This window comes from Trichechus manatus, unplaced genomic scaffold (genome assembly GCF_000243295.1).
Source record: "Trichechus manatus latirostris isolate Lorelei unplaced genomic scaffold, TriManLat1.0 scaffold00035, whole genome shotgun sequence".
Lineage (NCBI taxonomy): Eukaryota > Metazoa > Chordata > Mammalia > Sirenia > Trichechidae > Trichechus > Trichechus manatus.
Window position 1 is genome coordinate 7,163,811 of NW_004443971.1, and position 59,088 is coordinate 7,222,898.

Consider the following 59,088-nt stretch of genomic DNA (forward strand, 5'->3'; position numbering starts at 1 on the left):
GTGTGTGTGTGTGTGGCGGCGGGCGGGGGTATTAGAGTGAGAATAGAGAAGCAGGGACAGCCACCGGTGGACTAAAGCAGGAGAGAGGGAGGCAGGCTCTCCTGGTCCTGGTCATAGTCCTGCTGCACACTGGACGCTCAGGCCACATTGTGGAGGGCTGTTCCAGTTCTTGATCCCATTCAGGAGGGAAAATTCAGATTGGAACAAGTACAGAGGAGGGCTGCTGGCATATGAAGAATGGTTGGAAATAGGGGAATGTTTACCCTAGAGAGGGAAAGATTTTGGTGGAGGGGGTTTGCTAGGCATGGTATTATATATTTAAAAGACTGCCTTGTGAAGGAGGATCAGACTTACTCAGTGCTACTTGGAGGGCAGCACTGGGGCCTAGGGGTAACAACATCAGGGAGGCAGGTGTTGATGCAGCGGTGAGTGACTTTCCAGTGGTTGGAGATGTGAAGGAAGTGAGGGAGGGGAGGGGGTGGCCCTGTGAGATAGTGAGCTCCTTTAGGAGCCCCATAGTGTTTGCGTATCAGCTGAATGCCCACCACTCAGGGATGCTTATAGTAAAAACAATAGTAGTAACTACCATTTACAGTAACCATGTACCAGGCACTGTTACTAAGTGCTTCACCTGTATGGATTCATTTAATCCTCACGACAGCACTGTGAAGAGGTATGATTAGCCCTACTTTATAGATGGGAAAATTTAGGCTAAGAGATGAAGTAACCCACCCATGATCACACACCTTGGACTTGAGCCCAAGGCTGACTCTTCTTGTATTGGTGAAAGGTGAGGCCACTTGACCTGTAGTGTGCCTTACAACACTAGGATTCTGAGACCTCCATCTGGGCGGTCCATCCTACACCATTTGGATGGGGCGGAAGGCTCTGAGTTGGGCTGACACCAGTCCGTCTCTCTTCCCCCAGATGCCTGCTTTGGCCCTGGAGATCTTGTCCATGCTCCAGCTCATGACAAGGCTGGCCCTTTGCTGAAACCCCAGACTTGGATCCTGGTGGCGCTTGATGGCCCCTGTCTCTTTGCTTCTCTCTCTTGGGCTGCAGGTGCAGGCATGCCCCTGTTTCGGGAATAAGGCAGTATGGAAATGAAAGCTCAAGTCAAGAGTTGTTTGGGGAACCCCCTGTCCTACTTTTCTCTATGATTCTTGTGGTCTAGATCTGACTCAGCTAAGCAAAGCAATAGTTTGTTCCAGGGCAGGAAAGAAACTCCATTTTAAGTCACATGGTGCTAAGCTCATATGGTCACGCAGAGGGCAGTACAGCCCCATGAGTCATCAGTTGCCCGGGTTCTATGTACGCTAGAGACATCTCCGGCCCAGAGCTGCTCTCCTCGATCAAGAGAAGGAACACCAAGAGCACTGGTAGTTTTTAAGGACACTAGTTAGTGCCTGGATGGCATCTGCCTGAGACCCCCACCCCTCGCCCCCACCGCACACCAGCCATGTCTGGCCTGTGGCACAGTCTGCAGGTTCTGCTATGCTCTTTTCAGTCCAACTCACGTGGCCCAACCACACTCCATCTCTCTGGAAATTATTTCCATCCGTTGACAGGGCCAGGATTTTAGAGCAGCCAGCCAGGAGGTGCACTGGGTTACTCCCTGAGTCCCAGGAAGATTGTGTCCCCTGCTTGGTCTGGTAGCACTAGAAGCCCCTGGTCCAGGGGTCTGGCCAGTGACTGCAGAGTGGCCGTGTTCACCCATCCTCAGCCCAGCATCGGAGTAGTAGGTGCCGGTCCCATTGCCGGGCTGGGTTTTGCTTGAGGGTGAGCTCTGAGCCCTCTGGGGCGGGATCTTAGATTTAATGATCAGTGGCCTAGGACAAGATAGATGTTTTGGCCTCTTTCACTTTTCTGGAGGTGATGGGAGCCAGCTTGGGCAGGACACTTTGGAGCCTGGATTTTTGGCCTGAGAGACATACTGACTCAGACTGCCTAGGAGAAAGCGTCTGCTTACAAACAGGGCATATTGGTCACAATATCTGCCTTCGCAGTCCTGACCTTCACCCAAAACAAATATGCCCCCCATACTGCCTTTGGTCATATGCTATGCAGGAGTCTCTATTGGTGATGGTGTTCACTTCCACTTGGGCTGTGAATTCAGGACATGACGTGGCGTTCTTCACTCATCTTCCATCACCCTGAGGTCGTGGGAGTCCCGTGTTCTCAGGGCCAGTGTCTGCCAGGCCACTTACTGTCTGCTGCCTGGCTCCGGCTCCCAGGCTGTGGCCGCATTCCGTGTCTGCGTCTGTATCTCACCTCTGCCAGGACCTACCCCTCCAGCACAGGCTGTCCCCAGCTCGCGCCTCTCGGATTTTCGCTTGGCACCTGGTGCTGCATTGTGTCCTTGGGGCGTTTGTTGTCACTGCTGGGCCTTGTTTTCCTCTAGCTCAGCAGCCTGGGTGGAAGTACCGTGGTGGCTTGGTGGGGGTATGTGATGGGAGAAGCTTCTCGGTGGCTTTAGGGTAGTTTCTCCAGAAGACTGACAAGATGTGGTCTTTATGACTGACGGCTGACCACATCATGGTAATTACTGTTGATCTAAGCCATTAACATCACTGTTCTTCAGGAGCCTTTCCCCACGGGTGCTACAGACTTCTGATCTACAGTATCATTTCTGAGTCCCCACCAACCTTGTGCACTTTCAGAATTTTTGTGATTACATATATTTGTAGATTCTGTGGTTTTGTTTCTTCTTGAAGTTCTCCAAGATTAGAAACCCATCTCTTCCTTGCCAGGTATTGAACTGTCCCAATAATTTGGCTTTCACTTTTCTTCTCCAACCTTCTTTCTCCAAGCCCTCCTTGTCTTGGGCCATACATAACTACCTTGAACATGCTTAATCTTTCTACTTAGTCTTGTCAAGGTGAACCTAGGTATGGTTGTGCTTGGTTAGTCCTTGGATGAAACCTAGAAATGCCAGGTATTGCACGTCTTTCCAGGTGTAGTTGGCCTTTTCTTTCAGTGCCTGGTATGGTACCAAGTGCAAAGTCATCATCTTTGTCAATGTTGTCATCATCATAGTGATAGCTGGCACTGATGGAGCATTTTGTGTTGGGCATTTTGCGAAATGCTTTCTGTATTTCATAATATCCTCACAAAAGCCCTGTGAAGTGTGGATGAATCTGAAACTATAAACTTAGAAAGGTCAACTAAGTTGTTCAAGTTTATATAACTAGTAAAGAGGCTGCACCAAATTCGAATTCAAATCTGTCTCATTTTAGAGTCTAAGTTTTTAACCACTGTATGTCCTGTCTTTATTTAGTAGTATTAATACTCAGTAAATGTTTGTGGATTAGCAAGATGGGTCCAACAGCCCAGCTGATCTCCATGGTATCACTAATAGTGTTGACCATAGCAGGTCACTAGCTAGGCTCTGTAGTAAGTGATGTACATAAATATAACTCATTTACTTTTGAAAGCTCAGTGAGGATGATTACCCCCATTTTGTGGATTAGGAAACTGAGGCTCAGGCAGGCTAAGTAACTTGCCCAGGGTAACACAGTGAAGTAGTAATAGTCAGGATGTGGATGCAGATTAGCTCTTGAAACAGTAGGATCTGTTCTCTTAATCACTGTATTACTAACTCTAAAAAAACAAGATACTTTCACAATGTTTGCGATTATATATTTTGTAGATTCCTTAGCTTGTGGTGCTTTTTCCTTGTGTTTTTCTGCTCATTCTGTTCTTTTCAAGAAGCCCAGGCTGGGGCACTTTTCTCAGACCATGCCTGTCCACATTGAATTCACTTTGCTCCAATGCTTTTGCCTCTTTTATGTACCACACTTTTGGCACTTCAGTTTATGTTTTCTTAAACTTTATTTGTAGACAAATCCTCATGTTAAAAGCACCAGATTAAAAAAATAATAATAAAGAACCTGACTTAAGATTAGTGCTCCTTACTCACAACAATAGATCAATTTGTCTTTCTCTTTTATTTCTGACCAAAGGAATGGGTCAGGGAGCCCAGAAACAGACCCATAGGTGCTAGACCTCTGAGCAGTGGGGAACGGATGGTTGTTTTAATAAACAGTGCTGGGTCAGTTGGATAGCCACATGGAAAGAAAGGAACCTCAACCACTACCTCACGCCATACACAGAAATAAATTCCAGGTAGATCATTGCTCTAAGTATGAAAGTTAAAGCAAAATAAAGCTTCATCTAGAAGGTAACTGAGAAGAGTATCTTCATAACCTTGAGGTAGCCATTCATTTCTTAAACAAGACATGGAACACACCACCTATAAAGGAAAAGACTGATACATCTGTAAGGAAAGAGCCCCTCCCCCCCCCCACAACAGGCAGACGAGTGTCCTATACTTAAAAATTGTGAGTTGTGGACAGTTTTCTCCTCCCAGTTGCGGATTGTAACCGATTTGTCCTGGATCATTGGCACAGCCTGGTGGCTGGCCTTCGGAACTGTCTAATCCTGTGACTCTTCTTGTTGTTTTCTTATGCGTGTGGACTGTGCCCATCCTTTCCCATGCCCTTCTTTATTCAGTTGTTTATTCTGCCACAAGTGCCTCCTTTCTCATGAGAGAACATAGACAACTTTCCTCCTTTCCTTTGGCATTTTAACGTTTGATCTGCTATCTTAAGAATATTTCTCTCCTCCTTCTCCTCTCTCCCTGCTTCATTCCCCACCCCCACCTTTTTTTTTGCCTCCTTGTTTAGCCTAAAAGCTTGTGGTTGTAAAAGCTATCCTAAAATGTCTGAAAGTCTCGGGGCAGGGGTGAGGGGGGGCATACAAGCCGACTTACTCTTTTGGGCTGCAAAGGCAGGACAGAGATCTGGAGGCTAGAAGGTGCCTAGAGAGAGATTTCAGCTCAGTTACTTTCCAACTGTGAGTTCTTCAGAGATGGGATGGGCGTTATTGAATCAAATAGAAGCTAGACAGTGGTTTGGTCTGGTGTTTATGGAGGGGCTTCTGCCTTGGATGAAGACCCCTGGTGGCACAGTGACTGGTTAAATGCTTGGCTGCGAACCTAAAGGCTGGCAATTCAGACTCACCTAGTGGCTCCGTGGGAATACTCCCATTTTTCATAGCCAATGTGTTATATTTTGAACATTCTATGACAAAACATTGTAGAAGCTCGACAGGTATGTTTTGCTTTTTAAAGATTTTGACAATGTTTAAAATTCAGAAGTTTAACATAATAAATCTAGATTTCCAGCTTCTTCTGTAAAACTGATAATCTGGGCTCTTTGGGTCTTCATTCCCATATAGCCCCAAGTTTATAGAGCTGAGGAGGGGCTGACCCCATCAGGAGTGGCCTATTCCTTCCACTTGGCACACTCCGTCCCCAGCCTGCTTCGCTCCTATCTTACCTGCCCGACCCCTAAAGGCATTTGAGTTTGTGACTTCCCGAAGTGGATAAAATAGGCTTTTGTGGGCTAGCCTGGGAACTCAACCAGTATGCTTAATATTATTTCAATGGGAAAATGTGTTCCAACTTTTAAAGAGTGGATTTTTGAAACATCAGTCTTTGCAAATGTGGGAATGCTTATAGGGTTCTCGACTAGAATGTGTGTGCCTTGGGGTGATGGCCTGTGTGTACTACTTCTCCTGTGCTGTACTGGCTTAGCACTTACTGTTATTAGATGCTGTGGAGTTGGCTTCGACTCATGGCAACCTTACGTATAGCAGAACGAAACGTTACCTGGTCCTGCACCATCTTTATGATCGTTGGTATGTTTGAGTCCATCGTTGTGACTGTTGTGTCAGTCCATCTCATTGAGCATTTCCCTCATTTTCACTGACCCTCTGTTTACCAAATACAATGTTCTTTTCTAACGATTGCTCTTCCTGATGATGTGTCCAAAGTAAGTGAATCGAAGTCTTGTGATCGTCTCTTCTAAGGAGCATTCAGATTTTGTTTCTTCTAAGACTGATTTGTTCATTTTTTGGGCAGTCTATGCTTAGCACTTAGTAGGCACTTAATAAATGATTTACCTCATGGAGTCATTAAGGCCTGTTGTCTGCCTTCCTCTCAGGCAGCAAACAGAAACGCCTTCTCACTGTGGGCCTGGACCTGTTAGTTCTGCTTGAGACCGGATTGCTGCCTGATTTACCTAGATCTCCCACTTTCAGCTGGTAGATACCCATACGAAATTTTAGGGTCAGTCCCCTCTACATCTCCGCTGTCTTGAGAGAAGCTGTTTCTTTACCTGATTAAAGATCCTGTCAGTGTAGAGTCAGCCCTAACGAGGAAATGAGGCCTGTGCTCAGCTGGCCTTTCTAGGTGATGACCGCCAAACTAGAGTTTGTGGCAGTTACAGAGTGCTTTTTTTCCAGACCCTGGACAAATGTTGGGTAAAAGTTCAGCTCATTCCCTTTAAAGAAAAAAATTTTTTTTCTTTGGAATTTCAAAAGTTTTGACCCAGATCAGTCAGAGGCCATTGAGAGCTTGCGATGTCTGGAGAGTTTGTTTCGTTCCTGAGGCCTGTAGCTGCAGAGAAGCTGAGGAGATCCAGTGACCTCCTGGGCCGGAGCTGAAGCTCAACCTTTTCAAGTTTGCCCCGCCCTGGCCTCCCCAGTCCTCCGAGAGTGGATGGAAGGAGCCAGCACCTTCAACTCACTCAGAAGTTATCTTTACCCCCTGAAATCAAACACTGCGCACAGCACCCTGTAAAACTGCTTCCTCGTAGGCTTGAGCTTGCTAAGTAAACATCCTCCCATGTTTTTGGAACTGAGTTCATTTCTGCTTCCTGGTCATCCCGTTTGGGTTTTTCTATGCTCAGCGCCACACAGAATCAGATTGATAGAAAGAAGGCCTAGAATTGGGCAGAGGCACCAAAGAGGACTGTTTTAATCTTCGTAAAATTGTGAGAAGAGGAAGGGGGTTTTGGGAAGAAAAAGATACAGGTGAAAAGTGAAACAGAACAGAGCTTTCCTAAACATAGGGTCATCATCGTGCTTTGAAAGTCAGAGTAGACCCCATCGGAACCTGAGACGGGACTTTTCTTTGCGTGGACCAAGCTCAGTTTTGCTCTGGTTGTATACCACAGTTGGCCTCTCTGTGCAAATTCTGTGGCTGTATATGTCCCTCCTCTGACCCTGCCCTGCTCACTCTCCGTCTCTCATGACTTATTTGCTTCTTCTCTCTCACTTCCACCCACCCGTGACATCTCCATCGCCATGGCAGTGAGCAGCCACGTCATTCACCAAGTTCACGGGGTGATGGGCCAACTCGGTGCTGAGCCCTACTTCCTCTAGTTCCCCCTCCTGAAGCAGGAGGCTCCCGGGCAGAGCTCAGAGCCCTTTGTTTATTTGATCCTGGGCTCTTGGATAAATCAGGAATGTCCTGACATGAACTTAGGCATGTTTTTCTTCCATGGCGAAGAAAACTACGGCAAATGGGATTTAAGTAGGCAGAGGACCATTCCAGGGCACTTGCTTTAGTGCCATCAAGGCCACATTCCTTTGGTTATCAGACCAGTAGGTGACTTCTTTATCGGCATGCTCTACCCTGGAGCCCAGAAGGTGTGAATTTGAAGCATTTCCCCCACTGCTGGGAGCCTGGCACAGTCGCTCTGAGCTTCTTTTAAGACTCTGGTGCCATGGTTGTCTTTCAAATGGTCCTTGTTTCTGTTGGGTGAAACCTTGTGCCCCAGCATCGTTGCTTGAAGAAGTAGTTGCTTGGGAAGTGGGGTCTAGGATAAGGTGGCTGTCTGGCGTGTTTTTCTTAAGCCATCTTCCTGTAAGTTGTAAGGTTCTTGATATGATATACTTTTTGAGGAAACTGCCCCAGTACCTGAATATTTCCCTCACTTCTCGTCATGCCTCAAGGCACATATGGTACAGCTGGTTGTTGGAAACCTTTGCCAGTCTGCATTCTGTTGATGTAGCAGTGTGTGGGAACCCTAGACTCCCTGAGTCCCTCTGGATGTACTGTCCAGTGGATTAATATCTGAGCTGTTCTTGGAGACCTTTTTGGGTCTGCGGACAGGAAAGCATTGGGACCTATGTGCTTGGCTGCTTGCTGCAGTGGAGACTTGTCAGTATCCAAAAAGAACCTCAGTCAGTCTCCAGAGCATTAATAGGACCTCTGCCTCCCCTGGTGAGGCTCATCTCGCTTGGCTGCCCACCTGGGAGAGGAGGACCCAGGTGTTGGCGACTTCAGGTCCAGGCTTAGCTGTTTCTGTTTTGCTGCCTTTCATGTCGTCAGGAGGATCTTCTTGGGAACAAATGACTCAGCAACCTGAACCTCTGGGACCGTGTGGCCTCAGTGCCTTTTGAGAAGCAATTGAAGTATCTGCCTAGGCCCTAAAACTCGGAGCCCGGGAAGAATGGAAATTCACACGGGTGTTGTGCTGGCTTCTTCAGCCTACTGTTCAATTTGGTTTCTCAAATTCCTGACCTGATAGAAGGATCTCACTCATGGGGTAAGCAGGCAATGTTTTAATTATGCTTTTTGTCCTTAGGAAATTCCAGGGAGAAAAAGGCCCTGGTTTGTGGCCAAAAAGCAAAAACCAGAACAAAACAAAATCAGCTATGGTTGTTATTCTGGACTTGTCTGTGGCAGAAAGAGTTAATGGGGTGGTGGTCTCAGGGTGAGGACTGTTTGTTTCCTCATGGCTGAGAGAAGCTCACATGGTTCTAGAAAAGATGATGCAACGTTTAGCATGGGACAGCCGTGGCTGGACTCTGGGGGCTGTCACTCAAAGAGTTAAGCTGTTCTTGTGGCTAGGAAGTCCTCAGGGAAGGAGCAAGCCTGCAGGGACCTGGACCTCTATGCCCCAGAACAGTGAGGTGTGGGGTGAAAAACGGACTGGCTGGAAAGTGTGGCCAGGGAAGCAGAGTGTAGGCCCAACTTTTTTTTGCCTTGTTTGACCAGCCTTGGCACTGCCCTCCGGCTCTCCAGGGGAAAAGCTGCAGTTCTGCTCTTGCAACACAAGGAGCAGACTGGAGAATTTAGATCTGCGTCACAGAGCTCAGAGAGAGAGAGAGCGCGAGAGCTCCATCGATAGGTCTGCTAGCAACAGCCGTGCTGCAGCAGAGAGAGAGAGAGAAATCAAGAAACAAGTCATAGCAACACCGGGCACCAGGTCTGCCAGCTCACTTGCCAAGCTTCCGGAAACCTGCTGGGGGCCGGAGGCCTCTGGGTAGCCTAGGCTAAGGAGATGACATGCAAGGTGGCACGGGCGGCTCCCGCGGGGAGGACGCGAGGTGGTGGTGGGGGGCAGGGGTGGTATCAAGATGTTGTAGGGTGACGGTGGAAGGTTTAACGGGACAAAATTCTGGAACCTTCGGGACTGTGGCACCTTGCGGGCCAGACAGAGATTTGGGTCTGCGCAGGCGACGGTGGGTGGTCCGACGGGCTCCCGGACTTGACGGTGTAACCCCCATCTTCCCCCACGTACGTATTTGCTGGGACCAGGGGCGATGTCTCTGCGTGTGGGGGCTCTTTCTTTCTCACCTCTTTTCTCGCTTTCTGCTATTTTTTCTCTGGGGGAGAATTTTTCTTTCCCACTTTAATTTCTTTTCCCTTAGTGTCAGCTGCTCAAGCCTGACCAAGGTGGAGGAGAGAGAAGTGAACTGTCTCCTGCCTCCCACTTGACCTCCCAGCCTTTACCCCGTTTCCCTCTAGTGAACAGATAGATGGACAGACTGGTTTGCCAGGTTGTTTGGGTGTCGATGTCTGTCTGTCCACGCAGTTCTTAGGTAGAAGGTAGGGAGCGAGGAGGGAAGGCAAGAGGAACAGTTTTCCAGGGGTTACCTTCTTGAAATGCTTGTCCCTGGGAATAAGAGTCTGGTGGGAGCAATGTGGTGGGTAGGATGGGGCGTGGGCTGGGAGAAGTGGGGTGAAGCTGGTGGGTTTGTCACTGCGTAGTTGGGCAAAGTGGTGAGTGGTGACGCAGTCACTGTTGCATCTCGTTAGGAGCTCTAGAGGGGCAGGTAGTGAGGCTCTCTGGGTCTGAGGGCCAGCTGAGAGGGGTTAAGGATGAGCTGAGAAAGGAAGCTAGCATTTAGAGATTAAATGTCATCCTTTTGGCGTTGGAAAGTTGTTTACCTTGCGCTCTCTGTGTCTCCATGTTGGCACCCTTCCAGTTCACATGTGATGGCCTTCCCTGTACTGCTGCATCATTAACTAAGTGACTGAGCTGGCCTTCCATTGGCCAGGGGAGGGCTCTCACTACAGACACTCTTCTGATTGGTGGGTAGCCCGATGGCAGGTGAAAACATTTTTTTGATTGGCCAAGGGCAGGGTATCAAATCTGAATTTGCATTTCACTTGCTTAAAGGGGAGGGGAGAGAAGCCCAGCAGCTTTCTAAAATCTCTTTAGGGGTGTGCGTATGCTTGTGTGTCTGTGCCGGCTTCTGACTGACCATTGAAGCCTCTTCCTGTGCCTTTTTTATTTCATGCACTATAAGGAAGAGGAGCTCAGGGCTCCACGAACTTTTTTATGGGAGTGTAGAGGGTTTGGGGAGGTGGGTGTGCAGAGGGTTGACCAAATTGGAAGAAAATGTTTTTGTCCTTTAGTTGGGTATCAGAAAAGGGAATTTTCCAATCAGCCCCACCTCAGTGTTGCGGCAGAATAATTCTTGGCTCCTTAGAAACGCACGGGTAAGGTAGGGTAGAGCTGCTGTTGCTGATATTGCCACCACCCAGGGCTTCCTGCTGACTCTGGGCTGCTCCCCCGGGACCAGAGATTTGCATTGACGTCCCTGGCTGTCCAGAAGCCCTCAGGAGCCAGTCGTGAGCTGAGCCCAGTATGGGAAGGACCTGCTTTCTGGAAGCTGCTGCTACCTGGTGCTTGGAAAGGTGAGGATCGGGACTGACCCCAGGAAATGGCTCCAAATACTATGTATTTGGTGAGATTTCCCAAAAAGTTAGTGGGTTGCAAGCGGTTTGGAGGTCCCGGCTTGCAAGGTTTGTCATCCTGGGGAAAGAAGAGAGAGAGTGAAACTAGGACAGCAGGCATTTGCCTCTGGTTACGGGGAAGGCCTGGAAAAACTGGGGTCCCCCACCCCCAAGTTGTCCTTGTTGCAGGTCTCACATTGGTGGGGAGTGGTTTTCTGGAGGCCTACGCCATGCGCAGCTCCCCCGGCCATGACTGCGCATCTGGGAGCGCAGTGCGCCCTGGGTCTCTGGCCTAGGAGGAGCACCGCCCTTCTTGTTACATAACGGAGGGCACGCGGGCGCCTTCTCGGCCTTCCCTGCAACCCAACCTCCCCACTGCCCGGGGCCCACGGGGCTGGGGAGGGCCTGACTGGGGGGCAGGGAACGGTTTTGCTCACTTGGAGGGCTAGCTCTTGTTCAGTTAGTGACAGGAGCTGGGTTTGAGGGCAGAACTGGGTTGCTGTACCCCATCTTGGGGTATGGAACACAGAATGTCCTTCTGAATGCCCTGTGTCACCTAGGGCTCCCCAGGGCCTCTGGGGGATGGGATGGTGCCCTTCTTTCTCTCTTATCCTTTGATTTGGGGAGGAAATTTCTGAAGCAAAAGGTGTATCATTGTAAGTGTAAGGAAAGGTGCGGGAGCCTAGAGGTTGTTGGCAGTTGACTCCTCTTGTCACTGGCTTCCCTTTTCCTCGGTTGGTTTATAATATTTTGGGACTTCTTTTAATGGCTGCCATCTTGGAGGCATTTCTACTGGTGGCGTTGGTTTTTCTGGTCCTGCTGTGCCAGTTCCGCAGAGTGGGCGGGGGGCGGGGGCTATGACGGAGGAGGGGAGGGGGGGCAGAAGCGCAGTAGAGGCGGGCACAGCAGTGGCTGCCGCATTGGAGAGGCCCCGGGGGCAGAACCGCCCAGTCCCACCCTTGGACACAGCTATGGGTGGGGGTTCAGGTGGAAGGCCCTGGCCTTGCCAGAGTGTGGGCATTGCTCACTGATGGCCTGGGTGTCCCATGCCCTCATCAGCCTGAGCTTACAGCAGTTCAGGGAAAAGTCAAGTATTTGGGGGATGAGCGGAGGCAGAGACGTGGCAGCTCCTCTCAGATGTGTCAGACCTGTGGTGTGTGTTCTCCAAATAGGCTGTGTCCCCGGCACTGGTCTCCCTGTGGGGACAGGGAGTGGGATCCAGGGCAGCTTTGAGGATTTGCTTGGATGGCCCTGCTCTTTACCTTTGTCCTTCCATTTCTTCTCCATTCCCACTGCCGTGCTGGGTTCCAGCTCTAGTTCTCTAGTGAGGCTCCCTGCTGCCAGTCCCTCTTCTCTTCAGTCCCTTCTGCGTGCTGCGGCCATCTTGTCTGTCTTGCTCAGAAATTTAAAATGGTTTCTCATCATTTCCAGAATTAACTCCCTTCTCTTGAGCATGATGTTCAAGGCTGTCTTGTGACTGGCCCTAGTTTTCTTGTACAGTCTTACTCCCTCCCTTTCCCTAAAAGGATCAGGTATTCCAACAAAACCAGGTGACTGACTTTTTCTTGCTTTCCCTGTCCCTCTGTTTTTACTCATGCTATTTTCTACACCTCTCTTCACGGCATCTCCACCTGTGGCAGTCCCAGCTTCCTCCCTAGCAAGAAGAAATTCTCAACAGTCACCCTGACCCTCCAGCCAAACTCTCATACCTTTCATCCCTTTTTTATGGTACTTTTGTTGTGTTACGTTCTTTGTGTATATAAGTCTTATGTCACCTATTCGATTGCATATTCCAAGAGGCCAGGGAAAGAAGACATAAAATAAATACCCGTTTGGTGCCTTCTTCTGCCAGGTACCACCCTAGCCTCTTTTACAGCGGGGGTTGTTTTGTTTATTCGTTACCACAACCCTGTGAGGAATGTCCCGTGGCTGATAAGTGTCTGATTGTGATTGCAATGCTGATCTCTCAAAGCCCTTGCATTTTCCCTCTCTGAATTCTCAGTGTCTGAAAACGCTACCTATGAGGTAGATCTTCACAGTGTGTCTGTTTAAGGAATTTTGTAAATCGCTAACGCTGAGTGGGAGTTTGAGTAGCTGATCTTCTCGTGCCCATGGTCTGGGTCACTTACCTGTCCCGTGCCATCTGAATGCTCTCATTGCCACCTCATTAACTTTCTCCTCTTCCTTTGAGGCCAGGCTCACTTGAAGATGATGGGTTTTTGTAGCTGAAATAGATAGGTTAAAAACTTCGGTTATCATGGTTGCCTTCCTTGAAGAGGAGGTGGTGGTGGGGTGGATTGCAGCATCTTCAGAGCAGAATAAGCTCCAGAACACAGAAGTCGGTGGAGATGGCAGGGAAGAGGGCAGTGAGTGTAGACGTTGGTGTGGGACAGACCTAGGTTTGCATCTTGGCCTTGCCTCCTCTTACCTGCGTGCGTTTAGACAGGTCGTTTAGTTTCTTGAAGTCTTGGTGCTGTCCATCAGTGAGAAATGCTCGGCATGTTGCCAGGCAGATAGGTCCTCAGCAGACACTGAGGCGGTTCTCTTCCCCCTGCCTACTTGTCAGTCAGGACATACAGAAGGAACACAGCAAGAAGCCCTGGTGGCGTAATAGCTAAGCACTCGGTTGCTAACCAAAAGGTTGGTGGTTCGAAGTCACGCAGTTGCTCCGTAGCAACTGCCCCCCAGGGTTTCCAAGGCTATAAATCTATGGAAGCAGACTGCCACAGCTTTCTCTCGCAGAGTGGCTGGGGGGTTCGAACCGCTGACCTTTTGGTTAGCAGCCCAGTGCTTTAACCGCTGTGCCGCCAGGACTCCTGTGAAGATTACAGCCTAGGAAATCCTGTGGGGCAGTTCTACTCTGTCACATGGGGTTGCTATGAGTCAAAAATTGACTTGATGGCACCTAACAACAACAGCAGGCAAGAAATGGGGGACAGGGGAGCTTGCGTGCCATCAGTGGGGTCATAAGCAGGAACAAAGAGGAGGTAACCTGGGCAGTAAACACTGAAGCTTGCCAGCCTGGAGCCAGTGCCCCTTTAGCTTCTGCGTCAGGAAGAGGAGAAGGGAGAGGCGAGGACAGCTGGGGTGGCAGAGTGGGGGTTAACCAGTAAGCCTCGCTGGGAGCCTGCGATGCCGGGTTAGCTCTCCTTCCCGAATCTCAGCAGTGGCTGCCCGGTTCCTGATGACACGGAGTCCCGTGGGAGGGGAGCTCGGCACCCTGAAGCCCCTCGTCGTCAACTCGGGGGCTACAGAAGGAGAGTGACGACAGCCAGTGAGTCGTCAGTCGATGGCTGTGGGACCCTGGTGACGCTGCTTTGTTGTTTTTTCCTCTTTGGAAGATGACTCAGTTTATGGTGAGCCGGGAGATGGAGCTCTCAGCTGAGTGGCCAGGATGTTCTGTCAACACGAAGGCAGCACAGGCGGCTTGTCGGGGCTCGGAGCCGGGCCTCAGTCTGGGCTCGTTTTAATGGAGGGCTGGCAGAGAAGACGGCCACAGCCAGGCATCGGGCTGGGGCAACCCTGGGTAACTTAACAGGGCTCTGTGGACCCTGGAATCTTAGAATCTAAGAAGGAAATAGAGCTGTTTGTGTTATTAAATACGCTTGGCAACCAGGATCATGTCTAGAATGCCTCTGGCTGGCCCCAAATGACAGACACCTTTCTAGGCTCAGGAAACCTTTTGGGGGTTTTCTACCACGGCTCTGCCTGTGATAATCTTGGCGGTCATTGTCGTGGATAGAGGACGATTCCCCTCTTGGGGTGGGAGTGGACACGGGCAATCCTGGGCCCCAGGAGCGAATGTGCGTGGCAGGGATATGGTGTCTTAGGGGTCCCTGCTGGGCTTCACAGATGGTGACTTGATATCACCGGCTCAGTTGCGGGCAGCTAAAGGTCAGCCCTTGGGCAGCTGGCTTCAGCCTCTCCTTTCTTTATTTGTCCCAAATCAGAGCTTCTCTCTCCTTTATCATCCTCACTTACTTCTTGGGCAAAATAGTGGTCCTTGAGGTCTCTACCTTTTTTGGAGGGGGAAGGTATCTTCCTGGTGACTCAGGGTTCTAGACGTTTCTTGAATCTGCAGCATTGCGCTATAGGCGCGTGATCCCCCCGCCCCGCCCCGCCCCGCCCCGCCTTGCCTCCTTGGGAGCAAGAGGGAAGATGGGCCGCCACTGCCGCCATTTTGTGGCCAAGCCATTATCCCCAGCATCTGGCTTCCTTTTCTCTCTACCTCTCTCAGCCAGTGTTGGGGGGCAGGGGCGCTCACGAACTGTGTCTGGGTACTGAGGGGACGCCTTGGCCTGGGATTGCCCTCCTGCCTTCCTTACGTGCGTTTTTCAGCCTCATGCTTTCCCATAGGGGACATTTGTCACTGACCCCACCGATCTCCTAGGGTGGCTCATTTGGGATTTCGGGTGGGGGTGGTTCCTGGGCCTTGGGAGCCAGAGGGAGCAGGCAGAGCTGCCGAGGTCACAGCAAGGGTAAAGCAGGGCGAGGGATGGGGGCCCGTGCCCCACCCAGAGTGTGAGGGCAGCCATGGCCCTTCTTGCCATGTCTTCCTGAGCCTGCTTATGGAGCAACTTGGTCTCAAAAAATTGTATATATGTGGGCGTTGGATCCTTTTGTGACTCGTATTTCTTTGTCCGGAACTGTGCATGAGATGAGAGCCTGGATTCCATCCTTGGGAGAGCTGTCTCAGGTTTGTGTTCTGAAAGAGATGATGGACAGGTCCTCCTTGATTAGACCCTGTGCTCATTGGTGCTGGCCTTTCTCCAGAATGATGGGCCCCCGTGAGTTTGCCCAGCATTGTCTTGCTTCTGTCATTGGATGATGAGCTGAGGGCTGTGGTCACAGAGCCACATGAACCCCATGTGGGGCCTTGATTGGAGTCTGCACAATTGATCGCTTGACTCCATGAGCTGAGCCCCTGTCTTCTTTCTCTTCTTACCTGTAGAGACCTTGGGAGAGTTTAGTTAGCTCTACGAGTAAGTGACAGTCTTTTTGAGACTCATCCATGGCTGAGGATGGTGCTGTATGCAGGAGACAACCATCATCCGGTGGGATAGAATAGCTGGTTTGCATTTACTGGAAACGAAAAATAAAGGAGATGCCTGCCAGCCCTGGTTCTCTGTGGTAAGTATTGGTCTGCATTCTTCTACATTCTTTTATTTCTTCAGACATCAGAAGTGGATAGATGTTTATTGAACCCAGCCAGCTGCTGTGCCTTTGCCATTCTTCTCCTGCACACCCCCGCCCTTAGTCCTTCTGAAGAGAGGACTAGATTGATTTTCTAGTGCAACTGGAGAGCTGCAGAGAGGTTGGAAGTCTGTGTTCAGTCCCCACACAGCCCCCTCACATTCAGGAGAAGTCAATTTTCCCTTAAAATGGAGCCATCAGCCCATGTCCCTCGGTGCAGTGGGCTAATGGGCTGAATGGAAGGACCCTGTTTGCCCTCGCTGCCCCCAGCCTGTGGGTGAGGCTCTCAGTTGGCTGGCTGCGGGAGGACGGTCCTTGCCAGCACCTAGCATGGTTCTCTGCCAAGTTCTAGCTCCAGATCTCTAGGCTGGAAGGAACCTAGACTATATATAGCCTTGTGCTAAGCAATTCTTATCGGACGTGTCTGCCCTCCCCTGCAGGAGAGGAGCACTTCTGTCAGAGAACCAGAACCCAGAGAGTGTGAGCCATCTCCATGGGGCCTTTTATTCTGGAAAGGGGTGTGTGCGTGTGCATGTGCGCGTGTGTGTGCGCGCGCGCGCGCGCGCATATGTCTGTGTGGTTCAGAGCTGCCAAGCCTTATTTCCTTTCCCGTATGTCAGATGCTGGTGGATTCAGAGGTCATGCTGGATGACAGCGCTGATGTGGGGTGAGGCCAGGAAAGACGGAGGGTTGTCTGATGGATGCCGGGCTTGGAGGGGAGGCCAGGGCCACGGGCAGGCTGAAGGCACAGTTGCGCCCGCATCGGAGGTCAGCCTCTGATTTCTCCTCTTAGTTTCCTGTTTGCCTTGCTTTGCCCGAGGATGCCTTTTGACCTCTTTCTTCCTTCTTTTGACCCATTGCATTCCCTGCCTTCCTTCCCCTCTTCCTCCTTTTTTGGATTTTCTGTAGGGTATATGAGGGCACACTTCACTGTGGGCATCCGGGAGCTGTGTCCGCTCTCGGCCCTCATTCCCATTTGTTTTTGGTTAGGCAAAGCAGGGTCAGCCATCTCAGGAGGAAGCTGGGTGGTGAATGCGGGTGTTGTGCTGGGTAGTATTTATAGGGCAGGGCTGGTTGGACGTCGTCTTCTTCCCTCTCCCAGGTGCTGTTGAGCCACCAACTTGTGTGGTTCTCTGACTGAAGTGCTGATTGTGGTGACATGATCCCTGTCTTGTCAGTGAATCATCACAAGTCTGGAAACCAGATGCAGCAAGGAAGATAGGACTTAACCCTTCCCTACCTCCCAGGTAAGTCTAGTGTGGTCTGCTCCCTGCTGGCCTTCCTCTATCCCATGTCCCTTCTCATGAAGACTCTTTCCCTTATTCAGCAGGGTCTCAGTCTTCTCCATTCAGAGATGCACAGACAGTTGGTCTCTTCTTTGTATTCTCCTCTTGCTGGATTTTCTGTGAATGGGGTTAGTAACCAGCAGAGGGCTGGGGGAAGGGTGACCAGCTGAAGTGACCAGCTGTTAGGATGTGTGGGAGATATCTGGGAGCATTGCTGGGTGTGGCATTTGGCAGGATCCAGGTCTCCCACAGTAACTGAATGGAAACTGCTGGACCCCTAACAGCTAGCTTCTCTGGCGTTAACCTCTCAGGGCCCTGGGAGCCTGCCTGGAGCTTGGGCATCCTCTTCCCGGAGTGGTCTCAGTGGATGTTCTGTCTTACTTGAGACACCTTAAGCCTTGTTGGCAACTTGTCTAGAGACTGTGGTCTAGAGTTTAGAGTGTGGGTTGGGCAGTGGATTTTGTGGCTCTTTCCCTGACTTTTGGGGTTTCTTTTGAATGAATCACTTTTTTCCTAAAGGCCCTCATTGCCTTCCCCTTAAAAAAAAAAAAAAAAGTCCTGTGAGTAAGCCATTGCAAAGCATTTGTAGGCAGCTGACGTAGAAGTGCTTTTCTCTTTGCCTTGCTTGACGCTGGCCACAGTGATAGCAACAGCGGTTAAAAATGACGACAGCTTGCAGAGTCGGGGAGGGCTGCCGCGTTAGAGAGACAGTTCAGAAAGCAGGCTGTAGGCACTTGCCATGTCACAAATGCTACCTCACTGTCTCCTCTCAGTAGATAACTGCGATGTTCTTGGCCAGTGAGTCCAGTTGGAATTAGCCGACAGTAGATTTATCTGGGGCCTGAAGTAATCTCAAGATGCTTTGGCTAATACCGGGAGGCACCTGTGTGATCCCACCTCCTACCACACAGTAGCTGCCACTGGCTAGTGGATGTGGGTGTTGTTTCCTCTTCCCCACCCCTACCCAGGGAAGACTGACAGTTCGGCCTCACGGCGTTCATCTTCTCTTCCCGTCCGAGATGAGTCTCCGAGCTGGCTGTGAGCAGCGCTGAAATGCTTGCGGAGTGAGGAATCCAGGGCTGTCTGGAAGAGTCCGGTGTCTCTTCCTTCAAGGAATTTGACAAGTCTCAGCCCCTCCTGCAGTAACGTAGTTAGGGATGGCTGGGGGTGTTGGACCTGGAACACAAACAAAGAGGAGAGATCTGCTTTGGTGCAGCTGGGAGATGAAGAGGAGTGAGTCAAGTCCCTCAAGATGTATTGGCTAGAGTCTGGCCAGGGCTGGCTGTAGGCTCCTGCCGGACCTAGCTGCTGGCCACACTTGGAGCCTCAGCCCTCATATGTGTGGCGTGTCCCTGGCCCTGGCTCTGGTGACTGCCCTGCCCTTGGCTAGGTCAGGCTACCAGGGTGGGCAGCGGAGGGGAAGTTGGTTCTGCTCCTTGTGATGCAGTTATCTGTGCCTCCCGGTGTTTCCAGAATTGGTGTTGGTGCTTCCCTGGTGATTTTTCTTTTTTTGTCTTCCTTTCTTCTCTGCCCACTAGCCTGGCTTCCACTGACAGAGGACGTTATGTGCTGCAAGTCAGGCTACAGAACAGTTGGCATCCCTGAGAGGGGCCAAGCTTATCTGGTGTTTTTTTCTTGACCTTTTAATTCCTGAGGTCTGGGAGCCAGGTGGCAGTCTTGGGCCTTTCTGTCCGGGATCCAAAAAAACCCCAAACCAAACCCATTGCTGTCGAGTCGATTCCGACTCATAGCAAACCTACAGGACAGAGTAGAACTGCCTGTAGGGTTTCCAAGGAGCGCCTGGTAGATTTGAACTGCCGACCTTTTGGTCAGCAGCTGTGGCACTTAACTGCTGCGCCACCAGGGTTTCCATCCAGCAGAGGTTAATAGAGCTGGTGGGCAGGAGCAGTGGTATTGTGGCTTGGCCGGGGGGTGTGGGGAGGGGGTCCTGCCAGGGGCCCTGATTGGTCAGCACCTTCTCTCATCCTTTGAATCCTGGGCTGGTCAGGTCTGTGAATTGTTTAATGCATATCTGGGCTCTGACCTCTGGCATAGGTTTCCCCGAGGCTACAGCCGCAGCTTTCAAGAGGATCTGTATCTCATGCTGGTTACTTTTGGGTGGGTTGCCTTCCTCTGAGATATGCAAGAAATATTTCTCTTTCCACCAACCGGGGGTCTCTGGGAGGCTCTCGTTTGCTTTTCTGGACGTGGAGTGACTGTGAAGGAAACGCAGGCTGGGTTTGGTTTGTACCGGTTCCTTCCACATGAGCTGTTTGTGGGCTGATAAAGCCAGAGAACACCTCCAGGGCCCCAAGGTGTCCAGCCTGGGCAGGAGTGGAGTGGGCCACTGGAATGGCGGGAGGTGCAGGGAAGGCTGGTGTGCTCCAGCTGATCACAGGAGCAAGGTCAGCAGGGTGTGGGGGACGGGCCCAGTGCCCATCCGGGCTGCCTGCTGTGGCCCAGGATGGCTGTGCGCGTGTCCTCCAAAGGACTCCCACCCCAGTGCCTGGACTACAGGCAGTGTGGCGTCCAGATCAGGGTCTGTGGTGAGGCATGAGGAATGAGGTGGACAGCGGAACTCCTGGCCTCAGCATGCTGTCCCGGGGAGGGGAAGCTGACCTTTAGTAAGGTCCACTCTGTCAGGCATGCCACTGTTTCTGTCTCCTTTGCTTATCTGATTTCATCCTCAGAACTGCCACGGGAAGTAGGTGTTCTCTCTGTTTTATGGTTAAAGAAGCCTGGAGGCATGGTGCTTAAGCGCTTGGCTGCTAACCGAAGGGTCAGTGGTTCAAACCCTCCAGCTGCAGAGGAGAAAAGACCTGGCAATCTGCTCCCCTAAAGACTACAGCCTGGGAAACCCTATGGGGCAGTTCTGCTCTGTCTGTAGGGTTGCTGTGAGTCGGAATTGTCCTGTAGGGTCACTGTGAGTCAGAAGTGACTTGAGGGCACACAACAACAACAGCAACTGTGATTATCAAGTGAATTAACCAGGGTCACACACTTGATAAGTGGGCTTGTTGAGATTTGGTTCCAGGCCTGTACTTTTTCAGCTGTCCCCACATCCTCTTGGGTTGAAGTCAGACATTTTTGGGAGCTAAGCCCCTCAGAGGATAAGCAATCAGGAGAACTGATGTGAACCAGAGTGAAGGGCCAGATACCCAGGGGAACGTCCCTGTCCCCGGGGAAGGCTGTGCCACATTCCTTTGGGGAGGCAGGGCAGAGGCAGATACCCTTTGGTATCTGTGGACAGGCAGGGCTGAGCAAGGCAAAGACTTTCCTTCTACAAATACATATCGAGCCTCTACTATAGGCCAGGAGCTGTACTAGTGCTGGGGACACAGACCTCAACAAAACAAAGTTTTTGCTCTCGTGGGTCATGCATTCTAGTGCAGGGAGAGATCATTAAAAAAATGAATAATTTAAAATATATAAAGTATAATGTGTGAGAGAGGCATATGGAGACTCTGCTTTCTGCACAGTTTTTCTGTAAACCTAAAACTGCTCTAAAAATAAAGCTTATTAAGAACATATGTAAAGAAGACATAGATGGAGAGTGTATGGGAGTGAAGAACAGGGACATCTGTATATAAGAAGGGGTCCAAATGATGGTCAAAGGGGTATCTAAGACATCGAAGGACTTTAGCCACCTGGGGAAACCATACTGATGGAGTCTTTCTCCAAAGAATTAGGAGTGATAGAGATACTGACCCCTTTTCTTCTCCTAATAACCAGCAAAATTCAAGAGCCCCATAGCTTGCAGGGACTTGTCCAAAGTTCCACGGCGAGTCAGGTATCAAGGTGGGACTAGACGTCAGGACTTGCGTCACAGACTAAGAGTCCTTCCCATTGGCCATGGCTGTTGGTGGACTTTCATCTCCCACCCTCACTTGGTGCCAGCTGGCTCCTCTGCTCAGCGTGGTCTCCGTGCTCTTCTCTTGTCTCTGCGGCACAGGGGAACATTTGGGTTAAATCTGTGCTGAGTCACTGGACTCTGAGCTCAGCCTCTCCTGCTGGAATGCGTGGTTCCACGAGCTGTTTATCGCGATAGGGAAGGGACAGGCACAAGTCGCCTTGTGTCAGATGCTTGGTCTTGTTTTGTGTCTTGAGAGGTTGAAGCAGGCCGATGGTGCTGGAGATGGGGGAGGGGGCTGTTTTCAGTGTGTCCAGCTCCAGAGCTCAGGACTTGTTTACTTGGTGGAAGAGGCAGAGCAGTCCATGGTGAGTCAGGCCCCGTGATCCTTCCCTCCTTGGCCCGTCATTGGCGCACAGCCTCCCTGTACCACGGAGACTGCCATCTGCTGCCAGGAGTCTGATGTTGCACAAGGGCCCTGCTAGGGTCCCAGGCCGAATGAGGTGTGAGTCTGTGGTAGTGAGGTGTGGGGGCTCAGAGGGGGACGGGAAGTGGGTTGTAGGTTGCCTGGTGGAGCGGAGTCAGCAGACCTGGATTCTGCCCTTGGTTCCATTGGTGAAAACCCCCTCCCTCACTCACCTTCCCTCTCTGGGCTTCAGTTCATTGTCTGTAAAACGAGGGGGTTGAACCAGAATCTTTTCTGAGGTTCCTGCCAACTAGTACTGGGTCTCTCTGAATGTTCAGCGAGGTATTTCTTAGCTAGAAGGTCAGGACAAGGAAAACTCGACCCGAGTTACAACAGGAGAGGGGAAGGGGCCGTGAAGACCTGTCGCAGAGCAGCCAGAGTTCTCTTTGCTGAATAGACGCTGTCGGTGTGAGTTAGGGTAGGTGGGAAGAGACATAATATTTGAAGGATCCCCCCAGAAGGAGGAGGGATCGAGCTGGAGATCGGGTGCAGGTGGTGGATGGGCTGGTGGTCATTAGGGCTCCAGTAGAGGGACATGGGCTCAAGCTCCCCCCTAGAGGTCTGTCTGGAGATGGGGTGCCTGCGTTAGTGCTGGGTTGGCTGAGGAGCTGCTCTTCAGGTAAAATGCTCGGTCCTTCTTGGCCCGGAACCCCGAAGTGAAAGTGGGATTGTGGAGTTAGGGAAGGCCCCTTGCTGTCAGGAAGTTTTTCTTTATATTTCACCACCTTCTGTTGACAAAAAAGAGGAGTCTCCATGTGGTGCAAATGGTTAATGCACTCAGCTGCTAACTGAAAGGTTGGCTGTTTGAGTCCACCCAGAGGCACCTCAGGAAAAAGTCCTGGCCATCTTCTTCCAAAAACTCAACCTTGAATACCCTATGGAGCACGGTTCTGCTCTGACACACATGGGGCCACCATGAGTCAAAATCGACTTGCTGGCAACTTGTATTAAAAAAAGAAAGAAAAGAAAAAAATAAAAACAAAAATAGAGCCACCAGTTCCCTTTCGGCTTGTTAGTCTTGAGTCACTCTTAAAGAGATAGCAAAAATAAACCACCTGCAGGACAGCACAGGGCCCAGACCCACAGCTGGTGGGACTCTGGCCTGGCTTCCCCACGGTGGCCCAGAGGCCCACCTCTTCCCCAAGACTGCAGGTAGGAGCCCCTGGGGCTGAGGGACATATCGTGTAATCTGCTGAACAGAATGCAGGGTTTTAAAAACAGCTGCATTTTTCCAGATAGTATCTGCTTGCCACTTCGCTGGGTATTTACCTGGGATTAAAAATAACCTGCCTCTGCCCCCACCCCGGTACATTATGAACAGTGATTTGAGCCATTTCTCAGGTAGGAGAGGAATTGATTAGTGATCGTCGTATCACGCTTCCCTATGTGACATCTTACGATTCTTTTCACATTGGCTACTCACTGGGTCCTCACACAGCCAGAGAGGGTCATCTCCACAGCTGATGAAACCGGCCAGAGAGAGTCGTGCCCAGACCTGATTAACTGCTGGTACCTGCTTGATTTGGGTCTCCCACCCTGACTCCAGCCATCTTTTCGCTGGGCTTTAGTAGCCTCCCAACCCTGGCCAGTGGGGCCTTGGACGGTGTTCTTGATCTCTGTGGGCCTTTGGTCCCTCCTCTAAGTGTTGAAGGGGGAATGAAATCACAGAATGTCTGCGTTTTCATATTCTCTGGTCCTTAAGACTTCTCGGGACTCTTGTGAGAATTGCCTTGCACTTTTTGGTTGGAAAACCAGCCACTGTCCATGTGTTCCCGGAGAGGTTTCCTACATCTAGAAGCTCCTGGAATATGGACAACACGAGGTTTAAGAAGTAAGCTCGTTTGAAAATGTGATGCTTCGCACCATTCTGACACATCTGGCATGGCACTTGATGTACGCGCATACAGGCAGGTTTCTGGGAATTTTAGTTCACTTAGAGATGAGGCCTCGCTGGGGCATCTTTGAGACGTTCCAGCAGATTTGTAAGGGATGCCCTGAGCCTGCCCAGCATGCGTGTTGTGTGTATGTTCCTGTTTGCTGGCTGATGTAGAGCGCCTGCTGAAGAATTGGCTAACGTGCAATGTAAAGTGAGGTACTCCACACACCGGCTTCAGCTCTGAGTGTTTGCTTGGTGAGTGACTTGGCAAAGTAAGCCTGACTTCTGGAGAGGAGGAGGGTAAGAGCTCTCAGGCTTAAGTTTTCTTTAATACTGAGCATAACCCCTCACTTTATGAGGGGCACTGAGGGTTGAGCTGCCTGTCTTCTTGGCCATTTAGCTCCCTGAGTGATCTTCATCTGAATAGACCCAGAACTTGTGTGAAGGGGAAAGAAGTGTTTACCTTCATTTAAAACACATTTAAGCTGATGGTTTAGGCTGTACTTGAAGGTGTTCCTGGAAGAAGGGTTGGGAGTGGACAAGGGGCAGCGCTCACTCCCTCAGCACAGCCTTGGCTCATAGAGAAGCCCTGGGGCGGGGGCCCGCGTGGGGGCGGGGCCTGCATGATGGTGGGGGCCCAAGGCAACAGCTTCATAGCAGAGGAACGGTTTTGGTGGGCGGAGTCTTCAGTAACTTCGCATGTGAAGATTCGTCATACTGGACCCAGTTCTTTGGTTAGCCTTGAGGAAGGAAGGCGATGGGCTGAACCTGCAGTGGGGAGGGAGATTTAGGTAAGGCTGCAGGGAGAACTGTGGCAAGAGAAGATGAGGCCTTTTTGTCTGGGGGGAGGGGAGAGACTGAGTGTCCTTGACAGGGTCCTTCCAGGCCCGAGTCTGTGGGGTGTTAAGGCCATCCGGGGAACAGTATATTTGGGTGCCAGGATCTAGAGCAGGCTGTGTGTCTCCACGTGTTTGCCGCAGGCCTCAGCCACTTGGGGCCGCGTGAGCTTCGGATCTGGAGCTCTGGCTTTGTTTCCCTGGATCCTGTAGAAACTGAGATTATTTTCAAATAGAAAAGGAGAAAGGCATGTTCCCTCCTCATCCCTTCCATGAAAGAACCCTGAGCTTGTCTGATCCTGTAAATTGTACCACCTCCCATCCCACCTTCCTCCCTGGCCCATTCCCCCTAGCCCTAGGGACCTTTGATGGGCATTGGGGAATGGGGGGGGGGGGTTTGTGGAGGAGGCAAGAGGTGGGAAAGGAGTAGCTCAGGGCAGGCCCACGGCTCTGGGAGCCTTGGGGGTTGCTTACTATACCAGAGGCATGTGTGTGTGTTCAGATGGGCCCGCTGTGGAGAGGTAGACCAGAAGTATGAAATAAACCAGTTAATGGCTAAATGAGAACTGTATTAAAAATGGAAAATCATGTATTTTTTTGTCTTAATACTGCCTGCAGACTTAGCATTGCAACAACGCCTGCCAGACCAGGGGCCTTTAAGTGGGCCCTGTCTGTGAGAGCGTGCGTGCGTATCTTGTATTCACTTTGACTCCTTTCACATTCCCCCTCCTCTTCCTTCCCTAGGTACCTGTGAATATTTATCCATACCTTTGTGCTGTTATTTCTGTGGGGCACAGTTTGTCCAGTGTTTCTGACGTCTTTGAATGTTTTATTTCAAACGTAAACAGACCATAAGCTCACTCCAGAGTTGAGACCCTCTAAGATGAGGCTGAGGTCCTGGCTGCTCCCTGCAGCCCTCCCCTAACCACAGAGTCTGGGCTGAGTCAGCCAAACCCCCAGGAGGTGAGAATCAAGTGTGTCCTTGCTGGGTCGGCGTGGCCTGAGTCATGCCTCTTCTTCGGGGTGGGGTTTGCCAGGCACGCGTCCCCTAGACCCTCTTAGCTGTAACTTCTTTTCAGCCTGAACTCATGTCTGAGACCACACGCCATCCTGGTAAATGAGGAGGAAGGCGGAGAGGGAAGGGGACAGACAGAGGAAGAGAACATGGACACCTGGCTCCTGGCCTCTCTCCAGGACAGGTGAGCTCTGTGTTCAGAAAAGAACTCAGTCTTTTGGCCTGCATGAAAGCTATTTGTATTTTCTCTCCTTCTCTCTCTCCCTCAACCCCCCCCCCCCCACAGCCTCCAAAGAATTTAATCTGCTGGACAACAAACAATACTGTTATAAAACTTTGAAAACAAGAGGGCGAGGCCTCCCTGACAAGGAGAAGGGCATGCTGGGTAATGGCCCGAGGGAGCGTGCCAGGCCCGTGATGGAGCCGGGCAAGAGCCCAGTTGGCTGGGTACCTGGGCGCCTGCCCTCGCCCTGCCCAGCCCACCAACAGCGCCATCCCCAGTCCGGAGAGGAAGGAACTGAAACAAAAGGGGAGACAGAGAAGCGCTTGAAAAAGGGAAGTTGTGTGTGTTCGCCTCTGTCTGATCTGATGGGAATGCACTAGACTGTGAAACTTCCCCCTCCCTCCCTCCCTCTCTTTCCCTCTCCCCTCCTCCTCCACCTCCTCCCTCCCCTTCCCTCCCTCCCTCCTCTCTCTTCCCTCTCCCTCCTCCTTGTCCTCCTCCTCCTCTTCCTCCTCCTCCTCCCTCCACTCACTGTTCTGGTCTTGAGACTGGCAGGCAGAGGTCCTGATAACAGTGAGGCCGGTACAGCAGTGTGGGTGCAGCTTCCAGCTGGGCCAGCTAAGGGGGAAACGGGAAAGAAAGCATGCTCCCTGGAGTTGGTTTTGGACTCTGGACCTACTCTCTGTCTGAGCCAGCCTTCTTCCCCTGCAACTAGGAAAGTGGGACCCAGTCACGGGGTGTGCCCCAGTCCATGTGTTCTGCCAGGTGTGTGCCCAGGTACTGGGTAGAACTGCCCCTGGGGCTTCCTGGTGCATGCTGGAGGCTTCCAGGAGGAAGCCCGACTTGGTGAGATGCTTTCTCCTTTGAGATGTTCTGCTTGCGCTCCTGGGGGAGTGGGGGCTGTGCTGCAGCAGTTGGGGGATGCCTCTGCAGGGGCTCCTAGGAGCAGGTACGTGTTTCTCCCAGCAAGCAGGCACGAGGTCCTGTGGAGTGTGGCGTGAGTGCCTGGACCGCCTGGTAGGAGGCTGTATCTGCTGGCCATTTCTAGGCAGCTCTGCCTGGGGGCCGTGGGGAAGCCGGGCTCTGGGACTTCCCTCCCCTAGCCTCCAGAGTTAGATTTCCCCGAGACTCATTTCTCTTCTGAGTCCGTCTTCACCGAGTCCGGTGGCTGGTTCGGGAGTGGCAGGGGAGCAGCATTGTTGGTTTTCCTTTGGACTCGTGTTGGTTGCCACCAGTGAACCCGTTGGCAGGTATTGTGTTTGTGTAATAGACCAAATGCATGCTCACGGGAAAGCAGTTCCGGGCTGTGTCTGTCCTCCTGCCGGAGTGAAGCCATTCTGTCAGGAGAGCATGGAGACACTGAGCTACAGTCTCCACGCCGTCCCTCCTTCCCTTTGCCCACTCACCCCAGGGTCAGGGTAGTCATGGCGCACTCTTCCAGCCAGCCAGCCGTCCTGACCCAGAACCTCCCAGGTGCCCTGTACTGAGTCGGGAAGTGTTTGAGACCCATATTTTTGCTGGTAGTATTACGAACGCACAGAGAAGCTCACTTTTAGGAAGCAGCTTCCTAGGAAGATGGGCCTCCACCCATGCCCAGACCCAAGGGAAACCGGAAGCGCTGGTGCTGGGCCCATGTGAGCTTGGAAGGCTGTGCCTTCTTGCCGTGTATTCTGGATGGGTGTTTGAGGGACTTACTGGGGCTGGAGCATATTAGTCCCACTTGAGATTCAAGGCCTGGGAAGTGTGGTGGTACCTGGATGCTGAGCCCTGCTTTTGGGGGGCCAGGTTGCCAGAAAGGGAGTGCCAGATGGAAGTTTCTGGGGGCTTTGGGCCAACTCCATAGGCTCCCTGAAATCCCCCCACCCCCATCAACACATACCCTTCATTTGATCACCCTTTCCTCTGATTCATTAACCACAACTAGTTGGCAACAGGCTCCACCCTGACAGCTCAAGACAAAATGTCCAGGACACTCTGTCTGGGTTAGAGCCCAGGGTGACAGGAAGCTGGGCTGGCCTTGCAGTTCACATATACAATAGACTTGAGGGCAGGACGTTCCCCTTTTTGCAGAGGGCCTTCCCCAGCCCCTTTCTCACTGAGATCAGTTCTTCCTTGCTGCCGGGAACCCTGCAACCAGCATTCCTACCGGCAAGAAGATGGATGCCCAGGCTCCGCTTCCGGCCCCTCCCTGCTGGCTGGAACTTGCGTCAGTCCCGTAAGTAGCAGTGACTCAGCACCCAGCCTGGGTCAGGAGGAGAGCTGCTGCCGGGCAGGAACCTTCCCAGCCTTCTGGGTTTAAACACACGGCGGTAACATGGAACCCAGCAAGCAGGATTAGGTTCCTGGGCGTGGATGTCTGTCTGTTCAGTGGGTTTGCTTATGGATTTCATAAACAGGGGCTCCTCTCCTTTCCATTTTCCTCCCATGGTAGTTTTTGGGCACCTACCACGTGCATCATGCTGGGCATAGGATTTCTTGGACTTTAAAAGACCATGGCATCATTTATAGAATGAAGCAGAGCTCTCTTTGCAATCTCTGGACTAGTTTTAGCCAACAGCCTGTGAATCCTATTTAACCTTCTGGTGTTTCGTTTGGCCTGCACGGGTGTTATAAGCGTCAGTTTTACATGCTTTTAGACAAACAGCCTCTGCAGGTCACTATATTTCTGCTGCATGCCTTTGCTTTTTCTCTCTCTTAAGTTGCCCGCTGATCCCTCTAATCATTTGAATGTTGAGCAACCAGTCTACCCCAGCTTTCTCTCTGTACAGAAGAAGACACGGAGGCCCGGGCAGGGGAAGTGGCAGGTCCCTGTTCTCAGACTTGGACTGAGCAGGAATGCCAGCCATGGTGCTCTGCTTCACTGTGTGGTGACCTCCACCCTCAGGTCCCTGCCCAGGCAGAGGAGTGTCCTGGGCATGAGAGGGCGGGAAAGCCTTCAAACAGAATGTTGGCACAAAAATGAGCTGGGTGCAAGGTGGCTGCAGCATGGCTCCTGGACCCTCCCCACTGCATGGTGGCCCCTCCCAGGGCTCTTTCTCACTGAGTGAGTGGATTTCCTTCCCAGGCAGCCCAGCCAAGCTCTTCCCCATTGGCCAGTTTGCTGGGTGCTGTTAGGCTGAGGGGGAGAATCCCATCACCCTCCTTCCATGGCAGAGTCCTCAGCATGCAGCTTGCAGATCTAGGTGGCTCAGGCTTGGTGCCAGGGAGAGCAAGGCCTTCCAGCCCATGTCAAGCCACCTGCTGTGTCCAAGTAGGGACAAAAGCCAGCTTGTTTCAAGAAAGAGTCATTGCTCAGCTGACTTTGAGAGGGAACCCAAGTTCTGTGGGAGAGGGCTGAGACCTGGGCAGACCCGGTTATCCTTTGGGATTGAAAGGGTAAAAGGTTATGGTACTAAGATCACTTTTGCCCCTTCTTCTTATTTTAGAATGTTTAAAATGATGCATTATTAATGATTTCTTATCTCTTCTTCCAGAGAACTAAGAATATTTTAGAATTCAAGAGTCAAGGAGTCCAAACTCTGGTTCATATCATTAGTTCCTTCAGAGACGGTCACCCCTTAGCTGTGTGCAGCAGCTCTGCTAGACTCTGGGGTGGCATTTAGTGGTTAGCAGGAGAGACATTGTTAATCACATCGATGACCAAATGAGATAAGCATTCTGAAGGAAAAGGACGCATTACAGTGGGAGGGCGGATTTAACCAGGAGCCAGGCCTAGACTCTGGGCGGCTGTCCTGAGGAAGGGGTTGTTGAGCTGAGATCTGGGGGATGACTGGGAGGTAGGTAGCTGGGGGTCGTGGTGGTGGTGGTCGGGTTGAGGGGTGGTGGCTGTGGTAGACTAGAGAGTATTCCAGAAAGAGGGACCAGCATATGCAGGAGCCTTGTGGGAGGCAGCGTGGCCTGGGTCACTGATGGACATCTGTGTGGTGACCCAGAGGAAGGGGTTCTGTGGTCACTGACAGTTGGAAGCTGCTGAGGAAGAGCTTGGCTGAAGTAAAATGCAGAAAAGTGTAGCAGCTGAGAATGACCAAATGTAGAGCTCATCCCAGCCATACCCGAACCCTTTGCTGTGGACTCGATTCTGGCTCATAGCGACTCTACAGGACAGAGTACAACTGTCCATAGGGTTTTCAAGGCTGTAGTCTTTACTGATGCAGACTGCCAGATTGTTCTGCATAGTGGCTGGTGGGTTCAAACTGCCAACCTTTCAGTTAACAGCTGAGCGCTTAAACCACTGGGCCACCAGGGCTCCTAAGAGCTCATCCAAACCTCTCATTTTACAATATTCAGATCCCAGGGTAATGATTGACATTTAACACTCAGACTCTGACCTTAACTCCCGCACCTCCTCCCCCCGCTCCCGCCACCTCGTTACCTGGCTAACAAGCCGCCCCTGCCACACAAACCTGGCCCTTGGCTTTCTCATATGTGACCGAGGCCTTGGAAAGTCTCCCAGCTGCAGAGCCTAGTGCTGGTGTCAGAATCAGGCAGGAAACCATGACGGCATCATGGGGCAGGTTCATCCCCAGCGTCTCCCCCATCACCAGGCGTCCTGTGGGAGAATGCAAGGGTGCCAGCACACAAAGCCAGCTACTCCAGCCCCTGGCCAAGCCAAACCATGCTCCCGTCTCTTCCACCAAGAGTAACACGCTGGATAGTCAGTCTCATCCCTCATCCACACAGAAATACGGCCTGGGAACTTTCCCTCCTCAGCCTTGCTCGTAATTAAGTTCAGGAACAAAATGAGTTGATAGTCAAGCTGTGAAGCAGGCAGCTATGGGCAGAGGGGAAGGAACACAAGCTTTTGGAGTTAGACCTGGGATTCACACCATTTATTAGCCATGTTGACTGTGGACAAGTTATTTAACCTAATTAAGGATCGGTGTCGTCTTCTACAAAAATGGGAATAATAACTTGCCTCCTGGGACTCTTGGCAGAATTAGTGCTCTTGGTGTTCAAGTTTTATTCCCTTCTCTGTAGTGACACAGCTTTATGTTCAGAAGACATAAAAAATATAGGTCTGTATCAGGATGCCTAAAGAATTGGGAGGGAACTTAAGAGACATGTTCTGCTGTGTCTCTCTTTCTCTTGGTTATGGTGTCAGAGGAATTACATATTCTCTTAGCTTCAACCAACCAAAAAAGATGGTGCAGTTAAGGAAGGGGAAAGGGGAACATAATTTGCAAATCTTATTTTCAGGCAAATATTGAAAACAAAACTCAATTCCTGTGTTAGATGGTTGTCTACTTCATACAGTGTCATGGTACCAGTCAGCTTTTTAAGGCACAATTACTGGCGTCCTGTCTGACCGTCCTGACACTTTCCTACAGGGTGGGAAGGAGGACCCCATGGTCTTCATGGGTCGGGCACGTGGAAGAGTTTCCCCAGCCCAGGTGACAGTCACCTTTGTGTGGTGGTTGGAGCCTCGTGGGCAGAGAGGGTGGTGGTTTCCTGATGAAGGGGGATAAGGTACCTGAGAGCGCTTTGCACACTGTGAAGTATCACACAATGGCAGGGTGGGATACTAATGTAAATAGTAATGTGTTTTAACAGTAGCTCTGGCTATCTTACTCTATCATATATATAATACTTTTTCATGACTAGCTCTGAAGTTACACAGAATTAACCTAGAGTTAACGAGTGTTGTATTGCTATCGTCTGTTTGAAGCGTTAGCCTGACTTTCATGCTGCTTTGAGTGTCAGTGGGAACCTCCTCTGTGCCTTCCAGGGGCTCATTGTGCTGTGTCACCGTCACAGGTAGAACGGCAAGAAGATGCTTCTCCTGGGGCCAGAGGCTGGGTCTTCCGATTGCATCTCCCTTCTTTCGTCAGCGAGATCATCTTCTTCTGGAAGCTGGTTTCACATGGTGGCTTAGATTTTTCCATCTTTGTATCTAGCACCATTTGAAATCAGTGTTTTAGGAGTAAGAATTGCAGCACAGAGAAGGGCGGACGACAGAGGAGCGGCTGCTCGTGGGACTGGCCCCCCTTGCCACCTGAGCTGGTGCAGCAAGTCAAGGGGAGAACTTACAAAGCAGGGTACACTCTGGAGAATGTTGGGGTTTTGGAGGGTTAACAGTGGGGGAGGAGGTTATTTGAAAGAAACTGAGTGGTTTGAGCAGGAGCAGAAGCCATGATATTCTTTTTGCGACTGTTAGTAACAGCCGTGATCACTAACGTGATGGTAGGGCCTTTGAGCAGGGTCATTGCGTTGTCCAGTTGACTGGGGTATGTGATTGTACTAGGAAAGTGGGGAGGGCTGTAGACCTGGAGGACTGTCTCATCTGCATTAAAACGTCTGCCCAGAGGATGCCCGGCCGGAGGCGAGCTGAATTTAGCCTTGCCACGTGCACTGTCGAGGTGCAGACCCCAGCGGCACCGTGGGACCCATCTCTTACACAGGCTGACCGATTTCTCCTGGTGTTCAGAGTCTGTTTTTGTCTAGCACCATTTGAAATCGGTTATGATGTAGGGGGAAAAGCAGCAGCCTAGAAGCCTCACGCCAAGTCTGGTCAACAGTAGTCTGTGGTTCCTGAAGATGGATGGGCATGGAGAGGGGAAGGAAGATCACTCTCTCCTACTGACTTCTCTTATTTGATACTTTATTGCAGAGGTAAGAGATAATGTAGTAGGTTTTTAAAAACAAGTCACTGTCATTTATCCGATATCCTCAGTTGCATTTTGCTGAAATGTAGTAGTGCTGTAAATTCTACTAATCGGCTGCTGTTGAATTATCTTTCTATTAAGAAGAGTCTATTCATGCATCCTGAGCTTAATAAATATTTTACTATATTCAATTCATCGTGTCTGTGGTTTTCATCTATTCTTTTCCGCTCATAACTTTATGATGATGATAAGTGGATCCTGTTAAATTAGTTTGCTCCGCAGAGCCTACCTATTTCATAAAGATTTTGAAGTAGGTTACACAAAGACAGATGTTAAAAAATGAGGCCCAAAGGACCAGAAAGCAGGAGGGGACAGGAAAGATGGTAATAGGGAACCGAAGGTTAAGAAGGGACAGTGTTGACATGTCATGGGGTTGTTAACCATTGTCATAAAACAATATGTGTACTAATAGTTTAATGAGACACTATTTGTTATGTAAACCTTCATCTAAAGTACAATTAAAAAGAACAAAATAAAGCCCATGAAGACAGTGGAATTCTGTGAGCCAAGGGAAATGGGAGAAGATTAGGGGAGAGAAAAAATGTGGAGGAAAATGGAGGCCAAGGGATGTTACTTATTGAGTGGGAAATCTGACCTGGGTTCCAAATGGCCTGTTGACCTGGCGCTTCTACCTAAGTTGGTGTTCCTGTGAGAATCTTCTGCTTAACTGAACGTATTGTCATATGGGCCTTAGAGGGGAGCAACACTGATGGTTTCAGTTGGTTTATTAAAAATGCAGGAGTTCTACTTAGGGCTGTTTGTTTATATCCACACTTGAAGATAGGGCAAGTTGGTTTTGTAAAGGTATTCACGGATTAGCCAGACTGGACTTGATAGACTACCATGCTGGGCGAATCTTGAGGAACGAGGTTGGCCTTTTCCCACAGGTAGTGCCTGGTAGACTGTGAACAACCAGGAGTACAGTCATTTCAGGCCTGTAGTTCTCATAACCCGTTGCCATCGAGTTGATTATGACTCATGGCGACCCTATGGACAGAGTAGAACTGCCCCATAGGGTTTCCAAAGCTGTAATCTTTACAGAAGCAGACTGCCACGTCTTTCTCCCGCAGAGTAGCTGGTGGTTTCAAACTGCCAACCTTTCAGTTAGCAGCCAAGTGCTTAACCATTGGGCTGCCAGGGCTTCCTTGGTTCTCATAAGTGGTGGTAAATCTACCACCTGGGAAGCCTTTTATAAGTCCACATCCTGCCACCGTCTTTCCCCAGATGGCTGCTCAGCCCAGTGGGTTGGGGGCAGGGTGAGGGATGGTGAATGCAGCATTTGTTGGGATAACTTCCCAGTGAATGTAATGTACTCCCTCACTGCAGCTACGGTGCTGTTTCCGGCTGTCAACTGAATAATCTATGTTCCAACCCATAGGATACAGTGGTTGGAATGGTTAAAACCCTAATTTATTCGCTTCTCCCACTGAGGTAGGCTGCAGTAGTACCTACAGGTATGACAGCTTTGGGTGTATTAACTACAAGTTAAGTTTTTTTTTATTGTACTGTAGTTGAAGATAGTTTCTCATTACACCGTTGAGTATACATATTGTTTTATGACATTGGTTAACAACCCCACAACATGTCAACACTCTCCCTCCTCGACCTTGGAGGACCTTTTTTCTTTTTTGGTGAAAATACACATAGCCAAATATAAACCATTTCAAAAATTTCTACATGTACAATTTAGTGACATCAATTATGTTCTTCCAGTTGTGCTGCTATTCTCACTATCCTTTTCCAAATTATTCCCTCGCCATTATCTTCAACTCACTGCCCCCTAGGCTTCCCATCAAAGCTTTTGAGTTGCTGTTGTCAGTTTGATCTCACATAGATAATTCTTTTTTTTTTTGTACTTTAGATGAAGGTTTGCAGAACAGAATAGTTTCTCATTAAACAGTACACATATTGCCCTATGACAATGGTTAACAACCCCAAGACATGCCAACACTGTCTTTTCTCAACCCTGGGTTCCCTATCACCAGCTTTCCTGCCCCTTCCTGCCTTCTAGTCCTTCTCCCTGGACTGCTGTGCCTCATTAGTCCTGTTTTGTTTTATGGGGCTGTCTAATCTCTGGCTGAACAGTGAACCTCAGGAGTGACTTCATCACTGAGCTAAAAGGGTGTCCAGGGGCCATACTCTCGGGGTTTCTCCAGTCTCCTTTAGGCCAGTATATCTGGTCTTTTTTTTTGTGAGTTAGAATTATGTTCTACATCCTTCTCCAGCTCTGTCCAGAACCCTCTGTTGTGATCCTGGTCAGAGCAGTCAGTGGTGGTAGCCGGGCACCATCTAGCTGTACTGGACTCAGTCTGGTGGAGGCCTTGGTAGCTGTGGACAATTAGTCCTTCGGACTAATCTTTTCCTTGTATCCTGTTCTCTTCATTCTCCCTTGCTCCCGAAGGGATGAGACCAGTGGAGTATCTTAGATAGCTGCTCACAGGCTTTTAAGACCCCAGACGCTACTCACCAAGGTAGAATGTAGAGCGTTGTCTTTATAAACTGTGTTATGCCAATAGAGCTAGATGTTCCCCAAGACCATGGTCCCCACAGCCCTCTACCTAGCAATTCAGTCCCTCAGGGAGTTTGGATGTGTCTATGGAGCTTCCATGACCTTTCTACAAGTTAAATAATTTTTGACTCATCTACCATGCCCCAGGAGCCCTGGTGGCATAAGAGCTAGAGCTGCTAACCAAAAGGTTGGCAGTTCAAATCCACCAGCTGCTCCTTGGAAACCCTATGGGGCAATTCTACTCTGTCGTATAGGGTTGCTATGATTCAGAACTGACTTGGCAGCAGTAAGTTTAATTTTTGGTTTTTATTGTGCCCCAAGGTCCCTGGGTGGCACAACTGGTCTGCACTCATCTGTTAACCTAAAGGATGGAGTTTCAGACCCCCCAGCGGCACCACAAAAGGAAGGCCAGGCGATCAGCTTCTGTAAAGATTATAGCCAAGAACATCCCATGGAGCATTTCTACTCTAACGCATAGGATCGCCATGAGTTGGAATCAATGGCGATGAGTTTTTGTTTTTTTTTTACCATGTACTGAGCTCCAGCCTAAACCAAACCAAAACCACACTCATTGCCGATTCCGATTCGTAGTAACCCTGTAGGACAGTAGAACTGCCCCATAGGGTTTCCAAGGCTGTAATCATTACGAAAGCAGACTGCCACATCTTTTTCTCACAGAATGGCTGATGGGTTTGGACTGCCCACCTTTTGGTTAGCAGCTGAGTGCTTTAACCACTGCGCAACCAGGCCTCCTCTGTCTAACGTCAGCGTAAGTGTTGCAAATACATGTAAGACACGGTGCAGGGGGCCCTGATGCTAGCACTCGATGAGTTAAGTGCTAGATTGAATTTAGCATCAAAGCACGAGAACAATGATTTGAGACGCCTTTTCCATAAAAGAAGTTTATGGAGCTCCTGAATACTTAATTTTGAACAATCCCACTTGCTAGGTCAGAAGAAGCAAAACACATGCCAATGAATAAAATAATCGTATTTGAAAGGCCGCCTCGATTACTGGGGCACACTTACTTCTCATGACCTAGCGATGTGTGTGATGTTAGGTGCTGTCAAGTGGATTCTGACTCATAGCAACCCTACGGGACGGAATAGAACTGCCCTGTAGGATTTTCTAGGCTGTAATCTTTACAGGAGCAGATCATGAGATCTTTTCTCCTGTGGAGTGGCTGGTGGGTTTGAACCACCGACCTTTCAGCTAGCAGCCCAGCGCTTAACCATTGATCCACCAGAGCTCTGTTCAAAACTGCTTTCTGGAGGTAATTTTTAATAATTGGTCAGGAGAAGATGTTTCTTCTGGAGACAACAAGGCCATGGCATCAACCTAGATAAAAAAGGCTTCGTCAGGCACAGATCCCACTGACCTCAGTTTTACCAGATGTTTTAGTTATAAATTTAAAACTGCAGAGGGAGTATTAGATTGAAGGCATACCTTGAACCTCATGCAAGTTGTACTGGCAAATAATTACCACCTGTGGAAGTAAATGCTGATGAGTCCTTAATGAGACGGTCAAGTCTTTACCAGCTTAGGAGAAACAAGTGGATACGTCTAAAACCTGATCATTCCTGTTTAAGATGGTGACCCATTCTGAGGAGTTGGTGAATAGTTTTAAGGGATACCTAGCAGAATAATGAAAGCTGAACAATGAATAAGAAAGACCAAAAAAATTGATGCCTTTGAATTATGGTGTTGGCAAAGACTATTGAATGGACTGGACTGCACGGACTGCCAGAAGAATGAACAAATCTCTTAGAAAAAGTACAGCCAGAATGCTCCTTAGAAGCAAGGATGGCGAGACTTCATCTCATACTTGGGCATGTTATCAGGAGGGACCAATCCCTGAAGAAGGACATCATGCTTTGGTAAAGTAGAGGATCAGCAAAAAAGAGGAAGACCCTCAATGAGATAGATTGACACAGTGACTTCAACAATGGGCTCCAGCTTAAAAATGATTGTGAGGATGGTGCAGGACTTTTGTTCCGTTGTACGTAGGGTCGCTGTGAGTCGGAACTGACTCGACAGCACCTGACAACAAGCAGAATAACATATGCTTCAGAGAGCGTAAGAGTTCTTTGGACACGAGAAATTATATTTGGGGTTTATTCTAATATGATAGTGCTCCACCCTGACTTCATATCAAATTCACCCAAGGATCTTTAAAATACTGATTCCTGGGTCCCAACCCTGTAGATTTGGATTTAACTGGTCTAGGAATGGGACCAGAATTTTTTGTTTGTTTGTTTCCTCAGTTGATTCTAAGGTGTAGCCAGGGTTGAGATCCATTGTTGTATGGCCTGGTTCCTAGAAGGGTTTATTAAGTGTGGTCTGGAGACCCCCAGGGTTGGTATTAATTTCCTGCGGCTACTTTAACAAAATACCACAAGCTTCCTTGCCTTGCAGTTTGGGGGTCAGAACTCTGAAATTGGTTTTACTAGGCTGCAGTCAAGGTGATGGCAGGACCACTCTCCCGCCTCAGGAACTAGGGAGAATCCGTTTTCTTGCCTTTTCCAGCTTCTAGAGCTGCATTCATTGGCTTATGGCCTCTTCCTCCATTTTCAAAGCCAGTAGCATAGCATTTTGCTTCGGTGGTCACATTGCCTTCTGCTGTAGTCAAGTCTCCCTCTGCCTCTCTCTTATAAGGACGCTTGTAGGATATTTAGGGCCCCACCTTAATAATCCAGGATAATTTTCCCATGTAAAAATCCTTAATCGCACATGCAAAGTCCCTTTTGCAATGTAAGGTAATATTTGCAGGTGGCAGGGATTAGGAGTTGGCTAGCTTTGCCTACTGCGATTGACAACACCTGGAAATTCATTAGAAAGGCAGAATCTCAGGCCTCACCCCAGACCTACTGAATCAGAATCTGCATTTTGACCAGACCATCGTGTGACTTAAATGCACGCTAAGATTTGAGAAGCATGGTTTTTCGGCCTCCTAACCCAGGAGTACTCCAATAACTGGACCCTCAGATACAAACTTAGGAAGTGTTTCTCCAGGAGCCTTTTAGGTGCAGGTTGGTGATCAGATGACCAATAATTTATTTCGGTGAAAATACAGAAATATGGAAAATTCTACATGTACAATTCAGTGACATTGTTTACATTCTTCAAGTTGTATAACCCTCCTCAGTATCCTTTTCCAACTTACTCCACCCCTATTAACGTAAGCTCACTGCCCCTAAGCTTCTCATCTAACCTCTTTAAGTGCTGTTGTCAATCTCGGAATAGCTCAATGCTCAAGGCAGACATAACTTTACTAATTAAGCTAAGGTGTTCTTTGGTTCAAAGCAGATTTCTGGTGAAAGTTTTGGTTTGTGGCTTAAGGTTTAAGTATTATGTGAGGGCAGTAGCTTTGGGTGTTCATTTACCCTCAATGGCTGTAGAAGATCTGGATTCTGTTGAGAATTTGAAATTCTGTTCCATACCACCCCCACCCCCCTTTTGGTCAGGATTTTTCTCTAGAATCTTAGATCAATACATTCAGTAAAGGTAGCCAGGCACCATCCAGTTCTGGAGATGACCAACAATTCTACTGAACACCATAAATAAGTGCTCATCGAAGCATGAGTAAAAATTTGTTTCCAGAATTCCCAATGAAGCCACAAACCCTAAGCACGGGGATGTCAGAGCTGGCTCTGTTTCCAATGGTTCAGCTCAAGGCGAGCCATTGTTACAATAGTTTATTTTAAAAGCTGCATATACAGCTGCCATCAAGTGACTTGACTCATGGTAACTTATATGTACAACAGAACGTAATGTTGCCTGGTCCTGCGTCCTCATGATCACCAGCATGTTTGAGACCATTGTTGTGGCTGTTCATCTCACCAGGGGTCTGTTACTTCACCAAACATGATGTCCTCCTCCAGTGATTGAGCCCTCCTGACAACATGTCCAGTACAGGTGAGTCAGACAGTGTTCTGTTGTGATCCATAAGGTTTTCATTGGTTAATTTTCTGAAGATTGTCAGGCCTTTCTTCCTAGTCTGTTTTTGTCTGGAAGCGCCACTGAAACTTGTCAACCATGGGTGACCCTGCTGGTATTTGAAATACTGGCGGCATAGCTTCCAGCATCATAGCAACATGCAAGCCACTGCAGTACAACAAACTGACTGACAGTGGTGGAAATGCTAAGTAGGGGAGTTAAATTTTATCCACATAAGTGGCCTCTCCTGCTAGCATCAGTTTTACTACTTCTAATTAGGTTTTCTTGGGCTTTGGTCGGTCAAGTCAGGAATCAGGGTGTTAGCTCTCTCCGTTTTCCATGCTTACAGCAATTTGTCCACCTGCTGGTATGTTAAGTGAGAGAGACAGAAAATGGCTTATTGAACACAGAAACTCTGTCTATAGGAGCTGAAGCCCTCAATTTTCCCAAGAGCTCTAAATTCTCCAATATTTCTCCCATATTTAAGCAAGAGACAGAGTTTAACCCTGTTTAAAATGTTCATTTCACAGAAAAAAGGCAGAAAAGAGCTAGTTAATACCAGGTCCAAAATGAAATTAATCGCTTCTGGAAATCACAGAAATGATTGAAACCTTTAAATAATGACGAAGTTTGAATGGCTAAGGAAGGGCTTGTCAAATGCCCTAACGTTCCACAAGAGGGCAGCAGTGCTACAATTTACAAAGGCTTGCGTGCTGCCAGTGGATCCTGACTCACAGTGACACTATAGGACAGAATAGAACTGACCCAGAGTTTTCTAGGCTGTAATCTTTATGGGAGCAGATCTCAGGTCCTTTCTCCTTCCGAGCTCCTGGTGGGTTCAAACTGCTGACCTTTTAGTAGTCGAGTGCTTAACCATTGCACCACCAGGGCCCCTCTACAAAGGCTTACCACTTCATTCTATCAGTGTAACCTTCTCTGGATGAGCCTAGAAATTCTAATGAAAGCTATGTAGTTTAGAAGAAAATATACTTGTATGTAGTCACTCAGTTTTGCCGTTTGTGAAAGTCAGTAGGCTAAGTTAAATCCAGCTCTTGAGTTCAAATGTGCAAATTCTTAAAATATGCAAAACTTCATTTTTGGTTAAAATGTTAGCCATCAGGCATTACACAATTTTAGACTGTCATAGAGTTGCGTAGTTCCTTTAACCTTGGAATCCACTTTAACTGTGACAACTCAAATTTCTGCTTCAGCATTCTTGCAGAAGCCATACTGGTAGTCACCTTAAAAGCTCGCCCTGTATATTTCATGCCAATTTAAAAAATACACTGTAGTCTCAAGTTAAAGTCAAATAAAATTTGCTAAAAATCCTTTCCTTATTCCAAGTTAACCTAATTTTCATCTAGCGTTGATATGAAACCGAAAGATTGTTTCTTTTTTAAGCTATAAAGTATGTTCGGATAGCCAGGCACCAAGACCTTAAGTCTTAGAAATTTCCTGATTTCTTCAGTAGGCTGAAATAAAACACTATTTTCTTTTGTAAATATGAGCTTTTATCTTCTATCTTTATGAGTTTATATGTAGAAAGTGACTATGGTCCTTGAGAATCACCGATGCAGAGGTTCTCAGCCTTAGCTGCACATTAGATCACTTGGGAAGCTTTAAAAACCTCCCTGCCCAGGCCACATAGGAGACATCTCTGGGGGTGGGGCCCAGGCATCAGTAAAGCTTCCCAAGTGGTTCCAATGTTCAGCTGTGGTTGAGAAACACAGACCTGATTTGAGAGATTTAGTGTCTGATTTAATTAAAATCTGCAGAGAGACCAAGAATTTTTTTTTTTTTTTTTTGTATAAATCCCATGATTTGTTACATGAATCAAGGTTTATACTTTAATTGTTGGGACTTAGATTTTTATTTACTTAGCTCTACCTGTGCATTAATGTGGGAGATACATGTTCTACCTGACACATGTCTACAGATACTTAAATGTAGCTTTAACTCAAAGTTAGGTAATCATAAAGGCTGTAAGAGCTGGGTATAAATCAAGACAAGCTTCGTGGAATGGGTAAAATTTGAGCTGGGCCTTGAAAGATGCACAGGATATGGGCAGGCCAACAGGTGTTTCGGGCAATAGTGGACCAGGAATATAGAAACCAACGCAGGGCACATGATCTGGCTTCACTGAGGGCAGGTTATCTGAAGAGGTATAGCAGAAAGACTGGGAAGAGAAGCTGGGAATTATAGAAGTTACTGAAGTATCACGCTAAGAAATGTGGACTTTATCCTGTAGGTAACTTTTGAGCAGGAGAGACACATGATGGTTGGTAGTGGAAAAGCGTGGAGATCCTTGTGGGTGTGAGCTACAAGGGGCAGGAGGAGGTGGGATGGAATGCTTGGAGAAGATGGCCCCAACTGGAGACATGCTCTCACGTGAGCTCAAACACACACGTACTGGGAAGAAATACACCGTCTCAAACAAAGCCTCTCCAAACATACAATTTTTATTTTTTAATTTTTATCAAATTTGAAGAGCCAGTTTTAAAAAGTGAACAATAAAGGCCCCAACGCCTGGGACTTCTCATTTCACTGCAGATACAGTTCTGCAGTTTTTTCTCCAGTCAATATTTTTGTGAAAATACATAACACCAAAACATTCACCAATTTAACAATTTCTACATATAGAATTCAGTGACATTAATTACATTTTTCATATTGTGCAACCATTACCACCAAACTTTTCAGAGTTACTCTACCGCCATTAACATAAACTCACTGCTCCCTCAGCACAAACTCCCCCTTGTCCCCTCCCACCTGCCCCTGGTACAACTAATAATCTGTTTTCTATATATTTGCTTATCTCATAAGTGAAAATCATACAGTATTTGTCCTTTTGCAACTGACTTATTTCACTACAGCTGACTTATTTCACTCAACATGTTGTCAAGGTTCATCCATGTTGTGGCATGTATCAGGACTTCATTTCTCTTTCTAGCTGAGTAAGATTCCATGGTAGGTATGCACCACGTCTTATCTATCATCTGTTGATGGGCATTTCGGTGGTTTCCACCTTTTCGCTGTTGTGAAAAGTGCTGTAATGAGCACTCGTGTGTAGTCTTTTATTTTTTAATTCAAATATGTTTCCTTCCCTATTATTTAAGCAAACATCTGTATGTAAATAAATGTTTTCTCCAATATATACTGACAGATTTTTACAAACAAAACACATTCACACATACATGAAGCAGAAACTTCTATAAAAGTTCATTTATTTTGCTAATAAAAACATTTGGTTGAAAAATACATCAACTAGGTTTAAAAAAAAAGAAATAGCACAGCCATTCCTTGCTTCAAGCAATCACCACATTCTTGAAAAGCACGTGCAGATAGGTACAGTACCACTTCAGCTATGAACTAAATTCAGGACTCCTGTCTACTTCTGCTCAAACTCTTCCTTCCTGATACCACCTCAGCAGAGATTACAGAGGGAAGGAAAACATACGAGCATCATAAACATGTCTTTACAGAGTAAAACAATATTTATTCTGATCTACACTTCTGATTCCCTAATCATATCTTTCTCAAGGCAACATTTCTTTGGCCCACTTTGTGCTGCAACATATAAAAGTTTAAAACAAAATTTTAAAGAATGTAACTTGAATTAGAGTGTCGCTTCTCTTTGCACACTGACTTGTTTGAAAGACAGTTTTCCTGAGTACTGAGGACTCAGCAGAGGGCCTAGACCCATTCTACCTAAGCATGAAGTGCTACCTGAGTTGGGTTCACTTTTTTGTCCCTAGTACAGCCAACAGCAAATGCACTAAGTTTCTTTGTTTGAAACACATGGCTTAATTTTTACTCTTCTTTAGGAGATGAGGGGAGATGTATACAAAGGCAAGAGGGTTCTACCAGCAAGGACAATGTAAATGGACTAGGATCCCGGTTACCTGATGAATTTATTCCCTATAAAAGTGCCTACTTTTTTGATAAGTATGGCATCTCTGGATAGAAGGAGGGAAAGAAAACCATCTATAGCCAGAGTGTAGAGTGGATTAATGTCTTAGTTATCTAGTGCTGCTATAACAGAAATACCACAAGTGGATGGCTTTAACAAATTTATTTTCTCACAGTTCAGCAGTCTGAATTCAGGGCGCCGGCTGAAAGAAAGGCTTTCTGTCAGCTTTGGAGGAAGGTCCTTGTCTCTTCTGAACTTCTGCTCCTGGGCAGTCTTCATGTGGCTTGACATCTCTTTCCTGTGTTTGCTTTGCTTACTTGTTTAATCTCTTTTATATCTCAAAAGAAACTGACTCAAAATACAACCTACAAAATCCTGTCTCATTAACGTAACAAAGACAACCCATCCCCAAATGGGATTATAACCACAGGTATAGAGGTTAGGATTTACCACACATATACTGGGGGGACATAATATAACACTCACTATATGGAATTCTCTAAGAAAACTGCCAAGACCACAGTGTTTGCTTTGTCCCATGAACTGCCATTCCTGGCCGGGGTGTTAGGGCCTTCTAACTTTTTACAGAAGTGTGCAATTCTGAATTCTTACTAGTTTCTTAGGACAAGTTTATTGAATTTTACCCTACTAACTTGTCCAAATTCCCAATTTTCAGTGTTCTTGTTTTTAATGTTTAAGAGCTGAAGTCAAGAAGTCAAAGGATATATTGCATTAGGCAAATATGCTGCAGAAGACCTCTTTAAAAGTGTTAAAAAGCAAAGATGTCACTTTGAGGACTACGGTGTGTCTGACCCAAGCCATGGTATTTTCAGTTGTCTCAAATGCTTGTGAAAGCTGGACAATAAATAAGGAAGACCGAAGAACAACTGATGCCCCTGAATTATGGTGTTGGCGAAGAATATTGAATACACCATGGACTGCCAGAAGAACAAACAAATCTGTCTTGGGAGAAGTACAGCCGGAATGATCCTTAGAAGTGAGGATGGTGAAACTTCGTCTCTTATACTTTGGACACGTTACCAGGAAGGACCAGTCCCTGGAGAAGGACATCATGCTTGGTAAAGTACAGGGTCAGTGAAAAAGAGGAAGACCCTCAATGACATGGACTGACACAGTGGCTGCAACAACGGGCTCAAACATAGCAATGACTGTGAGGATGGCACAGGGGTGGGCAGTGTTTCTTTCTATTGTACGTAGGGTTGCTGTGAGATGGCACTTAACAATAAGAGCTGAAGTAGTATATGCATATCTGCAAAGTTTTTTTTTACAATAAACAATAAAATACATGTTAAAACTGTTGAAAGAATGAATCTTAAGCACTGGCATGAATCTTTGAACAAAAATTTCAAAACCATTTTATCCACAAATGAAATATACAGTTGTGTTTTGTACCGTCCACAATACGTTATGTGAAATAGGACACTGTGATTTGGATGTTGTGCAAACACCATATTATATACTTAGCAAAGCTATATAGGATACTGTAGTACACCTGGCAGTGCCATCGCTTTGTATACAAGAGACATGAGATATATGTATTGCGTGTGGGAAGCTGCTGCGTTTGCTGCGTCCGGTTACGTCCGCTATGTCCCATTCTTTAATCGGGATTTCTGAACTCTGTTATAACCTTATGGGACCACGGACATATATGTGGCCAGACATTGCCCGAGTGGATGTGGCGCATCACTGTTGCTTCATTTTGAACGGTATTTGTCTAATTGGGAGACTTCTATAAATCTTTTTCCCATTCTAATACTACTAAGGATACTGTATTGACTTTGACTTACCATGAAATAGAAGTGTTATTTAAGCAGACACAGGTAAGATGTTCGTCCCCAAGTTCATGCATGTTCCAAAGCAGCATCAGAGAATGGTGACTAGATTCAAGCCTTATTCAGATGCTAACATCATGACTTAACAGTAGGACTCAAGAAACTACAGGATATGCTTTGTAGGTCTTAATATTGTAACAGAATCAAAAGATAAAATGATGCACCAGTTTGTAGAATCCATTTAGCTCTCCGGCTCTGCTGGACTGGCTGATGTATCCTTGTAAGTGCTGTATTCAGCTGTAACCTCTGTTTTCCTACAAGGCAAGGTACAAAGACAGCATTAAAGAGAAACATAATTAAGTACAGAAACGAAGTTCCAGAAGCCCATTATCTTAGAATTATCTTAGATAATGGGCAATTAAAAAATGATGCTTATACTAAGAGTCCCCAAAATGGGAAAATAAATGATTCTTAAAAATACTTCCAAATGTTCAACTAGTCTCACTCTCTAGGAACTCTTCTTCTATCACTGTATTACACTTACGTTTCCCTCCAAAACAAGAACGAGAGCAGTTGTATACACAGTACTTAGTTATTTCCCCATTTTGATTTCAGGCCAATGGGAAAGACTAGAGAGAGAAACATATCTTCCTAATAATGCAATTTTAAATCTGTGGCTCTAAGCAAAATTTTTTAAAGTAGCGATTCTAACAGTATTCAAGTGCAATAATGCCTCATTTATCCCCCATTGTTGAGGGAATTGTACATATATTCCAGGTAAGAGATTATCTTAAATAACTAAAGTTTACATCATACTTATAACAATAGACATCTTTCTAAAATCTATTATTCTAGTGCAATGCTGGCCAACAGAAATAAAATGAATTACATATGTAGTTTTAAATTTTCTAGAAGTCACATAAAAAAAAGTAAAACAGGCAAAATTAATTTCAATAATATATTTTATTTAACCCAATCTAACCAAAATATCACTCTGGCAGTTATTTTACATGCTTTCATACCAAGCCTAAGAAATCTGGTATGTATTTTACACTTAAACAGCGCATCTCAAATTGGACTAGCCACTTCTGAAGTCCTCAGGAGCCACACATGGCTATTGGCCATTGTATTGGACAGGGCAGTTCTCATCCCTGCCTTCGTAAACCAACTACAATAGACAGACTAACACTCAACTTGGACTAGCCAATTGTTTACCAGTATGTTTGCCATTGCAAACACTTCAGGGATGCCGATTCAATGGAACAGCTAACCGTGTTAATTTTGAACATTTTGATATTTCTCTTTGTGGGGAAGGCTATCATTATGAACTTCCACTGTCACAGTGCTACGCTTGTGTTATAGCAATTTCCTAAGAACTTTAGTGGTGAGTAGGAGAGGAGGTGGCTCAATGGTTAAGTGCTTGACTACTAACAGAAAGGTCAGTGGTTTGAACCCACCAGCTGCTCTGCAGCAGAAAAGATATGGTGATCTGCTCCCATAAAGATTACAGCCTAGGAAAGCCTATGGGGCAGTTCTAATCTGTCCTGTAGGGTCACTATAAATCAGAATCAACTTGACAGCAAACAAAAACAACATATTGGTGAGTGACTTAACAGCTTGGCCTATCACCGGATTCTCCACGACCGCGGGACTTTTCCAGGTCAATACTTTTTTTTCCCTGTCGTTGTGCAATCTTTTTCTATAAATACAGTCTTACACAGAAATCTAATATATGAAAAAGCATTAATATACATTTAAAGAAACATGCCTTTCACATAACAAAGCTATTTTGAAGATGATATAATCTGAACCTGAATTACTAATTACACTTATTTGATATTAACTTCACCATTCATTAAATTAACTTCAAATATTTGCAGACCTCTGAAGCGCAGAGACAGTCTAAAAACTACTTTTTTCATTGGCTACAGCATCCAAGGTATCCTAAGGGGCTAAGAAGATATATAGGACAGGGTAGGCCCAGACTGCCAATTCTAGTTGGTATGTTTTGTCTTCCCCTTTGCCCCTGTGATCAAAGACACCACTTTGCTTTTACCAGGAAATTGCCCTTCCCATTGGCTACTGTAGATCCTGCTCCAAACTCCTGATGATCACTTCACATTTATAAGGAGCTGGCTACATTATCTCCCTCTCTTCCCAGCTATGGCACACATACATTCAACACAAATGGAGGAACACTGCTAATTTATTTCAATTCAAAGACAGAAGGTGGATGGGGTCAAAGGGCTTAAGGTAATACAAATTACAATTTTTCAAACTCGGAGGATATTTTTGTTTTTCTTTAACATGCTGAAAATATTCTGGTCAAGGGAACCAGATAAATGCCTTCGTAGAGTTAGTTAGAAGTTTCAATTGAATAAATTTATAAAATTAAGTATAGTATATTTTGGCTTCTGTAGGTGGGGTCCTCCCCACCCCCCACAATGATTCTTTGATGATTTCCTACTGGGCTTGCTTTTGGATTCATGGCTGCTCTAGAAGGTAGAGGAAACTAGACAGTCTGATAAAAGGAGGAGGCTGACATTGCTCTGTTTAAGCCTATGTCAAAGCAAAAGGCTGTCAGTAAACATTATTTACTTTAAACTTAAAAAAAGAATGGTGTAAGAAGACATTAATTCGGGCCAAGGGAGCAGGAACCTAAGTTTCCTTTTGACGTCCATGGCCAACATCTCTTAGCTCAGGTTATTGCTCTCTAAATACAATAGAATATTTTTCAAAAGAAAGGATCACTGAAAAGAAACAACAGAAATCAGATACCTTTTAATGATAAAACCTTTCATCTATCTTCTTCTCAGAGAGAAATAAATTTTACTTCTCTGTGGCTCTCATCACTTATGTATGTGCTGAACAGAGAGGAAGGGAAAACAGCCAAATAAAATAGTGACATCAAACCAAGAAAGAAGTGAGAGTGGTGTAATTAACGGGATAAAACCAGTTCTAGAGGAGAATGGAAGTAAACCTGAGACCTTAGGTTCATAAATTAAGACTTTCCAATTTGGGGACCTGAAACATGAATTCTGTGCAAAAAGCAACTTTTAAGTTTTACAGATCATCCAAGAGATGAACAGATTCTAAATTTCTGTTCAATGCATCCACCCTTGAAACCATATCGCAAGAGAGTGAATAATGTAAAAATTCTTTCAAAGAATAACAACAGATTGTATGAGGAAAAATGGTCCTGCCGCTAGCTCCCTAGATTTTGAGGGCACACAGAGTATATATTAATGTATTATTGTCTTAGAACTCAACTTTATGACAACTCGTAGATTTTCAGATGCATCCTGACTTTTGCGCTAGTACAGCTTCTTCCCATAGCACACTTGTTTTCAACCTGAGGGAAGACCCTTGTTAACACAGTATTACATAACTCCTATATTTTGGGGATGGATCTAAAATTGTAAATATGTTCTCTAATTACAAAATCTCTTGGTATGTATGATTTTTGTTCAAATTTTTGAAGAACTGTTGAATGCACACGAATTTGAGACTCAAAGCAGAAAAATGTTGAAGTTAAACTGATCCTTAAGTTTCTTTTTTTTTTGCCACGTCATTATACGCCCAACCACCTGAATTGATACTAAATCCCAAAAACTTTTGTTAACATTTAAGCATGAGAGCTTAAAAATCACAAAAGTTACAGGATCAATCAATATTAACATTAAAAATAGATTTAATGTACACCAAATACTAAATAGCCTAAATGGAAAAAAAAAAAAGAAAACTATTTTGTCACAGGTAGTAAAATATATAAATTATGTAAACAATTCTGATTAACTTAGCCAACTCTCATTTATCTAGATATGTATGAATTGACCAGAATACAGAAAATTATGCATTAATGAAAAAAAAGAAACACTACAAATAGTGAAAACATTTATGTAAACAAAAGGCACCTGTTTTTAGAACCACACAGTAATGACATGTAACATGGGGCTCAAGCAGTAAGCACAGGGCAAGGGCTGAGGACTCCAAGATTAGAAAGTATGGCAGAAGAATTCGTCAAGCAAGAAAACTGGAAGGAAAAAAGAAGCAGCACGGAGATGGGACCTGTGTCAGACCAGTGAGGATCCGGTTCTATTCTTAGCTGAGAGCTAAGAAATAGAAACCTTTTTGCCATTTTTCATCAAGTAATTGAAATGATGCTTAATGACCTTTTGGCCATTTTTTATCAAGTAATTTAAATGGTGCTTAATTGTCTTAACAAAGATTGCTGTTGTTAGGTGCCACTGAGTCAATTTTCAACTCATAGCGACCCCATATGACAGAGCAGAACTGCCCTATGGGGTTTTCTTGGCTGTAATCTTAAGGGAAGCAGGTCACCAGGTCTTTCTTCCTTGGAGCCACTGGGTGGCTTCTCACCACCAACCTTTCAGTTAGCAGCTGAGCGCTTAATCTTTGTGCCACCAGGGCTCCTTTAAAAATGGCTACTTATGCTATTTTTTGTACTCTGGGATGAAGGCTGTACAAGGGTAACTGTCTCCCCAAATTATCATAAACACAAGTTTACATCAAATCCATTTTGAACCAAGCTTTAACAGCAATTCGGGGTTATCTACTCTTCTTTCAGAATTACAAGTAACTCCATGTGGGAGAAAGGATTATGGATGTTAAACAATACAAGGAATATAATAGGTATCTTTATTCCTTTAAAAAAACAAACAACAAAAGAAAGCCAAGCATCACCCCACATCTTTTTTTTTTTCTTTTCTTCTAAACATACACACAGATAAGTCTTAAAAAATCCAATGACCTTAAACATGGGAAAATTTGCCAACAGGTTTGATGGCTTTTCGTAAAGCTTCAAGCATATGGGCAGATCAATAATAGTGTACACTCTGGCTACTCAAAGTGTGGTCCACAGCCCAGCAGCATCATTACGGGGGAGCTTATTAGTAAAATGCAGGCTATCAGGCTCTACCCCAGAGCTAACGAATAAGAATCTGCATTTTAACAAGATCCCCAGGTAGTTAATGTGCATATTAAAGTTTGAGAAATACGCTCCAGACAGTAAAGAAGAAAGGCATACCACTCCCTCATTAGAGTAACTTCAGCTATTAAAATAATACAGAACTTAAAGGGTTAAATTGGACTTCAATGTCTTGAAGCCAAACCATGGAGAGACCTTCCATTTTAATTCAGCTATGACACGCTACACTGAATTTCTAATTGAACATGCTCTTGTCATGAAGAAGGCAGCATGTAGCCTGAAAGATGCCAATCCAGTTTATATTTTAGCTCAAAGGCAATTATAAGTTACCTTTCCCACCCCATTTTTTAAAAAAACTTCTCTTTTCTAAGTTGTGGTACTGTATACAGGTTAATTATGTTGCATTTGTTAAAAATATCTTCCCAAAATACTTTAAAATTTGAACACATGCAATTTTTGTTTTCTTTCCAAATAAGATTTGTCGTAAAATATGGGCTTTTTAAAGTTACACAACAAACTATTTTGGAATCTCCGATCACTACTGCTATTGAACCTTCGATTTAGGGTAAAATGCTCAGACAATTGTTCAGCTTCGAAAGACCCATTAACTGTAGCTTGAGAGAGTTCAATTATTCTTTCTAGGGAATCTTTAAATATTTTGATGCAGTCACACTTTCAACAAAAGAAAATGAGCAGAATATCTTCTTTTGTTTTTCTTTAGAAGTTATTTCTACACAAACCTTTTAGACTTGTAAAAAGTATTCCATTGGTAGTATTTCCTACTCATACCATTGGATATATGTAATTTAAAAAATATACTCATAGAGAAATCAAATATACATGTCATATGTTCAATAAATAAAAGATCTGAAGGCATTGTGGGTGTTTAAAAAAAGATGATATGAAAAAAGTGTGAGTTTGAGTACAAACCCAATGATTAATGTAAAAGGAAAATATATCATAAAACATGAACCTCAAATTTCTTAAAATTATTATGTTTGATTTCAAAGTTATTTTCAAAACCACAGAGAAAAAATAAATAAAAATGATTATTCTCTTTCAGACATTCCAAAGCACCTAATCTTGGTCGATGTTCCACAGCTTATTCTAAGTCTTTCATTAAATCATAATTTCATTAAAATTTAAGTTTGATGGTTAAAAACCCTATTTTCCTTAGACCGTATTTATCTGTCAGTTTTTGCTATTCTAAGCCTCATTTTCTCATTTTTATAGATCCAAAGAGAGATAAAAGTAAATTGAGGGACCCTGTCGATCTTACCCCCATCAGCAAACCCCATCAGTTTTACGGCAACCTAGTAAATTAAGAGAACACAAGAGGGAAATCAAATTATGCTGCTTTTACTCCCCCAGCTTCATATGTATAAATAATACCTCTAGATGAAAAGAAATCAAATTGGGTATGTGAATGAGATACCTACATAGTTCTTTACAATTAGCTAAGTTATATAAATGGAAACTTACATCATAAAAATTCACGTGAATACAACTGTCAAAGTCTCCACCGTGAAATATTTTCAATGTAATCTTGGCTACTATTCCACTTGAGGAAGTAGGGTGTGCTTAGGGCACGGAAGGACTCACAGAGGTCCATGATTCGCTGCAGAACTGAAACCTCAAATCCTACAGCAATTTTTCTTACAGTCATAATAGCTGAAGCAACTCTGCACAGACTACTTGTTGCAAAATTAAAAGCGGCTGAAAATGTTTTTGGCAAAGAAATGGAATCCTGAGGGCGCACCAATGCAGGCACCTTTAAAAAAAAGACTGCATGCAACAGAGACGACAAACTGAGGCTGCACGGAAGCCAGCCAAGGGCGACAGGGCCAGTAAGGGAGAAGAGACGGGCTTCCACTTACCCCCTCCTCCTGTGGCCAACGTACTTGTACAGGAAGACGGAAGCTACTATACCTGCCATAACTACAAGAAAACAAATGATACGTCACTCCGAAAACTCGGCACCAAGATTCAAAATCCAGCAGAAGTAAATGTTAGTTACATTTCAGTGGTCAGAAAATATGATTTTATTTAAGCACATATACACTTACATACCCTGTGGACTCTCCACTGTCTAACTACAGTTCCCAGGAATCACTTAAACATTCCAAAGTGAGTCAGAGAGGACTCTCTGCTTAACTTAGAAAATCACCAAAGGCATATTTGGGAAGCTAACTCATATTACTAATCATTGTGAGAAAACATGGTTACTACCACCAAATTAGTAGATCATATGAAAGGTTTTTCTAGACTGGTTTACTGAATCTCAAGCTTTAAAAATGATAAAAACTGAAAAACTATAAAAAACAAATAATGAACTTCTTAGTTAATGGCGATTTTGATTTAAGTGGTATCAAAGTTCAGAATACTTACGGACAGCAACAACAATCACAGCGATGCTGCCTCCATCTGAGGAAAAGAGAAAACACTTTGAAGACATGAAGCATGTATGGGTCTCCAGGGAGCAGCCACATTTTTATTTCTATCACATCATCTGAGAACTACAGCAAAAAAGAATCCATCTCCTAGTTTTAGCTTGACTGCCAGGACATCCAGGTCATTTTGATGACAGAATCCTTCTAACCAGTTTCCAAGTTTAGGGTCCAACCTGTAAAACTCTGGATATGAACCTCACGTTTCATTGTTTTGGGCTGTAGCTACCCCACAGGGTATTTAATAAAGGCCATTAGAACAATCAGAATTCAGTGGATTAGAGGAAAGTAACAATAAAAAAAAAGTATTAATCCCATTATATTTGGTTTAGTTCAGTATTCATTCTATCATTTCTTATGATTTGGTAGGAATTTTAATTTATATTTTCCCCAAAAAGGGATCTGCAGAAAGTCATAAATAAATTTCTATTCATCTATCATAGATACTGTTTTCAGACTCTTCACAAATAATACTTTATCTGACCATCGACCCCCTTCCCACCCCCTACACCCATGTAAATTAAGACACAGTCCTGATTAAGGAGATTCCCTTTAAAAATGTAAATGAAACACAAGAGCATCTGGATATAAATTATGCAGAGAAAGTTAAACATGCATTTTTTACTATTCAGAGATCACTAAATACTAATTCTACAAAATCCTAAATCCTCAGCGTGTTTGTCAGTAGCATGTCTGCCTCTAAACTATTATTAAAACTGCTACAAGTCACACAAGAACTGTCATGTTGACCTCTGACCCTCTCATTTCATAACTTGCCAAGTGTCTAACATTATAAGATGGCACTGGGTTTACTAGCATTAGGACAGTCTGACCATGTGTTCAGAGCTAAAGCATATACTACAAATTAAGCTAGAGTGCATTCTATAAAATGATTATCACTAGTCAAATGAATACAAAGTAATAGATTCTTGTCTTCGTTTACTGATCTAAATCTTTATATTTCATTCAACTTTAACTGTTACTACAATACTGTTATCATTTTCCTTAACATATACTGTGTAAACGGTGTAAGCCTACATAAAGTGTATTACTCCAGACAAAAAACTAACCCAGCATATATCAGTTTAAGGCTCATGCAATTTACTACAAATTGCCATCACAAACTAACACTGCTACATGTAAAGCTGGTTGTGTTTTATGAATTCTAACCTATATCTAACAATAGCATTTAAGAAACCTACCTCACCCTACTACCAGTTTCCGTCGACTCCGACTCCTGGCAACCCCATGTGTGTCAGAATAGAACTGTGCTCCACAGGGTTTTCAATGGCTGATTTTTCAGAAGTAGATTGCCAGGACTTTTCTTCCAAGGCATCTCTTGATGGACTCCAATCTCCAACATTTTGATTAGCAACGGAGTGCTTAACCATTTGTGCCACGCAAAGTCTCACCCTACTAGGAATCCCATGTTGGGGTATGTTTTAATTATCTAGTGCTGATATAACAGAAATACCAAAAGCAGATGGCTTTAACAAACAGAAATTTATTTTCCCACAATTTAGGAGGACAGAAATCTGAATTTGGGGTGTGGCTCTAGGGGAAGGCTTTCTCTCTCTGCCGGCTCTGGAGGAAGGCCCTTGTCTCTCTGAGCTTCTGCTCCTGGGCGATCTTCATGTGGCCTGGCATCTCTCTTCCCCCATCTCTGCTTCCTGGCTTCCTTGTTTAGTCTCTTGTATCTCAAAAGAGATTGATTTAAGACATACCCTACACTAATCCTGTCTTATTAACATAATAAAAGACAACCCAATCTCAAATGGAATTATAACCACAGGCATAAACCAAAAACCTACTGCTGTTGAGTGGATTCCACCTCAAAGCAATATGGTCAGTTTTGAATTGCTGACTTTTTGGTTAGCAGTTGAGCACTTTAACCACTATGCCACCAGACACAGAAGTTAGAATTTACAACACACAGTTTTTTTTTTTTGGTTTACTTTTTTTTTATTGTACTTCAGGTGAAGGCTTACAGAATAAGTAGTTTCTCATGAAACAGTCATATACATATTGTTTTATGACATTGGTTAACAACCCCACAACAAGTCAACCCTGTAACTTCTCAACCTTTTTTTTTTTGGTGAAAATACACATAGCTAAAGATACACCATTTCAAAAATCTCTACGTGCACAGTTCAGGCAACACACAATTTTTTGGGGACACAAAATCAATCCATAACAGGGTACTTTTTAAAAAATTGTAATTACCTAAGTGTTCCTACACATATGACCACTTACATTGTCATGATATCTGAGGTGCAATTATATTACATTTGTGTGTGGCCTGTCTAGCCATGGTCTTGTAACTCCCACCCAGGTGACTATGTGATAGGGTAATTGTGGCCTATGAAGGGGACTGGTCAGTTTTCCCTTAAAAGAGAGCCAATTCCAGAGCAGAGAGGAGGAGCCCACCACCACCAAGGAAGGAGAGACCAGCAGGAGACCCGGCAGCAGGAGACAGCGTGGTGGCCTTCCCGGCCCACGGAGAAAGAAAGCTGAGTGCCTTTGGGGAGAGGCCTAGGGCCAGGGAGAGGCATGCCTGTGAGCACAGCTGCGGAGAGGCTGTCCTGATGGAAGAACTGTATCCTGAGTATTCCTGAGCCTGGACTGTAACCATCACTTCCCTTATAATAAACCCCATAATCTTGAGTATGGACTGTGACTTGTGTGTGGCCACCGCAACAAATTACTGAACCCAGGAGAAAGTGCTGTGTGAGGGACAGCTGGTGACAATAATGATGGCAGAGAGGGGAGGCTTGTCTGGCCTCTGCCTCGTGGGAATCAGTCTTGGGCTGTTGATCTTGATTCTCCTTTCCCCTAGTGAAGTTAGTTACAGGAGGTCAGACATCGTTCTCAAGCCGTTTTTCACAGTATCTTGCACTTCTTAAATTAACTCTATAATTAATGTTATCATCATTTGTGACACATGGTTTCTCCTTTAACTGTAGATGATTACAGACTTTATTAGTTCTATGTGAAACTCTAAGGTTTCATAATGCAGGATTATTAATAACCAAAATAATAACCAAACCTAGAACGCCTGAAATTGGTGGCTGTTTAGTGGAAGGAGAATATCCTAGAAAAAAAGAAAAACAGATTAAGTAAAAAATAAATCTGAATCAACTCAACAGCAACTATGAATAACAACAATAGATTATAGTATTATATCAATATTAATTTCTTGATTCTAATAATTATACTGTAATTATGTAAGTAAGTATCCTGTTTTTACAAAATAAACCTGAAATATTTAGGGGTAAACGTGCACTGTATCAACTTCATCTCAAATGGCTTAGAAGAAATGAACAAAGATATAGAGAGAAATGAGAAAGTAAATGTGATAAAATGTCAACATGTGGGGAATTCTTTGTACTACTGTAACTTTTCTCTAAGTGTAAATTTGAAACTACATGAAGTTAAAAGAAAAACAAATAAAGCTTCAAAACTTAAATTCACAGACTTTCATTTTTCATCATTGTAAAAAGAAAAACTTGATAATTTATTTTCCTTATAAATTATATTATGGTTTCTTATTAAAAGCAGTATCATAAACTTTTATAAATTTATATTGAATGCCATTAGCTTTCTTCTCCCTGCCCACTAACATTTCCTCTGAGGACATTCTGTGGTACAGTTAAGTGAATTTATCACTACAGGTTTTGCCAGCTATCCAAAAGTACAGCATTCCTATGAAATCTTTTTAAGCTGAAGTGGTGTAAAGCGAAGTAATTACCATTAATTTATACGGGAAAAATTTTTTAGCATTCCCAGACCCAAAAAATAACCTACCAGTCATAACAAATAACACATAAAACTGGGGCAAGAGCTGTGGAGGATGGTCCCTGCAGGGCAAGCCACCCGGGACTATGGAGCATTGGGCTGTGGGGAGAGCAGTGGCAGCCGCCACTGCCTCCCTGACGCTGTCGGAGGAGGAGGAGGGGGCAGCAGAGGAAGGTGAGGAGAAGAAGGGGAGGGCTGCTGGGCTTCCTGACCAGCCTACCCCTGGACCTGCTACCCCCTTCAGGCAAGCTGCAATTTGAGTTCCCAGACTACTCACTCCTGAGGTTACTGAGATGATCAGGGGGACTGGCGCCCATCTAGCATCGCAGACCTGGTTTTCACCTACTAAGCCCACTGTCAGCAGGGGTGCACATGCCCCCAAACCAGCTATTTACATACAGGAATGCTATTTTAGCCTTTTTTCTTAAAAGCAAAATTCCTTTTTGGGTTTCTTTTGGTTAGGAAAAACAGGTACTAATGTACCTCTTTTGTAAAAGTGAACTGGCTTAAGGAGAACTTCCAGATAGCAGGGGAAATCTGTATTATATTCCCAAAATTAGTCTACGAAATTAATGTGATGCTAGGTCACCATGAGTAGGAGTGTACGCCATGGCAACTGGTACTGGCAATTAAGATATAAAGAAGAGGGTTTAATAAATGATTTAAAAGTTGATCTGAAATTAACATGAGATTAGCCTAGAAATTTCTGAAAATAAAATGTTCTGTCAGATATTAACACATATATTACTACAGTAACTAAAAATGCTTGCTGCTGGCACAGGACTGGACAGAGTTCAAAGGAACAGAAAGGAGGCTAGAACACCTATGCATTTAATGTATAAGAAGTGGCACTTCACAGCAGTGGAAGAGGAGACAACAAATGGTGCTGCTCAGCACCCAATGGGGGCAGGTGGGGAGGAACCCCATCTCATTCCACATACTGTAATGAATTTCAGATGTACCAATGATTTAAATGCAAAGAACACACGAGTAACATCTTCGCATAACTTCAGCAAAGGGAAGACTTCAAGCTTTTATAAGAAAAACACAAAACTCATAGACATTAAGGAAAGGATCAATATATCCAACTACCTAATACTGTAAAGCTTCTCCATACATAAATGATCACTGATAAGAGAATAGTTAAATAAAATATGCTATATATTCATGTCATCACTAAAAAGGATAAGAATACATCTAAACATACCCATAATCCAGGACATTAAGTAGAAAAAGTGCAAGTCACAGAAAAAATAAGTATATCATGTCATTTTTGTTTTTAAAAAAAACAACTCCAAACTATGTGTATAACTACACATAATAAGGATGCTAATGTTCAGAAACAGATAAAAGGAAAGCCTAAACTATTAACAGTGATTAATTCAAGTAATACACTAGGAGAACTAATCTTTTACTCTGTATACTTTTGTAATGTTTGAAATTTAACAAAAATGTGTTTGTAGGACTTCCAGCAAAATGGCGCTCTAGGCAGAAGCACCACGCCGTCCCTTCACAACAAAGATCTGAAAAACTAAGCCGAACAGAGAAAACAACAATCCTGAAACCCTAAAACATCAAATGAAGAGATAAAGAACTCAGCCAAGCACCAAATGGAGTGAGAAAACTGACAGAGAACGGAGAACTAGAAGAGATTCATGCAGAGGTTCCCTACCAGCTAACGCAGCGCGGATCCGCCATCTTGGACTCCTACAGGAGACCAGCAAACAGGAGGTACGAGAAAGCAGCTTCACAGAGCTTCCAGGGGAGACAAAACAACCGGTAATTTGAGATATGTGCTTTCCCACCCCACACCCTTCTTCACCCCCACTTGGCCTCCTCTGCTTCCCGCGGCCACAATCTCTCGTCTGGGAAACACACCGGCTGCTTGAATTCCACACCCGAATGGGCCGGTTCTCTGAGTGCCATTTGTTGGCTGCTGGTGTTGCTTTTTTCCACATCTTTTGATTTCTTCCTTACCTCTTGCCACCTCCCCCTCCTATTGCTCAAATACCTGGCTCCGTGCGCCACCTTTGCTTCTTCCTGAGGGGCTGTGGAGCTCCGTTCGAGTGTGGAGCTGCTTCCCAGTCTGGGCTGTCACGCTGGTGGGATCCCGGGGCTTTTGTTCGTCGGTTTGTTTTGAATTGTTTGTTTTCTTTTCCTTTTCTTGAGTTGGGAGCCCTTTCAAAGGCCAGGCGGTGCTGCGTGGCAAGGAAACTACCCCCTTGGCTTGCACAGATGTGCAGAGGGATCCCTGAGAGCATTTCTTTTTTCATTGGTTCTTTTGCCATTTTTTGGGGGGCTTTTCTTGTACTTTTTTTTTTTTTTTAATTTGTTTTGTTTTCTTTTCACTCTTTTTCCTTTTTGTCTTTCTTCATTATTCAGTTTCTCGTCTCTCTATATCTTCCTTCTCTTTCTGTTCCCTGAATACCTGGCATTGTATATAACTCTACGCCTTCTAAACTGGCTGTACTGCAACACCTGACAGTGACTTCCCCAGACCTCATAGCCGCACCGGTGGGATCCCTGGGAACTGTGCGGTTATTTAACCTTTCTGATTTTTATTTATTCATTCTTTTTTTTTCTTCCTCTTCCCCTTTCTGTTTTTATCCATTTCTTAGTCTCTCATCTCTCCACTCCAATGGCAAGCTCCCCTAGCACTCTTTTTTGATTGTAAGTTTTTGGCTTCTGTTCCTCTCTCCTCTCTCCCATATCCATCTTAGCTCCACACATAACAATCTCCCCACTATATCCTGCCTACCTGCACTGTGCACTTAACGTCACACCACAAAGCAGCACAGGCACGGCTTACTGAAACCTGCCCTGCACTGATTACCGACCCGCCCAGGTGGCTGTAGTAAGTGCCACAAAAAACCAGTCCCAGTAACGCCTCTTCAGCTAGACCTGCCCTGCTGTACCATATCTGAGTGACTGACCCTGCCAATTGGAGAAGGAGGTGAAAAGAATTGTGCCCACAGACAAGCAAACAACAAAGAACACACAGTCCGCCTGCTCAGACATACTCAAATTTTTTAAAAAAAGGAACGAAACAAACAAATCTATAATCAATAAATGAGAAAAATAACAACTGACTGCCCCGAACACAACAGACAATATCAAAACATTTACCAAAACAGGACAGGATGGTTCCAGTAGGCGTCCAAAATAAAACACCAGATGACTTTCCAGTGGAAGAAAAGGCACTAGAACTACCAGATAGGGAATTCAAGTCTCTAATACTCAGAATTCTCTAAGAGCTGAGGCAAAAAGCTGACAAACATGCGGAAAAAATAGAAAAATTCATGGAAAATACAGACAAAAAATTGGAAGAATTCAGGAAAATAAGGCAGGAACAAAATGCCAAAATAAATTCACAACTAGAAATTGTACAAAGACAACACTTAGAAATCCAAAAGATAAACAACAAGATTTCAGAAATGGACGGTGTCGAAGGGCTGAGAAGCAGATTTGAAACGGTGGAAGACAGGATGAGTGGAATTGAAGACAAACACTTGGATACAACTCTGTTT

General features: G+C 45.9%; 1 protein-coding gene and 1 long non-coding RNA gene across 11 annotated transcripts in view; one reads left to right on the plus strand and one right to left on the minus strand.

Moving 5' to 3' along the window:
• The first annotated feature begins 4,775 nt into the window (after positions 1–4,775).
• On the plus strand, positions 4,776–25,648 carry LOC111820375 (uncharacterized). Of its 4 annotated transcripts, none has more exons than XR_002823915.1 (5): positions 4,776–10,777; positions 15,768–16,777; positions 17,112–17,256; positions 25,403–25,522; positions 25,625–25,648. It is a non-coding gene; the product is annotated as an uncharacterized LOC111820375 (long non-coding RNA). The 4 variants fall into 4 exon arrangements; XR_002823917.1 differs by having other exon boundaries at positions 15,768–16,676; XR_002823916.1 differs by having other exon boundaries at positions 15,768–15,946; positions 16,630–17,256.
• A 17,941-nt stretch (positions 25,649–43,589) lies between these two features.
• The window catches only part of LOC101358307 (membrane cofactor protein), a 65,454-nt gene continuing 49,955 nt past the window's right edge, over positions 43,590–59,088 (minus strand). For 3 of the 7 annotated variants that reach the window (XM_023730288.1, XM_023730292.1, XM_023730293.1), the window contains 4 exons: positions 54,813–54,857; positions 51,708–51,743; positions 51,197–51,257; positions 43,708–44,685 (listed from right to left, as the gene is read on the minus strand). In XM_023730288.1, the coding sequence (XP_023586056.1) occupies positions 44,613–44,685; positions 51,197–51,257; positions 51,708–51,743; positions 54,813–54,857 (215 nt within the window). In that variant the 3' untranslated portion in view covers positions 43,708–44,612. The other 4 variants (XR_002823918.1, XM_023730290.1, XM_023730289.1 and 1 more) reach the window with 4 other exon arrangements.